Source organism: Neltuma alba, unplaced genomic scaffold (genome assembly GCF_004799145.2).
Source record: "Neltuma alba isolate B1F8T4 unplaced genomic scaffold, ASM479914v2 tig00006441_pilon, whole genome shotgun sequence".
Lineage (NCBI taxonomy): Eukaryota > Viridiplantae > Streptophyta > Magnoliopsida > Fabales > Fabaceae > Neltuma > Neltuma alba.
The window spans coordinates 5,946-78,034 of NW_021634468.1; the positions used below are offsets into that span (position 1 = coordinate 5,946).

The 72,089-nt window shown below is 32.4% G+C and overlaps 4 protein-coding genes, 1 long non-coding RNA gene and 1 pseudogene across 6 annotated transcripts; 4 read left to right on the top strand and 2 right to left on the bottom strand.

The window, feature by feature from the left end:
* The first annotated feature begins 3,092 nt into the window (after positions 1–3,092).
* LOC114750429 (UDP-glycosyltransferase 74F2-like) lies at positions 3,093–7,654 on the top strand. Its single transcript, XM_028939031.1, has 2 exons — positions 3,093–3,764; positions 6,673–7,654. Exons 1-2 carry the CDS (start codon positions 3,111–3,113, stop codon positions 7,408–7,410), a joined length of 1,392 nt encoding a protein of 463 aa, XP_028794864.1. The 5' UTR covers positions 3,093–3,110; the 3' UTR covers positions 7,411–7,654.
* A 6,984-nt stretch (positions 7,655–14,638) lies between these two features.
* On the top strand, positions 14,639–16,445 carry LOC114750428 (UDP-glycosyltransferase 74F2-like; annotated as a pseudogene).
* A 10,942-nt stretch (positions 16,446–27,387) lies between these two features.
* LOC114750422 (probably inactive leucine-rich repeat receptor-like protein kinase At5g48380) lies at positions 27,388–29,969 on the bottom strand. Its single transcript, XM_028939023.1, has 2 exons — positions 29,059–29,969; positions 27,388–28,651 (listed from the first exon to the last, which is right to left on the bottom strand). Exons 1-2 carry the CDS (start codon positions 29,890–29,892, stop codon positions 27,641–27,643), a joined length of 1,845 nt encoding a protein of 614 aa, XP_028794856.1. The 5' UTR covers positions 29,893–29,969; the 3' UTR covers positions 27,388–27,640.
* A 113-nt stretch (positions 29,970–30,082) lies between these two features.
* On the bottom strand, positions 30,083–30,670 carry LOC114750424 (uncharacterized). The gene is made up of 3 exons (XR_003740666.1): positions 30,507–30,670; positions 30,317–30,425; positions 30,083–30,209 (listed from the first exon to the last, which is right to left on the bottom strand). It is a non-coding gene; the product is annotated as an uncharacterized LOC114750424 (long non-coding RNA).
* A 17,614-nt stretch (positions 30,671–48,284) lies between these two features.
* Positions 48,285–52,871, top strand: LOC114750423 (FRIGIDA-like protein 3). 2 transcript variants are annotated; one of them, XM_028939026.1, is made up of 5 exons: positions 48,285–48,508; positions 48,847–48,902; positions 50,066–51,123; positions 51,314–51,486; positions 52,173–52,871. In XM_028939026.1, the coding sequence occupies exons 3-5, from the start codon at positions 50,076–50,078 to the stop codon at positions 52,593–52,595; spliced, it is 1,644 nt and encodes a 547-aa protein (XP_028794859.1). In that variant the 5' UTR covers positions 48,285–48,508; positions 48,847–48,902; positions 50,066–50,075; the 3' UTR covers positions 52,596–52,871. The 2 variants fall into 2 exon arrangements, with proteins under 2 accessions (XP_028794859.1, XP_028794860.1); XM_028939027.1 differs by lacking the exon at positions 48,847–48,902.
* A 13,628-nt stretch (positions 52,872–66,499) lies between these two features.
* Positions 66,500–68,282, top strand: LOC114750425 (feruloyl CoA ortho-hydroxylase 1-like). Its single transcript, XM_028939028.1, has 2 exons — positions 66,500–67,029; positions 67,706–68,282. Exons 1-2 carry the CDS (start codon positions 66,500–66,502, stop codon positions 68,280–68,282), a joined length of 1,107 nt encoding a protein of 368 aa, XP_028794861.1.
* Positions 68,283–72,089: the final 3,807 nt, after the last annotated feature.

Here is a 72,089-nt window from a genome sequence, read left to right on the forward strand (position 1 = left end):
CTTCATTCACAACTTCATCCTTTCCAGACAGTGTAGTCTTTCTAATTTCTCCATGCCATATCTAATTTGTATACTTTAAATTTATCCCATCACAGATAAGATGCTCTTTTATCTCAGAAATACTTATCAACTATTGTTTAAGCATTTGACACAAGGACAATAGTACAATCCATCTCTTTTACTAGGGGTATTTCTCTGAGCAAATTCAAAAAACCTTTCAACCCCACCCTCATACTATTTGCTAATTCTCTTAGCTTTCATCTAACTATGATCTATTGTTCTACAGAGTCAATAAACATAGTTGTCAATCTCAATTTTAACTCTTTAATTCAAATATTCAAATAATAAAATAATTAAATGTTAGTCAATAAATTAAAATTGACTAATACTTAATTACAAATTAAAGGGAATGTCTCTTTTTTAAAAATAAAAAATTTGATAAAATTTCTCCTTAAATATATAACAAAGGGAAAATTAGAGTGAAAGACCAAGAAAAAGTTATATTTATTATAAAGAATCCTAAAAATTGTAATTATTTAAAACGACCATAAATATATTAAATATATTATAATAAAAAAATAAAATATATAATTACTTTTAAAAATTAGATTAAGTAATTTCTTAAAAATTGGTATATATAGAGAATGAGTGAAAATGTTAATAAAAATATAAAATCAAACGAACATATATAAGTTTTATAAAATAGTTAAACAAAAATTATTTTAATCAAAATTAAAACTATTCTTCATAACATATTTCAATATGCATAAAGTTTTATAAAAATATTAAATTAATTTAATATAATTTCTTTTCAAACACTTGTTTCTAATTTAAAGTTATAGAAAAAAATAAAAATAGATTTGTATATAAAATTTAGCTTTTTGTAAAAATAAATTAAAACATATATATACCTAAAGAAGTAAATTTTTGTAAAAATATTATTCCCTTTAGGTCCTCTATTCTAATTTTGCCTATAACAAATCTCAAATTATTTAAAAAATAAACAAATCAATCAATCAACCAAACCAACTTACAATGTAATAAACAAATTAAAGACAGGATAAATTTGAAGAAATATAACAAATAAAACAAAAATAAAAATTCAATTTCAAATCAATTCAACGAATAAAGATTTTTAAAGCTAAAACTTCTGAATCCAAAATAGGAACACAAATGATATCCATTTGCAATGAAATTTTAAATAACACTTTATCATCAATTAAAGTTCAAAACGAAAAAAATTCACAAAACACTGAACAGATTATTTATTACTAAATTCCCAAGTTTATTACAAAAAAATTACCAAAAATTCGAAATAAATATAAAAAAATTATAAAAAATAAAAAAGTTTAAAACTAATCAACTTCAAACATTTAAACAGGTTTCTAATACCATATATTGGAAGGAATTGAGGTTTTCTCACACTAAATGCTGCCACCAATCAACACCTCAAGCACATAAAAAACGCAAAATCAACAATGCAAGCCAACCACAATATAAAACTAACAAACCCATTAGAAATACAACAGATTTTTATGGTGAAAACATCCCAAGAAAACCAAGAAAAATTTTTAAAAAATGAAAGAAGAGGATACTCACTCAATAGAGGCGATTCAAATGCGAAAAGATAGGCGTTGAAATAGTGGTGGATGGCGGCAAGATACTACAAGCTAAATGGAGGGGTTTAAACAGTGGGAAAGGGACGGGTAATGGCCGATAATGAAAGTTCATTGGTGGTGGGACAGAGGGGGGCCACAGCGCACTGATACAAAACTATGAAAATGAGTCAAACTGAACCCTATTGTGGCTTATTTTAAAACTTCCCATGGCGGTTTTCTTAATAACAGTTGTGAAAAATCAATCGTCAGGCCACTTATTTACAAAAGTGCCACAGCTTTTTTTTTTCACGGTGTTTTTTTTCTTAACCGCCATTATTTTGCGACGTTAAATGTCTTTTTTCTAGTAGTGTGTGCACAAGTAATCCACATGGCAAAATTTTATTGAGTGTTTGGAACTAATGGACCTAATTAATTCAATCTGCTCCTCCTAACAAACTTTTTGAAACACAGAAAATATATAGGCTCAGAATATCCCTAAAAAAGACATCATATAACCCATAAAAAAAACTTATAAATAGTAAACAACACAATCATAAAAATTATATTATATTAATAATAAGTAAAATAAACTTATAAAAGTAGAAAAATGATATATTAGGACGAGATATCCTTGTCTTATATCTCAAGACATTTTTGTCCCATTCTACTTTTGTTCTGTCCCAAAAACTTTTGAACTGGGATCAAGACAGGAGGCCAGCTATTAGGATGAAACACAAGTGGATACCCCTACAATTAAATATAAAAATTAAAAAAAAAAAAAGAGGGGTGGTATGGAAATATAAGGGATAATATGATAAAATAGATAACATTCAAAAATCTCAAATTAGGTACTTGACAATTAAATTATGCAGTTTTAAAAAATTAAAATTAGTTAAAAATAATAAACATTTAAAAAATAATTTTTTTCAAGCGTGTCAACTTGCTGACGTTCTAATTAATGCAATATGTAAAATTAATTAGGGACAAAAATAGTAAAAACGTATTAATTGTCCATACAACTACATTGGGATTTTATTAAAAAATTAAAACAATTCAAATCAGGCTCTTATAAAAAAAAAAAGTCTAACAATAAAGTACTACTCTTCCTGTTCTAAATATAAAACTCTTTTTGTAGTGCTCTAAATATAAGATCTTTCTTATAGTGTAATTTATACTAAAAAAAATCTTATATTTAAGATCAGAGAGAGTATTATATTTTTCTTTATTTCATTCCTTTATATTTCCTTCCATTGAATGAGTCCAATCCTCTTATACAGGCTGGCTTCATAGACTTCATGCATCGGGATGTCCATGTCATTGTTTGCCCCAAAAGCAAAAAAGTCCAACTTATTTTTGGGAATAGAAATACATATAGTACAAAGAAGTCTACTTCGTTTGCTTAGGCAGAGAAAAATGACAGATAATAATATTATATGAAAAGGATTAAATTCAACCAGACACTTGTATATATACGCCAATCCCAGAATAGTTTCAAGCAAAGGAGGATTAACAATGGAAGAGCGGCTAAACAGAAAACCCCATTGTTTGGTTTTGGTTTTTCCAACTCAAGGCCATGTCAACCCTATGCTTCAACTGTCAAAGCGTTTGGTTCATAAAGGTGTGAGAGTCACACTAGTCGCCTCCCGCTTCCTCTGCAACACCTTGCAGTTCAAATCAACCTCCATAGCTCTCGAAAGCATCTCCGACGGCTTTGACGACGGAGGACTAGCCGCCGCCGCAAGTGACAAAGCTTACGTCGATCGTTTCTGGGACGTAGGCTCAAAGACTTTTGAAGAACTTCTAGAGAAGCTTACGAGTTCTGGGGATTCAATTGACTGTGTTGTGTATGATTCCTTCATACCTTGGGCTCTTGAAGTGACCAAGAAGTTTGGGATTATGGGAGCTGTGTTTTTCACTCAATCTTGTGCAGTGAACAGTATATATTATCATGTTTATCATCGAAACTTGAAGATTCCTGCGACTGATGATGATAAGTCTGAGATTTTACTTCCAGCGTTGCCTCCACTTGCTTCTTGTGACTTGCCGTCCTTCCTGTATGTTTTGGGGCCTTATCCAGCTTTTACGGACATGGTTGTGAATCAGTTCTCTAATATTGAGAAAGCAGATTGGGTGCTCTGTAATTCCTTCTATGAGCTTGAACCTCAGGTCAGTAATATACGTGTTAATATTTAATTATTCTACCAATCATACTTTCTTTATTGTTTTCTTTTCCAAGTTAGAAATCCCATATTTGCTGCTTACTGTTATCCTTAATACTATTCCCTGTCCTGATATAAAATCTGCTTAATTTATTTAAATAAATTAAATAAATTAATTTAATTAGTTATTTGTAAAATATTAAGATAACCTTTTAAAATAAAATTCTTCTGTTTAAGACCAGATAGTAAAAGCACTTCCATATATATATATATATATATATATTGTGAAGGAATTCCATCTTGTTGAATTAATATTTCTTAGTTCATAAATTGTCCCATATACTATAAAAGAGGGGTGTGGAAAGTCGTTACTTGAATGTACACAGTCTGTTAGATTTGGTTGAAAATCATTGTTTAAACAATATAATAAGCAGTATTGCTTCGTGTTCTAAATATAAAATTTAACTCCTAATGCCATAAATTAGACCTTCTATATAAAAAAATAATACTTTTCTGATTCTTAATATAAGACCTATTTAACTAATTTGATTAGATTAAAGAAGTTAGGTAAGTTAGTTAATTATAAAAAATATGACATATTTTTCCTAAAACACCACAATCATGTTTCTTAATACCTCCTTTCCCTCTTTTACTTGATTATAGTTGAGGGAGTATCCATAGGAATAATTTAGAGAAAATTTATAAATATAAGAAATGAGTCTTATATTTAAGATCAAAATCAATTCAATAATAGGATCCTATATTGTGAATAGGTTACTAATGAACAGTTCTTTCAACACTCTGCATAATAGAAAACCGGAAGTGTGGGGTCCACATCGAGGGGCTTTATTCAAGTCTCGGTATAGTGGTGGAATAGTACGCTAACAAACAAAGACATCTTACAGATATTATAGATGTCGTGTCATGTCACTGGAGCAGCTTATCTCCACTGCCTCGTTCGGTCCGCTGCCATCCTTTATCCAAGGTGACGCGATTTTACTTTTTAGAGAGTAAATGGTTTTAGGAACACCAACTATCTTAAAGCATTTTAAATACTTTTTACTAGCACCTGCTATCTTAAAATAATTTGATACAGCATTTTAAAATATTCTTTTAACAATACCTAATATCTTAAAATAATTTTTGACATGATAGTACTCAGTTTTTTAAAATATGTTTTAATACATTTATCACCTTAAAATATTTTAAAAAAAATACCCAATATCTTAAAATAATTTTTGATACATTTAGTATTATAAGAATATTTCTCTAGTAATACCCAATATCTTAAATATTTTTAGTCCACTAAACACCCTAAAGTATTTTTATCAATACCATCTGATATCCTAAATTATTTTTCTTAGTAGCCACAATCACTTTAAATTTAGGACACCAATTGCTTTTCCAAAAATATTTTAAGGACAGTCAAAAATTATTTTAAAAATACTAAATGTTATTAAAAAAATAATTTAAAATATTTATTTTAAATATTACATACTACTAAAAAATATTTCAAGATACTAAATATTTTTTTTTAAAAAAAATATTCAAAGCTCTTGCATTTTACACCCAAAACGGCATTATTATGGATAAAGGAAGGCAGCGAACCGAATGGGGAAGGAGAGAGAAGCTGCTCAAGTGCCCTGGTCATGTCATATATGTATGATCAAACTCTTCTTTTCTAATACAAACAAAAATAGTATTTTCAGTTTTTAATATAAAATTTAATTAACAGAGAGGTTAAAAAAATTAATACATTATTTAATTATGACATATTATATTTCTTTTTTAAAATATTTATGCAGATCATTATGTTATATATCAATTAATTAATATGAAAAATTAATTTAAAAAATATTAATATAAATAATTTAAAATAATTTAGTAACTTTTTTAATATTTTTAAATTAATCAATTCGGCTTGTATTAATAACAGGATTAGACTTTTTAGCCTTATGAGTACGAATGTTCAACCAAATTTGGCTGACTGAAGGATCAGCATCCATTTAAAAGTTGAAAATAAGTACAAGGGGATTATATAAGAATATCTCATTTACCAAGACACAAATTAGTATCTAATTAGTCATGCACTCCTAATCCCTAAATCATGTACCTACTTAAATTATATTTTATTCTTTTAGCTTCCTTGCGGTAGATAACGTAACATTTGCTGGTCAAAAAAAGAAAACGTAACATTTAAACTTAAATTATGCGCATATCAACCCCTGATCCTTAAAATCATGAACAAAAAAAATCCTGCTTATTATATTCTTTGTGAAATAACAAGGAAAAAAACGTCATGGGAATTATTTTTATTGGGATCAAATTAAATAATCTACAAGTACGTAATATCTCAAAAAAAAAATGATACTGCCTCTTATGCTTAATTTAAGAACAAATTGACTAATTTGAGTAGATTAAGAAAATTAGTTAAGATAGTTATTTGTAATAAATAGGTATTGTCTTTTCTAAAATACCCTTGGTAATTAAGTGTCATTTGATGAAACATTTAACATGTACAACTACTACAAGAATTACCTTAGAAAAAATGGATAAATATGAAAGACAAAATGGATTAGAGTCTTATATTTAGATTTAGGATCAAATTAAGGGTCAAACTAGTTCTTATATTAAGAAATGGAGGTATTATATAATAGCCCATTATTCACGTCACGCTTACTTTGCTCTTGCCACATGAGCTGGTTATATTTTTCTGTTGCTTTCATATGTTGAACTTGTCAACGAAATTAATACCTAAAACATTTTTCGTTATTTCCATTGTCGAACTTGGAAAAGACTGATTGGCAAGCAAAAATCTTCTCACTTTTTGCCACATGAGAACAGAAGTATATTCAATGAGTAAATTATCATACTTGAAATTAAAGCTCTTCACATACATTTTTGGCACATCCAAGGTGGCTGATTGGCAAGCAAAAATCTTCCCGCTGAAGACAATAGGTCCAACCATACCATCAATGTTCTTAGACAAGAGACTCAAAGATGACGACGCCTATGGTTTCAGCTTTTACAATGAGGAAGACGAAGCTTGCATGAACTGGTTAAGCGACAAGCCAAGCGGGTCTGTCGTTTATGTCTCATTTGGAAGTTTAGTAGCTCTTGACAGTGACCAAATGGAGGAGATAGCTTGGGGTTTGAACGACAGTGTAAGTTACTTCTTATGGGTAGTAAAAGAATCAGAGAAACCTAAGCTTCCTAAGGACTTCTTGAAGATTTCTCAGAAAAAGGGCTTGGTGGTCACATGGTGTACTCAATTACAAGTGCTGGATCATGAAGCTGTGGGCTGCTTTCTGACACACTGTGGATGGAACTCAACAGTGGAAGCTTTGAGCTTAGGGGTTCCAATGGTGGCAGTTCCTCAGTGGACAGACCAACCCACAGATGCAAAGTACATAAAGGATGTGTGGAAGATTGGAGTGAAAGCTGAAGCGGATGAGAAAGGAGTTGTGAGAAGAGCGACAGTGAAGAAATGTATAGAGGAAGTAATGCAGAGTGAAAGAGGAAAAGAGATGAAGAAGAATGCCATGAAATGGAAGGGTGTTGCAGCAAAGGCTTGTGATGAGGGTGGAAGTACTGATAAGAATATTGATGACTTTGTAGCAAGTCTTGCTGCAGCTTCTACCAAATGCCAATGAGATAGAAGAAATAAGTATATAGAATGATTTATTCTTGAATCATATCCGCTGCTACATTCACAAAAATAAATGTGTGTTGTATATTTGATTTGAAAACTGATTGTGAGAAAAGAATAAAACGCAAAAAAGACGTGAATGCATGTATTTCTCTCTGTGATTGCATCTATGTTACCCATATTTTGTTTGTACTTTATATGGGTTATGCTCATTTCAATTGATTAAAGTGCAAATGTAATGCTGAATACTCATATTAGTATATGTTTTTTACTTGGATTTTATGTGAATGATGAGTAATGCTAATGGCATAAGTAATATAATATAATATAAATATAAACTATACAAAAGATAAGTGGCAGCATATTAATTAAAAGTTTTTATGGTGTTGAAGTATAAATAATTAGAGACACTGGAAAGTTTCAAGGGCTAGAATAAAAGAGAATTAGCACTGGAAAGTTTTTAATATAAGAGCCAGTTTATCATTCAATTTAGTCTTAAATATATGACTTCAATCCACTTTATCTCTCATATTTATCTATTTATTTTTCAAGGCAGTCCTTGTTAATAGTTGTACATGTTAAATGTTTCACCAAATAGTAGTTTTAGCTAATACACATGATTAGCAAGGATATTTTAAAAAAAGATAATACTTATTTATTACAAATAATTAATTTACCTAATTTTCTTAATTTATTCAAATTAGTCAACTAGCTCTTATATCATAAATTGAAGGTAGTATTAACTTCAATATAAAATAATAGACATGTCTTGCAAGTTTGATTTATTTTCTTTGAAAAATATTAAATAAAAATACAAAAACTACACAGTTTCTTGACGTCAAGATGTCATAATTCAAGTATGTGTGGGCTGCTTCTGTCTCTCACTGTCATGTTCTCGTAGTCGTATACGGCATTAGTTTCTAATTCAAGGCAATCCCTTACTACCTCTTTCAATCCATTAAAATGGTCCCTCCCTTTATATACACAGACAAATTAAAGGACTAAGACATGAATCGCATCTTCTGCGCTTTTTACACAGAGAAAAAAAAAATCTGTTATAATAATCATAATCAAACAAATTTGAAAATGAACTTAACCTTTCATCAAACAAAAAACAAAAAACAAAAAACAAAAGAAAAGAAAATAAACTTAACCACTAAAAATATTCATAATCATAAGAAGATGATGCTTACAAAAATTTATATGCAGCCAACACCCGTGTAGTGTAGTGGAGGATTGTCTCATCTTTCCTTCCCATCTTCTTCCCTTTTTTTTCCTTTTTTTCAACCATAAAACTAACATTTAAACGGTTTAGATTCGATATTTTTATAGAATATTTTTTTTTTATTTTTCTATTACAGTTTTAAATTATTTAATCAAATTTTACCAATTTTAATTTGACTATTTATTTTTCTTTCTATAATTTAACATTTTGACTATAATTTCATAAAAACTAAAATATGAACCATTTAAATATTAATTTAACTAAAATATGAACCATTTCAATATTAATGGTTAGAAAATAAAATAAGGAGAGAATCCTTACGATCAAAGGAACTATTTTGCACTTAGGCTCAAAATTATTTAAATTTGAATTATTTCTCTAGTCTTAGGCGCCATTTGGTTCATTGCCACGCAAGTGTGCAATAGTTATCCTCATCGCAATGCATAGATGGTCTGTTTGATTGGACTTAATGATGGGAAAAAATATTGCACTGATAATAAAAATTGCATTTTTTTTGGTAATTTTTATTCATAGGGCCCCCTTTGAATACACATTACAGGTACGCAATCCTTTATAAAATGTTTATTTTGTCCTCACTAACCTAGGTAAAAAGACAATATTTACCCTCAAAATAATAAATTGTGAATCACCATCAAAAGCCCTACTACGCAGAAGTTTCACAATGAGGTTGATAACCATTTTCCCAATAGTTCTAATTTCAAAGGATTTCATCAGAAGTTGATAAATTCCTTTTTTTTTCTTTTCACGGACGAACAAAAGCTGATAGCTCGTCACTATCCAAACTTCATATGAATGATACAAAAAGCCTCTCAAGTTGCAGAAATGAAAGAATAGGAAATCAAAGACTTGGAAAATAAAAATAGAGCAAAGTAGCAAGAAGAAATAACATAGGGAAAAAATCCATAAAGCAACAACTTTGAATTTGATAATGATGAAATATAAAGATGCTTATTATCTTAACGAAGAGAAAAGATCTATAAAGTGAGAACCCACAAAGAACAAGGACAGACCCACAAAGAACAAGGGCAGACCATTAATTCCATTAGAAAACTGTCCTCGACTGAGAGAGGAATGATGGAACCAATAAGGTTGGAACCTTCAATATTGTGTTCTATTGCTAGTCAAGCAACTACAAACACCCTTACTACAACACCAAGTTACAAAGATTAATTTCTCAACATCATTTACATAACGCGTAATTAGATTCCATAATTCTCATCTTGCAATCATCAACATTTTAATAAAAGCATATCCAAATAAACTTCATTCTCTCATGTCTAAACCAAACAAAATCTCCAGATCTCATTCTTCATTCACACAATCCATCAAACACCTTGTAAGCATTCAACTTGACTGAACAATCAAACATAATCCACAACTTGGCAGCCATCATCATTGCTAATATGCATACACTAGTATATATATTTCAGTATCCACATTCAAATAAACATCATCTAATCCATCATACCATAATACTACCTCCAGTTCTTAATATAAGAACTCATTTGACTTTTATTTTGGTTCTAAATATAATACCACAATCCGCCTTGTCTCTTATATTTATTTATTTATTTCCCAATGTAGTTCTTATAATAATAATAGTTCTAGCCAATACACTTAATTAGTAAGAATGTTTTAGGAAAAACGACACTTATTTATTACAAATAACAAACTTAACTAATTTTCTTAATCTACTCAAATTAGTTAACTAACTCTTATATTAAGGATCAGAGGTAGTATATCAAAATTCAATTCAATACACCCCCACCATCAAAGCAACACCAAACTCAAAATAATACTCTTTCCATTTTTTATTATAAAAGACATTTGATGTGCATGGCATGTTTCTATATATATATAAGAGATACTTGAAAGTTATCTCTAATTTTTTGTGCTGATTTTTCTCCCTATTTATTTGTCATATTATTATTATTATTAATGTATTTAATGTTACTCCATTTTCTTTACCCAAAAAAAAAATGTTACTCCACTGTGAGCCCAAAGCACGATGAAGATAGAGATGTTATTTTGAATATTGTGAGCAATGAAACCAAACCCGTGGACTTGGAGAATGGCAGGAGACATCATCATCCCATCTTCACTCTCTCTTTCCATAGCCTAGGAACGTCTTTTTTTTCTAGGAAAAATTTCGTTTAAAAACCACTGTAGTAAATTAATGTCAGTCAATTCCCAAAATATTTAAAAATTTTAGTCAACCCCTTAGACCAAAATGAAATTAAAATTCAAGGGAAAAATTATAATATTACCCCTCCTTTTTAAAAAAAATAAATATTAATAGTCACAGGAAGTCGGAGCTCCAGTGGCTAGAGGATTTTTTTATAAAAAAATAAGGTGGCTAGGGAGGTTTAAACCCATGACCCCTTACATACCAAAAATAATGTAACCACCAAACCAACCAAACTATTTAATTATATAATGCAAAGAAAAATATATATAACAGGACAAATACAAGTGCCCAAATGTAAATAAACAAGTGAACTTCGTTAAATTTGTAAGTAAAATTCAGCAATTCACAACAAAAATTTGGCGATTTACATAAAATGCAAGTATTTATATGTGAATGAACAAGTAAAATTCGAAGATTTACATAAAAAATTTATGAATTTATAACCTAAATTCAGCGATTTATAAGAAATATAAGGGAATTCGCAATTCCAAACATAAGTGTTTGAGTGTGAATGAATAAGTAAAATTCATCAATTTACAACTCAAATTCAGAGATTTATAGGAAGCATAAATATTACAAAACTTATAAGAGAGTTCACAACCTCAAAAGTTTTGCTAATTAAGACACCGGAGCTTATATTCATGAAGGCTTCATTTGGGTCGTGAATTCTATTATGCTCCTTAGACGCATTGTGCATGAATTTAATTTGTGCCTCAAATATCTAGATTTATTTCTTTTTAATTTGTGAATTTATTCATTATGATCTGTTAAATATATAGAAGTTATGAGTTAATTATCAAATGCTTTGAAATATATATGTGTATGTGGAGCCAGAAGAAATGAAGACTTTACGTGGAGAATAGTATTATTGACAATATGTTATCCATGTAACATTTATTTATATTGCAAACCATATTTTAATATCTTATTCGTTGTGAAAAATTATAATATAATTACATTACAATGTATCTGATGAACACAAAATGGGTAAAAGAGCTAACTTAATTGAGATCATTAGCATTATGAAGAAACATAAATTAAATACTGGCAATATGTAATTAATTCTAATACAACATTACATATTCTTTTTTATTCAACCTAGCCTTAATTAGCAAAACTAAGAAGATGTTGGTCTTCACTTAATGTCGCCGAAAGCAATGAAGCCTCCCTGAATAGAAGCTCAGATGCCTTAATTAGCAAAATTTTTGAGGTTGTGAATTCTCTTATAAGTTTTTTAATGTTTATATTTCCTGTGAATCTTTGAATTTGAGTTGTAAATCGCTGAATTTTTGTTGTAAATTATTGAATTTTACTTATTCATTCACACTCAAAGACTTGCATTTGGTGTTGCAAATTCCCTTATATTTCCTGTAAATAGCTGAATTTGGCTTATAAATCTATGAATTTTTGTTTAAATCATCAAATTTCACTTGCTCGTTCAAACCTAAACACTTGCATTTGGGGGTTATGAATTTTATTGTAAATCGTCAAATTTTTGCTGTGAATCACTAAATTTCCCTTGCAAATGTAACAAATTTTACTTGTTTATTTATACTTGGACACTTGCATTTGCTTTGTTATATATATATTTTCTTTGCATTATATGATTAATTGGCTTGGTTGGCTTGGTGGTCACATTATTTTTAGTGTGCCAAGGGGTCATAGGTTCAAACCCTCCTTGGCCACCTTTTTTTTAAAAAAGAAAAAAGAAAAATCCTCTGGCCACTGAAGCTTTGATCTCTAGCACTAGCCACTTGAGCGCCGACAGTTAGACCTCTGACCTCTGGTGGCCAAACCTCTGAAGACCATTAATATTTATTTTTAAAAAACATAAATAGGAGGGGTAGTATTGTAAGTTTATCCTTAAATTTTAATTTCATTTTTGGTCCTTCTTCTTTTTATTATTTTCTTTTTATCATTATGATGTCATCTAGCCATATGTGTGCTAGTTCTCTTTGTTCCTAAGGACAAGATGACGTGGCTTGAGTTTCTGTTTATATTATGGAGTTTGTTAGTTTTTATATTCCAATCTACTAGTAGGTTGCTTTTATGAATTTCCTAGGTTAGGATTTTAATTTCTTTTATGGACTTATATTTGATTTATAATTTAATTAAACAATTATGTTTTGAAGTTTTCAATAAATATATTTTCACTTTCCTCATGATTCTATGAGTATTTATCTTTATAGATTTCTATTTAAATTTGTATAAGTAGTTCATGCTCTAGAGTTTTGGATAGATAACTCTCTTCAAAGAACAAGATATGATTGTTTAATTGAATTCACAAGCTAAGTAGTTTTTAAATGATTAATTGAAAGGTGATTATATGCTAGCTCTCTAGGTATAATTGTTAATTAATTAATCATGACTTAGATGTTATCTAGGGTTTTTCCTTTTCACTTAGTAATTGTTTTTATTTTGAATTGAAGTTTTCAATAAATATATTTTCACTTAGTAATTTTCCTTTTCACTTATACAAACTCCTCATCTTTTTGAATTGTGATGGCCACTCATTAACATCCTCGGGAAATGTATCATTTTGGTAAAGTCTCTTTCTTTTAATTATTTTTATTTCCCTCTTATGTTTTTCAATTTATTTCCTTAAAAAATCAATCAATTTTCTCTCCTACTCCTTCCTTCTCCACATCATGTTTTTCTTAATTAAAAATATTTTTAAAATTTTAACAAAACTCCTCATAGAGAGAAACGACCTAGGTTGACTTTTGTGCTATGTAGAGTTAATTTAATTAATTAATTTGAAAGCTTACACGACAAGGCAATTACATATTTATTATTCTTAACTAATTTTAACTGTTTTTTATCAACGTAATTAAGTTATTTATCTCTTATAATAAAAAACGAAAGAAATAATAATAATAATAATAATAATAATAACCACCACCACCACCACCACCACAGGACGTTCATCAAATAAACTGTTACTCAATCTTAACAAAAATAAAAGATTTGAGTTTACCTAAACCCCAACTAGCAGCGACTAAGAAGGAAGAAGAAAGGAGAACGAAGCCCACTCTTTTCCAAGCTACCAAGATACAGAAGGAAAATTAAATCTGATTTAAAATCTTCATATTTTTAAGGGTAATTTTGTAATTTAATTCGTTAAAAAATTTTATTAAAAAAAGTAAAATGAAAATCTTCTTTTTATGGAGCCAAAATTCAAAGTGGGTGCCTCACATACTAAACCTCCAATGCCACTCAGCCACCAGCTTCTCTTGGTTACTAAGTTACAATAAGTTATAAAAAAAATGCTGATTAACTTATAATTAAATTATGAAGGTTATTAAATGTATTATCTTTCTTTTATCTCTTTCTTAAATGAGATTTTTTTCCCCCTTTTCTTTTTTTTTTTTTGAAAAAATGGGTCTTAATTGCTACTTTCAACTCTAGCCATTGTTATAAAAATAAAAATAAAAGTATAGCCATTGTTTTTTTCTCTTTTTTTTCCTGTTTTCTTCTTCTTCTTTTCTTTCAATCTTACTTGATCAATTTATTATTATTGTTTATCTTAAAGATTCTCAAATTTCTGGGGTTATTACAATACTACATGATATTGATTGGAAAAAAAAAATTGCTGCATGCAATTTTAGAATATAAATTATAAAATATATTATCTTGCACAAGAATAATCCGAACTTTTAAACCTTTTTCCCCTTTTAAATTCAATTCAAATACATTTAACAAAAAGATAGACAATACATACATATGTGTGTGTATGTATATGTATATGTATATGTACCTATGGATACAACTAAACCACACAAATCTTACTTACAAGCAATGGAAGAGAGGCAAAACAGAAGACCTCATTGTATGGTTTTGGCTGTTCCAACACGGGCACGTCAACCCCATGCTTCAATTCTCAAAGCGTTTGGATCATAAAGGTGTGAGAGTCACAGTAGTTACCTCTCGCTTCCTCTGCAACACCTTACAATTCAAATCATCCTCCATAGCTCTCGAAAGCATCTCCGACGGCTTTGACGACGGAGGACTAGCGGCCGCCGCAAGTGACAAAGCTTACATCGATCGTTTCTGGGACGTAGGGCCAAAGACTTTCGAAGAACTTTTACAGAAGCTCACGTGTTCTGGGAATTCAGTTGACTGTGTTGTGTATGATTCGTTCATACCTTGGGCCCTTGAAGTGACCAAGAAGTTTGGGATTATGGGAGCTGTGTTTTTCACTCAATCGTGTGCAGTGAACAGTATATATTATCATATTTATCATCGAAACTTGAAGATTCCTGCGACTGATGATGATAAGTCTGAGATTTTACTTCCAGCGTTGCCTCCACTTGCTTCTTGTGACTTGCCGTCTTTCTTATATGTTTTGGGGCCTTATCCAGCTTTCACAGACATGGTTGTGAATAAGTTCCCTAATATTGAGAAAGCAGATTGGGTGCGTTGTAATTCCTTTTATGAGCTTGAACCACAGGTCGGTAATTGTCAATTTAACTTCTATTATGAGTTAGCAACCCCATTTACTATTAACAATCGAAAGCTTCCAAAAAATTGTGCAGGAATTCAGTCTTGTTGAGTCGATATTTCTTAGTTTATAATTGTCCCATATACAAAGTTAAAAGGGATTCCGATTGTCTGCAATCATACTTCACTGCAGACTGTAAAGTCATTTAAGTTTGGTTGAGAAATAGTGTTTGTAATCAATACTCTCTTGCCACAGGAGCTAATTCCAAACGACCATACAATAGTATTTTGTCCCTTTCATTTTAAACTTGGATAAGACTGCTGATTGGCAAGCAAAAATCTTAATCATGTTTTTGGCTTTTTGCATATCATACTTGAAAGCTGTTCATGTTACATCTTCTGGCACATCTTAGGTGGCTGATTGGCAGGCAGAAATCTTCCCTCTGAAGACAATAGGTCCAACCATACCATCAATGTTCTAGGACAAAAGACTCAAAGATGACTATGCCTACGGTTTCAGCTTTTACAAGGAAGAAGACGAAGCTTGCACGAAATGGTTAAGCAACAAGCCATCTGGGTCTGTCGTTTATGTCTCATTTGGAAGTCTAGTAGCTCTTGACAGTGATCAAATGGAGGAGATAGCTTGGGGTTTGAACGATAGTGGAAGTTGCTTCTTGTGGGTGGTAAGAGAATATGAGAAACCTAAGCTTCCTAAGGACTTCATGGAGATTTCACAGACTAAGGGACTTGTGGTCACATGGTGTCCTCAACTGCAAGTTCTGAATCATGAAGCTGTGGGCTGCTTTGTGACACATTGTGGATGGAACTCAACAGTGGAAGCTTTGAGCTTAGTGGTTCTAATGGTGGCAGTTCCTCAGAGGACAGACCAACCCACAGATGCAAAGTACATAAAGGATGTGTGGAAGGTTGGAGTGAAAGCTGAAGCGGATGAGAAAGGAGTTGTGAGAAGAGAGACAGTGAAGAAATGTATAGAGGAAGTAATGCAGAGTGAAGGAGGGAAAGAGATGAAGAAGAACGTACGCCATGAAATGGAAGAGTCTTGCAGCAAAAGCTTGTGAGGAAGTGGAAGTACTGATAAGAATATTGATGACTTCGTAGTAAGTGTTGCTGCAGCTTCTAGCTGCTAAATGCCAATGAGGTTGAAGAAATAGAGCATTATTTTTCTTGAACCATACCCGCTACCTTCCCCCAAAAGAAAAAAAAGCATGTTCTATAATTAATTCGTAATTTTTAATTGCATCTATGTTACCCATTTTTGGTTTGCACTTCATATCGATTATGTTCGTTCCAATTGAGAAAGGTGCATAACTGCATATGAGTGTACGTAAGAAGAGGTTTTAGGATATGCACATGCGAGAGTTCTTTTTGCTGCTACTTCTCAGTTCTGCTGGTAATTTCATTCATTCAGAAGCATCTGGTTCTCTCTTATTTCACAGTGTACCGTGCCCTCTCTTCTCTTTTGATGTGTTATGTATTTGGTGTGTGTCCATAACCCTGTCCGTCTTTATGATCTAATTTTGTGTGGGTGTTCAAGTTAGTAAAATCGCACTCCAAGTACGCCCTAAACCTTGCAGTTGCGCGTGCGCTCACACACACATATAAAGAGCAGATTTCCCTCAGAATTATGGGGTATTAACCAAAGTGTTTATTATAAAGAAACCAACAACTACACACTTATTACAAACAACTAATTTAATTATTTTTATTAATATTCATAACTTAGTTATTTATCTCCCAGTTTCAGATTCACGAGTATATACTACGTCGGGTCTTTAATATAACAGCTAATAAATTAATTTGAGTAGAATAAGGAAATTTGTTAAATTAGTTATTTGTAATAAATAGGTGTTTTTTTTTCTAAAATATCCTTACTAATCAAGTGTATTAGTTGAAACTATTATTTGATGAAACATTTAATAGGTGCAATTACTACAAAGACTATATTGGGAAGAAAAATAAATAAATATGATAGACAAAATAGATCGGTGTCTTATATTTAAGACTAAATTGAAAGTCAAATTAGCTCTTATACTATCTCTGGTTCTTAATATAAAACCTCAATCCACTGTAGTAGTTGCACATGTTAAAGGTTTCATCAAATAGTAGTTACAGCTAATACGCATAACTAGCAAGGGTATTTTAGAAAAGATAACACATATCTATTACAAATAACTAACTTAACAAACTTTCTTAATCTACTCAAATTAATCAACTAACTCATATTAAGGAGTGAAGATAATTAATATTAAATACTGGAGGTAGTATGTAAGTGGCAGTGCAATCTTGACAGCCATGATGCAACTTGCAAGCACAATCTGAACTTCCGGAATCAAGGTTTGGTGGGAGGAGTTCTATATTCCATGCACCTGATGTGTTGCGACACGAGGCAATATTTATGGAGTCAAAATAATCAATATAATGGTGTTGAAATTTTGGTCTTAATCAGAGAGTTCTAAACGAAAAGAGTGAGAACGACAAGACCAACGACGAGAACGAGATCAGACAGGACCATATGCCGGTTCGAGTTTCGGAGATTTGGAGAGAAAAGACAAACTAAACAAGAGTGAGAATCTATTTGAGATTTTACTGTTCAAACTGCCTCTTATGTGCACCATTTATAATTTGTAAACTTATTTTCTGACATGGATTTTGTGGGTCACAACTTTTATGGTCAAAGGATAATCATACTCCCAAGAAAGTACGTTGTGGTGTAGATGCTCCTTATTGGTCTAACTTATAAACATATTGCGTGCGAGCCAATTATTGGTACAAACATTAGCTACCATTTTCTCTGTGTCATTAATTTCTACATAAAATGAGAGATATTCTAACATCTTACGATCATGAAACAATGCAATTCACAAACCAGATTAAACTCACGACCTCCCGCTTTCACCAAGAGGAGATCATTCATGTCATTCATACCACTAAACTACAAGATGATTCCCCGACTTTGTAGATACCGTTAACGTTGGCTCCTTTAATGGAGCACGCCACGCATAAAGTGGGAGAGGCTGATTCTGTCAGTGTCATTTCCTTATACATGGCATTTGCATATCGCTTGCTGCCTTGTTCATTCAATTATAAATTTAAAATGGTCCCTGAATTTATATCCACACAAACCGTGAATAGCATCAATTGCACTTTTTTACGTGAAGTGAAAAAATGAATTTTGCTATGATAACGAAAAATTTTGAAATGAATCTAACGACTAAAAATATTCATAGTCACAAGAAAATAATGCTTAGGAAAATATGTGCGCGTGGGGATGTATTTATGTTTATGCTGAAAGAGATATTCTGCAATTTGAGAATATAAATCATAAAATAGATTTTCTTGCACAATAATAGTTTGAACTTTCAAACGTTGGAAAAATTTCATTTAAAGATCACTGTGGCCAATTAATATCAGTTAAGCCCCAAAACATTTGAAAACTTCAATCAACTCCCTTAGAGCAAAATAAAATTAAAATTTAAGGATAAAAATATAATACTATCCCTTCTTTTTATTTCTTTAAAAAATAAATATTAATGGTTGCTAGAGCTCCAGCATCTAGAAGTTGGAGGTCTGGGCCGCCGACGCTCAAGTGGCCGGTACCATGCCAACCAGGCCATTTAATCATATGATGCAAAGAAATATATATATACATATAACAAAACAAATGTAAGTGTCCAAATGTAAATGAATAAGTGAAATTCAACAATTTACAAGTGAAATTTAGTAATTCACAACAAAAATTTGGCGATTTACAAGTAACATAATGGAATTCACAACTCCAAATACAAGTATTTTTGTGTGAATGAGCAAGTGAAATTCAAAGATTTACAACAAAAATTCATGGACTTCTAACCCAAATTCAGCTATTCACAAGAAATATAAGAGAATTTGCAACCCCAAATATAAGTGTTTGAGTGTGAATGAACAAGTGAAATTTAGTAATTTATGACAAAAATTTAACGATTTACAACCCAAATTCAGATATTAACATAAAACACAAATATTACAAGAATTCACAACCTCAAAAGTTTTGCTAATTAAGGCACCGGAGCTTATATTCAGGGAGGGTTCATTTAGGTTGTGAATTCCATTATACTTCTTAGACACATTGTGCATTAATTTAAATTGTACTTCAAATATCTAAATTTTTTTAACTTGTGAATTTATTCATTATGATCCATTATATATAGAATTTATGAGTTAGTTATCAAAGGCTTTGATATATGTGTGTGTGGAGCCAGAAGAAATGAAGATTGTACATGAAGAATCATATTATTCATAATATGTCGTCCACGTAACATTATTTATATTGCAAACCATATTTTTAATATCTTATTAGTTGTGAAAAATTATAATATTGTGAACACCCAATTTTATCCAAGTCCCACAAAATTATTAAATGTAAATGAAATTACAGAAAAAGAAAAAAAGAATAATAAAAGATTAATATCATCCTTGATTCTTTCTTGGAGGTTAAGTTTGAGAAGTCAAAAAAAAAAATTAAACAAGAATATCCTTCTTGCAATAAATGGTAATAAAATAAAAGATAAGGATTAAAAGCCAATTTAGGAAATATAAGGTGGACACATTAAGGAGGGAAATAAGAAAATCAGAAAATAAAAATAAAAATTTCTCATTTAAGATGATTGGCTCCTCAATTTAGAAACATATTTTGGAGTTATAATAGTAGAAAAATAAAAACGAAAATTAAAATAAAAAATCACAATTTGATGATGATTTGGTGCTTAAATAGGACGTTACATTATGAGTCACAATTAAAAAAAATAAAAAAAAATTACAATTAAAATAAAAAAATCACAATTTGATGATGATTTGGTGCTTAAATAGGAAGTTGCATTATAAGTCATAATTAAGAAAAATTAAAAAATGAAAATAAGAGAAAAATTAGAAAACCCTAGGTGGAGCCTATAAATAAGAGAGTAAGGCTTAGAGGAAAGGACTCAGAATTTCCTAGTGAAGAAAGGAGGCAAGGTAAAGAGCTTTTCTATCATTTTATTTTATGACAATGAGTTGGGTTGGGAAAAGAGAGATGAGGCCTAACTAGAGAAAAATCTTTTGCTCATCTTCTTCTTTCTTCTACCCACGAAAAGCATATACCCTTGTAATTGTTATCACTACTCCCCTTTTCTTAATGATTTGTTCAAAATATGCCTTTATCTCTTTATCACCCATATGTACTCACTTTGATATCTACTTTCTTCTTTTTTATTTTCATTTTATTTCATTTATTCTATTTTTGGTTCATGTCTTTTTACGAATATGTGTATATAGTTTTTATTTGTTGGCTTACTATATAATGTATTCCTTTTTTAGCCAATTGATAAGTGGAGCATCAAGTATGAATTTTCATTCCTATCTATTATGCTTATCTTGAGTTTCATGTTGATTTATTTTTTTAGTGTTCTTTCTTTCTGTTTTTGAAAGTACTTCTCTTTGTAAAATCTATACCATGTGATGTTCTTAGAACCTCTGCAGGTATCTAGATTTATTGGTAAACCGTGTGAGACTATGAGAGTTTTCACGGGAATACCAATGTGATTGTGCAAATTTTTCTTTTGAAATAAAAAGAAAGAAGATAAGTTTGGCACCATGTTTATAAATAAATAATAGAATAGAAAATCTTCTTAAAATATGTATATGTAATCTCAAAATATTTTTTTTAGAGCCATGTGAGGTTTTTAGAACCCTCATAGGCTCTAACAATTATTCTCCCGTGTGAGGTTATAGGAAACTCCGTATGGAGGATAATCCAAAATTTCTTTCAAAAAATTTTTTTGAATAAAAATACAGAATTTGTTTTCATATATTAAAAAATATAAACCCACCAAAAAACAGTTTTTTTAATTGAATAAATATTTTCTAAAAACTTCCAACCAAATGACACCTATTTTTTACCCCGGAACTATGTGGGCTTTGATCCCTCTAAAAGGTATGTAGGCCCAAAGTTTTTATTTTAAGACAAATCCAACTTTATAAATAATTTTTTTGTTTTTGTAAATAAAATTTTTTTCCTTTGTTTCTACCTTTTTCTTTAGGAGAATTAAAATATAATTAAAAAGGCTATATTAATTTTAAGTAGTTGACTTAGGGTAACTATTCTCTTGAACGAGTGTTATGAGGTGCCTAACACCTTCTCCACATGCAATCGACCCCCAAACCCTATCCAGTTTTCATAGACAATGTTTTTTAGGTTTCCAAAATTATCCTTTTAAAATTTTAGTGCGGCGACTACTCTTTCTTTTCCTTTTAGGGGATGAGATTTGGGCGTGAAAAATATAATTACATCATAATGTATGTGATGAACACAAAATCAGTAAAAGACCTAACTTGAGATCATTAGCATTATGAAGAAACGGAAATTAAATACAGGCAATGTGTAATTAATTCTAATACAACGTTACATATTCCTTTTTATTTGACCAAGCCTTAATTAGCAAAACTAAGAAGATGCCAATCTTCACTTAATGTCACTAGAAGCAGTGAAACCTCCTTAAATAGAAGCTCTAGTGCCTTAATTAGCGAAATTTTTGAGGTTGTGAATTCTCTTATAAGTTTTGTAATATTTATGTTTTCTGTGAATATCTAAATTTGAGTTGTAAATCATTGAATTTTTATTGTAAATTGCTGAATTTCACTTATTCATTTACACTCAAACACTTATATTTGAGTTTGCGAATTCGCTTATGTTTCTTATAAATTGCCAAATTTGAATCATAAATCCATGAATTTTTGTTGTAAATCTTTGAATTTCATTTGCTCATTCACACATAAAATACTTGTATTTGGAGTTGTGAATTCCATTATGTTACTTTTAAATCGCCAAATTTTTGTTGTAAATTACTGAATTTCACTTGTTCATTTACACTTTGACACTTGCATTTATTATATATATATATATATATATATAATTCTTTATATCATGTCATTAAATGGTTTGTTTGGCTTGGTGATCACATTACTTTTGGTATGCCAAGGGTAATGGGTTCAAACCCCTCTTGGCCACCTTTTTTTTTAAAAAAAAACAAATCCTTCAACCACCAGAGCTCCAACCTCTATGCCAGCAACTGGAGCTCCGACCTCTAGTGATGGCTGCCTGAGTGCCAACGGCTGAACCTCTGACCTTCAACCTCTGCAGTCGAGCACCGGCGACCATTAACATTTATTTTTAAAAAAATAAAAACAAGGGGTCGTATTGCAAATTTATTTTTAAATTTTAATTTCATTTTGGTGGGGGTTGACTGAAGTTTTCAAATGTTTTGAAAGTTGACTGACATAAATTGGCTATAATAGTCCTTAAATGAAATTTTCCCTTAACCTTTTTTCCGTCTTATATTCCTTCCAAATACAACAAAATGATAGACAACACATAAAAATCCGCGAGTCCCACAAAAGAAAGTTACCTCGAAGTAGCAGTCTTATAAGGACCTGAGCTCTCCAACTCCAGCAGCTAGTAGACTTTAGGTGTTTTTTTCCCTAAGAACTTGATGCTAGACAAAAATGATGCATATACAAATTTTATATACACCCCCTCCTCTTATTTTATTTATAAGGCTGAGAGAAAAAGTTTTTCTTCGCTTTATTTATAAATTACGTTATTAAATTTTTAGTATGAATATATTATTTTGTCATTCATTTATTATAATGTCTTATTATTCTTTTGAAAAGTATATATAGTAAATAAGGGTAAAATTCTGGTAAAAAAAAAAGAATAAAATTAAAATGTTGTTATATTTTAAGATAGAACCAATATAAGTTAAGAATTCTTTTATTTATGTGGAATATGCTCAAAATGCTTTATAAATAGGACCCAGGAAGGAGTATATATGGATCTAACTAATTAAACCACACAAATATTACTCTCAAGCACTCAAAAAATGGAAGAGAGGCAAAACAGAAGACCTCATTGTCTGGTTTTGGCTTTCCCAACACGAGGGCACATCAACCCATTGCCCTTATGGTAACCAAGCAGTTTGTGTAAATCTAAAGTAAAATACATTCACCTCCCCTCTATTTTGGGGGGGGGGGGGGGGGGGGAACCATGTAAGACGCTCTTAAACTTGAAATGCATGTTACACTATAACCTCCTTTTTAATCTTAAGATTCACTTTCATCCATTTAGTTAAAACTATAAGAATTTATGAAACTATATAAATTGGTATTTTTAAAGCTAAATTACATAAATTTCCTTGAATTTTGTTATCTCGAGTAAATTAAAAATATAAACAACAGTTTATTTTAAAATAAAACTAAAATCTAAAAGCGTTTTTACTTTAGAATTTGTTATCCTATGTGCATATAGCTAGCCACTTTATTTTACCAACCCCTTCAAACTGTAAGTTTTATATAAATAAAGATAATCCCCTTAACGTAGGAGACTTGATTTATTTTGTACGAGACTTGATTTATGAATCCTGTCAGCAAACATATTTTCCTTGAAAACTGTTAATTAATTACATGTTTTGAACATATTAGGTGGCTGACTGCCAAACAAAACTCTTCCCTCCAAGACAAAAGGGTCCAACCATACCATCAATGTTCTTAGACAAAAAGACTCAGATGACTAAGCCTATGGTTCATCAGCTTTTACGATGAAGAAGACGAAGCTTGCATGAAATGGTAAAGCAACAAGCCATGTGGGTCCGTAGTTTATGTCTCATTTGAAAGTTTAGTAGCTCTTGACATTGATCAAAATAGTTTGGGCCTTGAAGGATGGTGGAACTTACTTCTTATGGTTGGTAAGAGAATCAGAGAAACCTAGGCTTCCTAAGGACCTCTTGGAGATTTCAGAACACAAGGGACTTTTCGTTGTATCTAAATTAAAAAGAAACAACACCAGTTTTAGAGTGACTATTCTTTGAAAAATCATTAAAAAAATTGAAAACAGCACCATTTTTTGTTCAAAATATCAAAATTTCATTCGTTTTATAAAATCTAATGTAAAAGAAAATTGAGGGGCAGCAGAGATAGGGCAACTAACACTCCAAATCCGTCCTCAACTACAAGTATCAAATCATGTCTGTGGATTGCTTTGTGCCATATTGTGGATGGAACTCGACAGTGGAATCTTTGAGCTTAGGAGTTCCAATGCTGGCAGTTACCCACTGGAAAGACCAACCCACAGATGCAAAGTGCATAAAAGATGTGTGGAAGATAGGAGTGAAGGCTGAAGCTGATGAGAAAAGAGTTGTGAGAAGAGAAACAGTGAAGAAATTAAATGTATAGAGGAAGTGATGCAGAGTGAAAGAAGGAAGGAGATGAAGAAGAATGCCATGAAATGGAACAGTCTTGCTGCAAAGGCTTGTCATGAAGGTGGAAGTACTGATAAGAATATTGATGACTTGGTAGCCAGTTTTACTGCTTCTACCAAATTCCATTAACATGACTAAAAAAAAAAAAAATTAGTGATGATTTTTCTTAAGGGTCATCCCCATATTATTTACAATAGTTTTCTTTCTTAAGGCAAGCATAATACTAAATTACGTGACCGTAGAGATAGAAGGCTGATGAGGCTAATGTGAATCGTTTCCCTAGACCACCAGTTCCTTTGGCAGAGAGGTAGAAGGTGGATCGGATATAATAGTCCAACCCAAACTGTAGTATAAAATTGTGGTTATAATTTGTAGTTCTCTTGTTTTCTATTTGGAGGTACCTTAGAATTTTATAATGGTTGTCATAGCTTTGGTTTTGGAGATTTCTTTGTTACTGGGATAAATCTCGGGCCCATCCAATGAGATGCATGAGCATTAATTTTGATATTGATGAATGTAAATGTCAAAGTGTGGCACATTTTTGGCAGCTTTGAATGCGTATGGTGTTCTTTGGTTTTCCTTCTGGCCTGATGTCTTGAGCAGGTTGGTTTACTGTTAGAATGGGGTTGGGTTGCGTCATTAGTATCTGTTTGGAATCATGTTTAAGATCGCTTATAAATATATTTCATATAAGATAAGATAAAATTTCTTTCATATACTTACCTCCTATTCCGTAACTCTTGACTCGAAAACTACTTACAAGTCTTCCAAACAGGCAATAGATTGGTATTCAACCATGCCATGTTAGATTTTGGATGTCTAGTTTCCATTGGTCTGGAGTCATTGTGTCAATTTGGGTGTTTGGGATCTTTTATTTGCTACCTCGTGTCCCAACTATAAAAGCTAATAGCGGGTTGAATTTAATCCTAAGTATAAGACCACAATTCTTATTTATCCAGACTATCCTATTGATTGTATATGTTAAAGGAGTTTGCATCAAAAAGTAGTTTTAATCCAAATGCTTTAAGAAGTTATTTTAGGAAAACCAACATAACCTTTTTACAAATAATTATTCAACTACTTTTCTTAATTTACACAAATTAATTAAGTAGATCTTATATTAAAAACTGGAATTTGAATTTAGAAGGGTAGAAACTATGATGTTATAAATAGAATCAAATTTTAATTTTTCATTTATAAAAAAATTTTCATGTCACTAAATTATAAAAACATCTAGTGTAAGGGAGCTAGTTTGAATAAGATTCCAATGTGTTACACCGGAGTGTATCGCGCAGCTGCATATTGGACTCTGAGGGAGATGAAAAATTCGGATATTCTATCATCGTTCGAGGATATTCGCAATCTTCGCTACTAAATTTAAATAACTTCAATTTATTTTATTTTTACGATTTTACTATTTTAAAAAATAGAAATAAAAGTAGAAAATATATTTTAAATCACTGATCGGAAAAAGCCCTTGCATCATGAGGGCATCCATCAACATTTTTTTGGGTGAAATCTATCAACGCTTTTATGCCCACACAAAGCCGATCCAAAAATTTAGAAAGTGGAGCAGAAATTACAGAATAAATGTGTAATAACAATACATTATATTAGGTCATAATCTATTAATGTTTTTAATATTGATTTAAATTTAAAACAAAAAAAGAAAATTTAAACGTCCAAGTGAAATGAAAATTTTAAATCTCATCAACACTTGGTGAGAATATTGGTTGTATAGTATATTGGGTGTAACCATGTAAATAATTCGCAGGCAATCAGAATCATATTTCCTTATAAAGTTACACGTCTAGCTATATAAATATATATATATATATATATATATATATATTGGGGGTTACCTTGCTTAGAAGCATCGATCGCATTAGTAATACCCTCCTTGCACGGCCCGGCCCCTAAGCCAAGTTTATTAAAACTTCCAGCATTTTTGTCCCATTCAAATCAAATGACCTTTTTTAGATAAAAGTTTAGTTATCTCAAAGGTCATAGTCAAGAAGACCTATGCATTACGCAGAGTCTAAAAATCAGCACACTATCCAGGGTTTATAAATAAAACAACTTCCTAACTGTAACTTTTTCTACAAGTTTCCTTCTCACACTTAGGTCCTATTTAATACGAAACATTGAAAATTTGGAATAGAGATTGGGATTGGAAATGAAAAAATATATTAAAAGAGTGTTTAGTATAAGATATTACTTGATATATAAGATTAGCCAAACCCATATATGTGGTATTGGGAAATACCATGGAAGAGGTAGTATTCCCTAATCCCACTTCTATGAGTTTGTCTAATCCCATATAACAAGCAATTACTCATATTAAATACTATTGTAATGATTTTTCTTAATTATAATCACAATCCCTATCCTTTATTTTCAATGTTTTGTACCAAACGGGACCTTAATCTCCCTCCCCACCCCTCCCTCCTTTCCTTCTCTCTGCACTTGAGCCCAAAAACTCAGACAATGTACAAGTTCAAACATGAGTTTAGCAACCATTCTCTCGATGCACAATGCCCCCCAAGAGCGGATCAATATCAAATTGTGGAGGCTTCATAAGAAAACTTGACAATGTATCATTTGTCCAGTATATGAATCCATATCTCATGGAAAAATAAAAAGGAGCATCCAGACAAACCATCAAGGGAGTTACTGTCAAGTGACATTTCTTACCTTGTAACTGATATTTTTAGCACTGCACATTCTTAAACCGTAGAAGGCAATCAAACTATCTAGTAACTCAAATATTCTTCTTTTTTTAATCAGTTGATATCAACTCAAATGCTCTTTTTGATAAAATAGTCAAGGAAAATATCTGCACTGTGGACCAGAGAATTCTACCATAATATCGATACATACCTCACCCATATACATTGAGAGTCCGTGCGTGATTATATTATATTGGTGTTTCAACAATGAGAGCCCAGAGCTAGATCTAGATCATCTAAATTGTCTATTGCATTAACATTTTATTAAGAGTGCAAAGAAAGAGACAATTACGTATTAAATTGATTACACATACCCTTATTATGTACATATATGGCTTACCGTTTCAACTATTTTCTTCCCGTGCGACAATAAGTTCCTCGAAATTGGCAGCATCGCCAGGATCTGTGGGTAACAGTATCTCATCATCAGCTGTGAAATGGTATCTGCTCCCAATTGCTCTAAGAAGCTGGTACACTTCAAACATAGTGGGTCTTTCCTTTGGATTTGGTGAAACACAGTTGCATGCAACCTTGAGAAATTGGAAAATCTCCCCATCAACACCCTTCCCAAGAAGTGATTCATCAATAGCATCCTGGAGTTCAGATTTGCTTGAGAGATTTGAAATCCACTCTGACAAATTTCCCTTGAAACTTTCAGGAGCTTTCGCCACATGGGTAGGCCTCTCACCTGTCACCAACTCTAGAAGCACAGTACCAAAGCTATAGACATCCCCCTTCGGTGTAGCCACCAGCGTTCTTGTATATTCAGGAGCAACATAACCGAGGTCTCCAAACTCCCCATTTACAAAAGTACTCAGATGTGTGTCAATTGGATTCATCAATCGAGCAAGGCCAAAATCAGAAATTTTTGGCTCAAAATCTGCATCCAACAAGATGCACTTAGAGCTTATGTTTCGGTGGATAATACGAGGATTGCAGCTGTGATGAAGCCATGCTAATCCTTTGGCTGCTCCAATTGCAATTTTTAGCCTTATAGACCACTGCATGGTGCTCCGATCAGTATCAAGATGTAGCTGATCATGAAGGCTTCCATTTTCCATATATTTATACACCAAAAGCCTCTCCTGTTTGGCCACACAAAAACCTAAAAGGGAAACCAAGTTACGATGTCTAACAGTCCCCAGCGTGGCCATCTCAGACGCAAATTCCTTTTCTGAGTACTGAGATTCCTGCAACCTTTTAACCATGAGCACTGAGCTCCCATCATGAAGGACAGCTTTGTACATGGTCCCTGTTCTTGCTGAACCAATGATATTGCTTTTACTGAAGTTGTTCGTTGCCTTCATGAGATCACTCAATCTCATTTTTGAAACTGACTTTTCAAACATAGAAACCTGATGTCCAATTCAGAAAAGTTAAAGCATAATATCATCATAAAACCTGCAAAGTATATAAAACTACATAACCTGTATTACTTGTTTAACAGAATATTAAGTGTTAAAAAGTAATTTTTCAATAGCCTTTTTTAAATACTTTAGTAGCAAATGTATCATTTTCCTGGACATCCTGCTGGGGAAAAAGTAGTTTAAAAAAGAAATTTGATAACTGAAGGAAACACAAATTGAGAATAAAACTCATGTATTAGAAATGTTTTAATTAAAAAAAATTAAGAAATTAATTTCTGTCAGATATGCTTTCTACAGTGATTTTATGTTCAAGAATGTCCATGAAGACAAGAAAAATGGATGTCTCCTCCTAGTGCAACCGTATATAATATTTGTGATGCATTAATATAGCTTGCCTTTATTCCTTTCGTTCCCTTTAGACTTCTTGCCCATTTATTTCCCTCAGGATCCTCTTCCTTCTTCACAGAGACTCGGCGGACAAAGAAGAATGCCCCAATACCCAATGCTAGCGCTGCAACAGTTACCCCACCAACGGCAGCACCAGCAATAACTGCAGTGTTAGCCTTCTTACCCTGGCATGGCCCTAAGGGACCCCCACAAAGTCCTGAATTATTTGAATAGCTATCTGCTGTTATACTATCTTTGCTTTCAAAAGATGGAACAGGCCCTGTCAAAAGATTATTTGAGACAGAAAAAGTCTTAATCCGTCGAAGCTGGGCAAGTTTTGGAGGAATTTGACCAGTTAATTGATTTTGATCGAGTTTAAGGGTATTAAGATAGGAACAATTTGAAAGGCTCACAGGGATCGCTCCTGAAAAGTCATTTGATGAGAGGTCCAGGGTTACTACAAAGCCAAGAAGCTTATCAATATCTGCTGGAATGGTTCCAGAAAGATCATTGATTGAAAGATCCAATCCAGTTAAGCTTGAGCAATTTTTTATGGCACGAGGAAATTGACCCTTGAGTCCCATATTTGACAGCTTGAGGTTTAAGACTCTGTTCTCATCGTCATGCCAACACTCAACCCCAGTAAAGTGACAGATATAGCCTTCTGATTTATTATTGAAATTCCAGGAAGACTTTAAATAACCATTAGGATCTTCAAGTGAATTTTGTATGCTTTTCAAGCAGGAAATATCAACATCAGTCCCATTGGTGATGCTAATTCCAAACAGCAGCAAGACACTAATAACAAAATGAGCTCTGAAAAATCGGCTACTCGGAACCATCCCTTGTAAGATTCCGAAGAAGTCAAAACGAAATAATCCGGACAACTCAGTCAGACAGATTGGTGTTCACAGGCCACAACACAGGCTATATAAGCCACACGATAATCTTCCAAAGATCACGTCCTGAGACAAATTGAAAATAATGCAAAGAAAAGAAGCCCAATTCATCACTTCACACAAGTTCAAGCAACCTGCTAATAAAAATGAACCAGAAAAGGGGGGGGTAGCAGTAAAAACTTCTCCTTGAACCAAAATCCATACTCTACATCATTGACAGCCATGCATAGCATATGACAAGATGAATAAAAATTAGAGCCCTGGGAAAACCAGTCATAATTGACTTTGATACCAATCAATACACGCATAAACTTAAAGAAACCGGTTGAGAGTCATGCGAATTTCACTAAATTCTACAAATACTTACCAGCTTTTCGGAGAATTCAACCCAGGAAAACCGATAGAGCTTACAACTCATCTCTCAAAACAACGTGGATGCCTGACTCTGAACAGAAGAGAAGGCAAAGCATTCTGAACTGAACAAAAGAAAAATCGGAATAACCAAAGTCAAAATTGTGGAACAAAGAAACGAATATAGCAATTGAGAAGAAGGTTACCAACAAGGTTTCGAGCACGGTAGTGTGAGAAGAATCGGCAGAAATTGAGAGCAGAAACACACATCGCCGGGTTAGACAAGGAAGGTGAATGATTTTTCAAGCCCAGGGAACACTACACTGTCGGAACGCGCAGACTCTTCCGAAGTGCTTGACCGGCTGACTTGCTTTTGGTGGAAATAATGGGCAAAAGAGGGCCCAAAGAGAAAGAAAAGAAGGAAAAAAGGATTAGCAAAAGACTTTATGCTAGCTGCCCAAGCAAAAGCTTTTTGACGCGATAATTCATATTTTTTTATATTATTGAAAACTAATTTAGGAGAAATAAAAAAAAACTAAAAATTACAAAATCCCAAATCAGGTTTAGTAATAACACTTTATGTAACAACACTGAATTTACAAATAACAATAAATTTTTATTAACATTCCTTCCAACCCTTTTTTTGTCATTTTTCCTAATATTTATATTATTACTTTACTGATCACACCAAAGGAAAATGGGCATCAACGAGCTAACTTTTTTGCGTAATAACAAGTACTTTTATATTACATTTTCTTTGGATGCTACATTTTATGAAGTTAGTTAAAAATTTAATTTGATTCTATACATAAAATCTCAATCTACTTTATTTTGTAAATTTATTTATTTTTTATAAGTAATCTCCATGATGATTACAAGTGTTAAATGATTTTTATTTTAATACACATGATTAATAAGAATATTTTGTAGTAGATAACATCTATTTATTAAAAATAACTAATTTAACTAATTTTTTAATATTGAAAAAGTAATTATCTAATTTTTGTGTTAAATATTTCTCATTCGCAAATTGTGTTGATTATTATTAAGGGCTTGGTTATTATATAGTGAAAATAAAAAATAAAAAATAATTTTATCGAAGAAAAATATTTGAGTTTTTAAATGAAAATTTTAATATAACATATTGCGTATATTTTCTTAGTTGACCTACATTTATCTGTCAGCAATAAGCTTATGTGATTGAACTGTAGCAGAGATGCTTTGTCAATCTTTAGCTTACTTGCGAGATTATTAATTCATTTCAAAGAAATAAATTCAAACTTGCCTCACTCAAGAAAATTAGTTTTGTAAAACGTTACAAGAGCGCGTAACGGAAACAAACTCGAGAGGGTTCCGGAGAGAGTTTTAATAATTATATTTGAGTAAAGTATATTTATAGTATTTTAATTTTATATAATATTTTAATTTGATTTTTTTAATTTTAAAAAGTGTATTTTTAGTCTTTTAATTCTAAAATTATTATTCTTAAAAATGATGATATTGAAATTTTAAGTATAGTAAAAAATCATCATTTAAATTTTTAAATCCCAACAATTTTAGAGTTAAAGGACTAAAATTATATTTTTTAAAATTAAAAAGCCAAACTAAAATATTGTATAAAATTAAAAGACCAAATATATATTTCAATCTTTTTTTCCTATAAAAAAAAGTCATCATTTATTAACCCAAAAAAACAAAGTATACCATGGAAACAATATAGTTAATACCTATAAAAAAGTTGCAAATGATACGAAACGGTATCCCTTTTACTTGCTCAATGAAAGTTCATAATAGCTAATGAAATCAAATTAAAGCCTATATAAGAGTTGTGAATTGAGTTGTGAATTGCACGAAAGAATGATATTATTATTTGCTAAATGAAAATTGTTAATAACTAAATGTAGTTATCAATACTTATAAAAAAATTGTGAATGACCTGAAAAAGTGGCATTGTTACTTGCTAAATAAAAATTGTTAATACCTATTAAAATGTAGTCAATAGCTATACAAAAGTTATAAATGATAGGTAGTCAAAGCGAAATAGTTACTCCCTCCATCTTTTTTTTCAGAAGCAACAGCTATCATCCTCTTCTTGTTTCTAAATATAAGCAATATTTGTAAGTTGTCTTAAATTTTTGTGACAAATTTTCTATTTTGTCTCAATTAATTACTTATTTTAATACTTAATATTTATTATTTTATTTTTCAAACTATTATGTCTCTCCATCACACATGATCTCTCTTTCATAATTCTCATTATTATAATAATTTTCTTATTCTCTTTTTATACTCTCTCCCCCTATAAATAAAGGTATTTTGAAGAAAGAACTTTTAATTTCTGCAACATCCCAAAATTATGGGCTCTAAAGTATAGAAAGTTCTCTAACACAGAAAGGCTACTAAATCCCTTCTGACAAGAGTTTTAGAGGTTTCCTAGAGGGATAGAAAAATTCTCAGGGACTAAATCGTAAAGCGAAAATTTTTCAGGATTGAGAAAAGAGAAAAATAGAGACTCCAGTAAAGTCTCAGGTGGTCGAATATGAGGAATTAAGGTGATGAAGGGCTAGAGGTTATATTAAAAACCTTAGTAAGAAGATTCCTTACGCTAAACCTGTGCAGGGACCTAATCATAAATTTGAAAAGTTTCAGTTGGAAATAGAAGTGATGGAAAGTGAGCCTAAAAATTCCCAAAAAAAATAAAAATAAGGTTTTGAGGCCCGTATGAGGCTAAAAATAACGAAAATACCTCTAGAGCAAATTGATGAAATTCCTAGGGTTTTGACTAATTATGAATATTAGTGAAAACTGAATTATTTAAATATGAGGGGACTTCAGATAATTGAAGAAAAATGGAAAGCAATACTTGAGAAATTATCATAGGTTTTAAAAATAATTTCGTCCCTAAAAAGCAAAGAGGTTGGCTTTAATAGAATTTAAAGTCTATTTATACACTATTTAGGGAAAGTCAAAATAAATTGTCTATGAATTGACTTTTAACTTGAGAAAAATTTCTCGTGATAAATAAATAGTATTAGTACCCAAAGACAAATTCTTGGAGTTGTGAACCGATAGAAAGAATTTGGTCAAATTTACTTCAAAATAAATATTATTAATTGTTTTAATGAGAAAACAAGGAAAGAGTATCACTTCCTCTTTAGACATGCTATATAATGCCATGTGAGGCTAATTATAATTAAAAAAAAAAAGGGTACCAGAGCATGTCTCGGGGTTGCCAAGTAAGTCAGAGACTGCATTTTGCATGAATTTCCTACTAATTTTCTCCCTATTTTAATGCCAAATTAATGAAGGGACATGGATAAAATAATACACTTTGTTAAAGGTTAAGTTTGGAAGAATGGAATTATATAATAAAATATTATGTTTTCTTTACATGTGGGATCATGTGTCCCTTGAAGTGGCATTCATATTAAATAAAGAGGATACTTAAGAAGGCTAAGAGTCAAGAACCAAGATGATAAGGGACGCATGGCAAATAGGTTAAATGAATGGCTAAGATCAAGCCCCACACACACAAGATTAAGGGCTAGGATTTGAGCAAAATTTCTATAAATACCTTCTCTTCCCATTTAGGCCAAGTTTCAGCCAACATAGAGAAAGGAAAGGGAGAGACCGAATTGAAGGAGAAGAAGGAGAAGAGAAAGAACAAGGGAAACCAAGCAAGATCAAACTCCAAAACAAGGTATGTTCATGGTTTTTGATATAATTTCTATTACCCTTGTTGTTGTTGAGCTTAGTTATGGGCTTTGTTAGATTTTAGAAGCTTGAAAACCTAGGGTATTGTGCTTCATGAAATCGATTGAGTAAGAACAAGATGAAATTGATGTTAAAACAATGTTTAAAAGCTTCAAAGGAATAAGAATCAAGTGGTTTTGTGATGAGATTGCAAAAAATCCAACTTCCCCCAACTTGGGTGAATTTCGGCCAAAGCTAGGGTTCTTTTTAGAATTGGATTTTGATGATTTTGATGCTTCTAATGAGTTTAAAATGAAAATTTATGTGGGATAAAATTGAGAAAACAAGTTTGGAAGTATTAGAATTGAAAATAAAATTTTTGCCCTAAAACCCTATAATGTTCGGCCAAGTTGAGTTGAAGGAGAAGGAATTAGATTTTGTTTAATTTGAGCTTAGAAATGAATTCTACATGCAAAATTAAGGGTCAATAGCATGTGGGATTAAATTTAGAAAGACTTAAAACCAAATTCAAAAGTTAGAAGTTTTTAATGTGAAGTTAAAGAGGATTAAATATCAATGTGTTTATTTGGAATTGAGAATGCCTTCTTGAATGCTTGATGGGCATTAGGTATTGGCAAAAGGAGAGCTAAAAAACAAGGAAGGGAGGCAAGAATTAAGGGTTCAAAAAGGTAGCAAGAACCTATAACTTATTGCTAACTTGCTTTTTGTATTGTATGCTATTTATGTTATGTCATAAGGTGGTTAAGCTAGATATGTTATGATGTATGAAACTCCTTGCACTTGATGCCTTGGTAATATATATAGTTGAGTTGTAAAATGGAATAGTATGATGGCATGCTCTCTTTCCATGGTATGGTAATGAAATTATATGCATGAGATATGCATAATGTGTAAAATGATGCATGAGATGTACATTGATGTATAGCATGGCATGCATTGCGTTGTTGACATTTTGTTGTGGTTTATTACTACTGAAATTTCCTCCGAAATCTCACCCCTTCCATGTTTATATTATACCATCTAGGGGTCAAAAATTCAAGTGGCAAAGAAATAAAATGGAATTGGCATGAGGTACTCCTTTGATTAATGATGAATCATGTTCTTGAAACTTGTTTTGTATAATTTGTAAAAGTTATGTATGAATGGTCTAATAGCTATGCAGTGAGGCAAAACATAGCTAATTGTATTTATATGCCATTATATTTGAGTTATGATTATATGATTTGAGAAAAGTAAGAATTCTCCAGAAATGACATAATGAGGGATAAAAATGACCTAATAAGGGTCTAATTTGGTCACCACGTGAATCTGGGTAAATGGTGGAGATTGACCATGAATTTTAGCAGACTGTTAGACCTCATTCTAAGTTTTAAAATGAGTGGTAATTTGTTAAAATTAGAGTTTTGTTCTAAAAGTTATGCCTATCCAAAATTAAGTATAAATTTAAAAAAATTAAAAATGACCAAATAAACAGTACTGTTTGGCTTAAAACTGGAACTGAATGGCAAGGTAATGAGACTAATGAGTATTTTTCTCACGCAGACAATTAATAGAGCTTAAAATAGAGCTTGGAGTCATTGCATTTTGTTTTTTTTATAATTAGTTATGATTTTTAAAGTTGACCAAATTTTAAAAGTTGCTGTAGATAGTAACACAAGAATAAAATTTTGAAAATTTGATTTTCAAATCTTTGGCCAGTAAATATAGTTCCAAATGTTTCCGTTTGATATATTATTGGGTTCAAAGATAAGGTGTTATAATTTCTACACATTTATTATTTTCAACTAACTTTTTGATTTATGTAATAGAGTCTAAGATTACCTGTAAAAAGAGACCGAGAGAGTAATTTATATATTGTTTTGCATTATATTAGTAACAATGCATTGTTGGCCCAATGGTACTCTTAATTTTAGCTCAAACCACAAAGTGGCACTCAGCAGCCACCTCCCTGGCGTCTAGTACTAGCACGGGTTATGACACCGATGCCGGTAGGGTCTCGGGCGAGGAGCTGAGAACCTTTTCTTTAAAATATGAGATGCATTTTGCAATTGTGCTTCAACTTCAAAATCTCATTTTAAGTTTTCGTTTTTTTTTTTGGCCATTTGCGACTCTTAACTTTTCTTTTTGTATTTTAATATTTTCAAAGTTCTGTTTGGGTCCTTTTCCCAAAATTAAACAAGCTAAAAAGCATTATGGTCTTGGCCTACAGATCAAGAGGTACTCCTGTCACTGGCCCAACCAAAAAAATTGAAACAGCCTGCCTTCCCCTCATCGTGTCATTACATGTAAGGATCTTGGTAAACATTTCTGTTTATATTTTATCATCAGCTAGTCCAGTCATCTGCCATGTCAAGTGCCGTGTCATTCATCATGCCTCATCAGCCCAAGACACATGCCATGTCATCCAGCTAGTCTTGTAAGAAGGCCCAAGCATTCATGTATGTTTATAATTTTATCACTAAATCTTCTAATAAAAATAAAAATAATATTTTAAGGGTCGGACCAGTCTTTAAACTAGAGAGGCAAGAGGGTCAAAGTTCAAATAGTCAGATCAATTGAATCGTCTAGTTGAGCCGATAGTCAAATAATTAATTAAAAATAATATTATATATTATATAAATGAAATAAATACATAATAAACAAGGAGCATTAAATTTTTTTTAATAAAGTCACATAGAAACTAATATTAATATATATGGATGACTTAGATATATTTTTATAATTAAAAAATAGTGATATAATAATATAAAATATGTAATTTTAATATGAAGAAGAATCACCCTTTCTACCTAATATTCATTGGTAACTACTAATACCAGCTGGATTTTTAATGTTGCCAGTATTGAGAGTTGGAAAAAGTATTGTGTGCGGGAGAAATAATGTGTGCGCTTGGCTTTGATAAGAGCGGAAAACTGAAAATAGACATTGAAAAATGTGTGTATTAGTAGAAGCAAAACACAAAGCAACCTCAATCATTGATATTTGTGATGCAAAAAAACAAGAAAAAGAAAAAGAAATCATTGATATTTGAGTATGAGTAATATTGGTGATGAAATATGAGATAATTATGATTTTATTATATTTCTAGTATATTTGAACTATTTAGATTTATTATCATTTTAAGATTTATTTAGATTTATTAGTATTTTTATTATTATTATTATTTTTGTATAAGTAGATTTAGGTTTTCATTTTACGAAGACTAAATAGTTGTTGTCAGAAGTGCTTTTTTATATATAGAAATTACTAAAAAGGACATAAGTTTAAATGATAATTACATATAAGATATATTTCATAATATATGTTTATTTGAAGTAAATAAAAAATATTAATAAAAAAATTAATACGTATATATATTAATAAAATAAATAAATATTTTTTTGCAAAATAATTTAATAAAATAATTAAATATGTATATATATTAATAAATAATATATATTAATAAAATAATTAAAATTAAAACGTATATATATTAATAAAATAATTAAATATGTTTTTCGTAAAATAATTTATTTTGCCAACAAAAAAAATGATTATTTCTTAAAGATTTTAAAGATGAAGAAATCCCATAATTTTTTTTGACAAAATTAAAGAACCACACAAAAAAATTCCATATCAATTGTCTTCATAATAGAGGTTGCAATGAAATATATTTGTCCAAGTACTTTTTTTTTTCTAACAACACAATATATTATCTGAAAAGAAAAAGGAAATAAAAAGGATATGACTATGCTCATATATAGTGAACAATTTGATCTCTAATGGAGTCACGAAGTCGAGCCATGTGAGATAAAGATTCTATTGATGAAGGTATATGTGAAGATCCAACTCCATCATCATCATTATTTTCTTCTACATAAGAACCTTCTTGTTCAAACTAAATGAAACCAGGATCAGAAATGGATATTGATCTAATGAAGTTATGTATGGCCATCATTGCACAAACAATTTGAACCTGTGTTAGAAAGTCATAGCTCGGTATGTTTTCTAAAATTGCAAACTTACTCTTCCAAACTCCAAAAGTTCTTTCAATAGTGCTTCGTAGACTTGAGTGCAAATAATTGAACACCTCATTGTCATTTTCAAGTGCAGATGACCTTCGAAAATCAGGAAGATGGTAGCGTTCACGTCTGTAGGGGCCAAGGTATCCCACAGGTGTCGGATAGCCAGCATCCACCAAATAATATTTGCCTACATGAAATATATGATTGGTGTCAATAAACTTTGTTTTGTAACAGTTAAGCATAAATAAATTGTAGCAATTTAAAATATACCTTGAGGCGGATGGGGAAAGTTCATGGAAGGAATTGTAAGAGCATGGTCAAATATACGAGTATCATGCGCACTACCTTCCCATCCAGCTAATATAAAAGTGAAGCACATGTCCCAATCGCAAACCGCCATTACATTTTGCGTCACTCTTCCTTTTTGGTTAACAAATTTTGTTTGCTCAGTTGCATTAACAATGCATGAAATATGTATTCCATCAATTGCTCCAATAGCATGTTTGAAAAAGGGCCAGTATCGACCACCAGGCTGTATTTTTGTATGCAAATGCTGAAATGTTGGATCTTTTGGTTTGATATTGGACATAACAAGTCTACAGCATGCCAGTAAGACATTATGGAAATGTCTACTAATTGTCTCCCCTGAATGCTGAAATCTTTCTTGCTGCATCCTACTACTAACGCATGGCCAACCGTATTTAAAAACATTGCAACCATTTCATGTATCCCAACATTTCTAGTTTCCTTAAGACCGTGTTGCTACAATTCAATGCAAAGACTGAAAAACACTTCCCTTTCCATTCTAAACATGTTATAACAATGGGTGGAATGGCCTTGTAAAATGTCCCTTACCCATGTCATGCCTATATAAATACTTGTATGCTGGGACTCTTTACACAAATGAAGAGAAGCATAACCACCAACCGCTATTGCAACTTGATTAATCCGTTTGTTTCGTCGTTTACGATACTTTTCGGCAATTTTAATTTCATCAGCTATTTTTTGTCTTGTCCTATGCACATAGACATAAAATTCAAAATTCCTCATGTGAAATTACTAAAAGCATAAAACAAGAAAATAAGTTGTTTAATTCCTAAAAAAGTTTAGTAGTCACATAATACAATAGTGCTGGTTATATCATGTCCAAAAATATATGCAAATTATCACAGTCATCTCCTAAGTAACACAAAAAGTAGTCAAATACTATGATAAGCAACACAAACGAAGTCTTAATCCTTAGTTGTGTGCTTCAAAAAGATCAGGAGTCTTTCCCTCCTGTTCTTCAAAGCCACATACATCTCCCTTGCAGCTGGCTTGTCTATAAGGAGTATTGTGCACTGACCAAACAGATCAGGATCAGTAACAACTTCATCAACTTCGTTAAGGTGCTCCATGACTCCCGCAATTGACGTCTCATAAGCACGCGCTTCTTCTTATAGCTTCCTAGCACGTGCTTCTGAAATCTCTTCATATTCACGTTGAGAATCATTTTCATTTGCTTGAGCTATCTTGCTTAAGGCATCCGCTATTTTCATTGTGGCAGTGGATTTCTTCTTCATGGATTCACCCTTTTTTCTAAGCCCTAATGAGCTACTAGGTCGGCTGCTACCTGTGCTTCTACCCCCACGAATGGTTTCTTGTCTCATCCCAGTGTTGCCTCCACTTCCTCCACTATTGTCATTAAATGTGACCGTATTAAACTCCCCGCTTATGCCAGTTCGTGCCCCCAAAATTTCATCACTATCTCCAGACCCTTCTTCCATATCATTTTCAGGAACTCCTTCACTTGGAAGTGTCATGGAAGAAGGTGCCCATGACGTGGACCAGTTGCAGCTACAGACCCAAAGAGTTGAGTCAATTCAGCTCGAAATTGAAGCCCTCTGTCCCTAAATTTCTCATAGCCTGGAACTTCCTGCGTATTAAACACAAAAAATATTACAAATTATACAAAAAACATTAACATGGGAGAAATTGCAAACTCAAATAAAGTTCAATGATTACCACTATTTTCTTCTCCCACCAATCATCAGGAGCACTAACAGTATTCCTTTCGGCATCCCATCCCAAACCAGTCTCACGGAGCAGCCTATCCCATAACTGCCACTCCTTTCGGAGGGAATCAAATTTGTTCTTCAATTGGATTTTCATATAGACTCTCCCAGTCTTTGCAGTAAAGCTGTCTCCAAGGCTTGTCCAAGCAGGCTTTATCAAGCTAGTTCCTTTTCTTCCCCCTTTTTCAACTTCTTCAATGCATAGGTCAATAAAGACCTTTGTGGTTCTTACATCCCACGAAGCTTTTCCATTTTGTTTACTCATTATACTATAGATCAATTATAATACTTCAGTCATCACAAGGTCAACCCAAAAAGCATGCTATTCAATCCAGGAGATATGATATAATAGGTATAGTATTTAACAAGTATAGCTGCACGTTCTTTTGCCATTCACAGTCAGAGGGCAATATGGATGACTTCTATGGGTGTTATTCACGAGTGAAGAAAGAAAAAAAGAAAGAAAATTTTCATTTTTAGATCGAGCTTAACTAAAACTCAACATTGTTTTTGGTTTCTCAATAACATCATTTTCTGTCATAGTTGATCGGTGTCAAGCAAGCAACCAACAAAATCAGTAGCTATAAGTGAACATAGCATAGGCAACCGGTGAAACCAACATCTGTCTCGGAAAAAAAAATGACACTGGACGGAACCTCTGTTTCGGGAAAAAAAATGACGCTAGACGGAATTTCATAATGCACCACATCTCCAGCCACCTCCAACAAGGAAGAAGACAGCTTACCTGAAACATTGGATCTGACCGACGGAAGAAGACACGGCGACCAGAGCAATCGATGACCGGACGAACTGAACACCGAAGATAGCAAAAATCTGTGAATGGATCTTCTATTGGCAAGCCCAGTAACCTCACCAGCGTTGAAAGTCACGAGCTTAACGACCTCACCGGTGGCAAGAAGACCCGTTGAGCTTCAGAAGGGGCGACGGTGGAAGAATGATATGCGCTTGTGTTCTTGGCTGAGTGATGGAACCGAACACAGTGACTTGAGATGGATTGACCAGCGACGATACCAGAAATGGAAGGCTTGGATCAAGCAACCCAATATGTGATCTTCTTCTCGGAGGCCGAGAAACACCTCGCCGGCACTGAAATTCCTCAGCAGTTCACGATCTCACCGATGGGATGAAGAGGCAACGGCACAGCACGAATGAGACAAAAGGCGACGGCACAGGAGAAGACAAATCTTTAGAAGCGACGACGGCACAGGAGAAGACAAATCTTTAGAAGCGGCGACGGCACAGGAGAACCGAATTCTTCAGCAAGGGCGACGGCACAGGAGAAGGGAAATCTTCAGAGGAATGGGAGAAGGGGCGACGGAATGGGAGAGAAGATTCTTTTGAAGGGGCGACGGAATGGGAGAACTTCAGAGAAACGGGAGGCTCGCCTTCGAACGGGAGAAGAGGGACTTTCACCGTTGGGAGCTACTGATAGGAGTAATAATTACTCCAACGACTATTTTTACTCCTCAGAAGCGGGTCACGTGCTGCTTCAATTGAAACCAAGGTTTCAAGCTCAAAATCATGGTTTTGTTGGAAAACCATGGTTTTCAAAAAAAAAAAAAAAAGGTGTTTGGCAAAAAAACCCAAACACCCCCTAGATTTTGAATATTGCATAATTAACTTTCTCTCAACTTGTTTCTTCTTCTCTTAGTCTCTTTTTTTTTTTCTGCTCTTTTTTATCTCTTTCCTTCTTCTTCTCTCTTTTGTTTTACATCAATTGGCCATTGGTTTTATTTTACATTTTTGGGTTCTTGGCAATGCCTGCTATGGCGTTTCACTTTCTTCTGACCTGTGCATCAGAGTGTGTTTGCATTGTCGCAGATCTGAAATAATAAATGAAAGGGAGAAGGTTCTTCAGACAGGACGAGGGTACTCGACAATGGAGGATAGAGATTACCAAACGGGAGTGATTGCTGGTCTTCTCCTTCTCTGATATTCTTTAGTGGGTTAAAATGCATCCAACATTTCTAAATACTTTTTCAGGTGCATTCAATGTCTTAAAGTATTTTCAGATACGTGTAGCAATTTGAAATATTTTTTTTATCTTTGATGTTGGATGCACCAAAAAATATTTTTGGGTTCTAGACATACCCAAAAAAAATATTTTGGAGTGTTGAATGCACAGCAAAATATTTCGAGGTATTGAACGTACTTAAAAAAAATATTTCAAGATGCTGGATATATTATAAAATACTTTAAGATGCTAAATATATGCGGCAAAATATTTTGAGGTACTCGATACATCTTAACCCCACTTCATTATTCCTCCTTCATCTTCTTCTTCATTAGTCGGTTTCAATCATAAACTCGTTTTGGCTTCGAGCTCAACTTCTGAATGTTTGTTACTCTTTTCTGTGGCTACTCTAAGCATGCAAACAAGAGTTGTCTAGTGTTTGGATTGTCGTTTGTGATGTAAAAGCACATCAGAAAGTCTGAAACTGTATTGAGTGCCTTCTCTTCTGTGGAGTTAAGCTAACTTAGTGATACTTCCTCCACACCTATTTATAAATTTTTAAATTTAAAGAATAGTGTGATTCATTTTATTTATTGTATTTTACTTAGTGATACTTCCTCCACAAATTTTAATTTGGGATTCATCTAAGTATTTAATGTATTTTTTTATTTTTGTCATTAATTATTTATTTTTTCTTCGTTATCACATCCCCTTAGTACATTTTTCTATATATTCTATTTCATCCTTTTTCTTATTTCTTAAAAGCATGTTTGAAAATAAAACCATATTTCTGACTTATTTATTACTTTCAATTAATTTTAACTATTAATTTGTTACCTGTGAATTAATTATTTAAGGTTTATAATAAACAGGGCGGAAGTAGTTTTCTTTTGTACGGTCATATCTACCACATTTGAAATAGACAATCTCCAAAGCTGTGAGCAAGCGATCAATGATCCAATAACCAAATTGAGGGCTCCGGCTACACTTGTCTTTTCTGAAATGCGTGAAATGACCTTGGGCCTACTTGCTTCTTTTTTTCACTTGGTTTGTTGAATGGTCATTAAATTTTCACCCAAAAAAAAAAAACAGTATCATTAAATTTCATAATTATTGTATGAAATATAATTAAGGGAAAATAACAATAAAATACCTTCTGCATTTTAAAATGACAAATAAGGTATCCGAATAAACAAAATAACAAAGAAGGCTTCAAGTACCAATCTGGAATTTTGATTTTGAATTTTACAAAACATATAGTAGGATTTACAGTTTTCATAATGAGAGTTACTATTTTGTCAATGGGTTTTGCAACCTGTTTTGAAGGGTTGGGTAAGTTTTCTGTAAAAAAAATATAATTCCACGCTGAATTTTACAAATACATAATGAGATTTGTAATTTGTATAGTGAGATTTACTACTTGATTAATGGTTTTTGCAACCTATTTTGAGAGGTTGGGCAACTTTTCTATAAAAAAACAATACAATTCCACACTGAATTTTACAAAACATATAATGGGATTTACAACTTTCATAGTAAGAGTTACTACTTTGTCAATTAGTTTTGCATCATATTTTGAGGCCAAAAATCAAAATTCCAGATTGATACCTAATGCCTTCTTTGTCATTTTGTTTATTCAGATGCTTTATTTGTCATTTTGAAATTCAGAAGGTATTTTATTGTCATTTTTCCTATAATATTAAACTTATAGCATGTCTCCCTCGATTCCATGTACGACGGTTACATTTAGGGTGTGTTTGGGTGACACCTCAAACCATGGTTTGGGAACCCAAACTATGGTTTGGGGAATAAATCACCCAAACACCCACTCAAAAACCAAAACCATGGTTTTGTTGGTTTTGGGAAAAGCAAAATTTTTTTGCTTTTGGAGAAAAAAGGGAGAGTGTAAGAGCCTATAAGATATGTATCTTGTTATTTTTTTTATAAACATATTTTTTTATAAACATATTTAATCTTATATTTTATAAATATATATACATATTAATTATTTATTAATTATATTATCTTATGTATTATTAATTATGTTGGTAAAAAATATATTATTAACAATTTTATTCCTTCAAATTAAAATATATCATAAAATCTATTTTTCTGTAATTATCATATTAACTTATGTCTCTTTTTTAGTAATTTGTATATATAAAAGTGCTTCTGATAACAACTATCCAAACACTCTCACTTTTCAGAATCACTTTTTTACAAAATCTATTCTTCACAAAATCTATTCTCCCCAGAATCTATTCTCCAGAATTACTTTTTCAAACCACTGTTTGGTTTCATCCAAACACACCCTTAATTCTAATCCTGATATATTTTGTTAATTTAAGTATCTAGTTAGCGCAGTAAAGTGATCTAATGTGATTTGATTGCAACTGATAATAACAATTAACAAATCAAGTAATCCCCTCTGAGTTTTTTTTTTTTTTTTTTTACCGGAGCCTCTGAGTTTCAACTTATATGAATTAACGTGTGTATATCTATAACCTTTATGAGTCAACATTTAAAAAATTGAAGAAATATGGTCATAAAATTTTGATAAAGTGAAAATATAAGATGAAAAAGTAAGAAAAATTAAGTACAAAATTTTAACCCCATTTTTTCAATTTTTTAAAACGAGTTCATTAAAATTTTTCTTCCCTTCTCTTTCCCTCGGTTTCCTACCAAATGGACACTTAGACAAACATACCTTGGACTTTTAGCCTTAATAGAGCTAAAAAAATTATTTCGCATTTATTTTTATTTTTTAAATAAAATATAATTTCATTTTATAATTACTTGATGACGTGCCAAACAAATACTCAAATAATCATCACTATATTATTTATCATTATATTCTGATCGATTTTATAACCAAACAGGCCATTAATGTTTAATGTTCCCCCAATCCTTAATAGAAGACTTATCTAACTAATTTGATTAGATTAAGAAAGTTAGGTAAGTTAGTTAATTATAAGAAATATGATATGTTTTCTCTAAAACACCATAATTATCTTTCTTATTATCCTCCCTCTTTCACTTACTTGATTATGGTTGAGGTAATATCCATAGGGATAATTTAGAAAAAATTGATAAATATAAAAAATAGATTTTATATTTAGGACCAAAATTAATTTAGTAATTAAATCTTATATTAAGGATCGGAGGAGCATCATTAGGCCAAGCTCTGATCAAGCACCAAATTTTTTTGGCCTGCTAAAAATTTAAAATAACAAATATTTATTCAAAATTACGAAAATTACACCCATTTTTATTAGAGAAAATTACGCACATTTTTTTTTATTCTATGCATTGGACTTTCTAGAATATACGGTTCAAACTTCTCTCAACTGACGTTATTTAAAACCAGATCTTTTATTATCAGGTTAAGGTACATCTGATATTCTAAAATATTTTTTCAGATGTATTCAGTATACTAAAGTATTTTATGATATATTTAACACTCTAAAATATTTTTTAAATGTGTCTAGCATCTCAAAGTATTTTTTTATTTATCTAACACCTTAAAGTATTTTCTCAGACGTATCTAGCATCTAAAAATTATTTTTGGTACATCCAGCATTAACGCTAAAAAAAAATTCAAGGTTCTAAGCATAACGGAAAAATATTTTAGGATATTGAATGCACCACAAAATATTTTGAATGCTAGATGCACCAAAAAAAAAACTTTTGGTGCTAGATACACCTTAACCCTTTATTATTTACCACAATTTTTTTCTTATTTGTATATTCTTCAATTACCATTACACTTTGCTATAATTTACCACTAAGAGCTTCAATTATTTATCGCAGTCAAAATACATATTATGAAGAAAAAAAAAATTATAACCTTGAGTTTAACACTTTTTCTACAGTGCTCTCTGTAGCCTGGGTTTCACAAGCTATGTTACCAATTGGTTCAATGGCTTGACCCGACCCACCAAGTTTTTGGGGAATCCGGAGGCAGAGGGCTCGCGTCGTCTTAATGTAAGGACATTTTTGTAAATATGTTTATTATCTCCTATTCCAAATTTCCGATGACCCTTATTGTCATTTCACCTTGGCAGGCCATCATTCTCCATTGAAAATGATGTTTCGTCGGGTCAAGTTATCGCATCATTTTTATCGGTGACCCAAGTTCTCGCCTTCCAACCCATTTTCTCTTGCAGTTTCACTTAGGTACTTATAATATCTTGTCGGGTCCCTGCAGTTTTTTCAATTATCGGCATTGATGTATGTACTCGTAATTTGTCACTACCTTTTTTTTTTTAATATAAACTTAGTGAGATATTAGATTTTATCTAAATATAAGATTTCAATAATTCATTTTGCCTCCCAAAATTTATAACTTTTTCCAAAAGAAATCCATATTCAATGTAAGATTCAACCAAAAAATAATTTCAATGCACATGATTATATAGGATAATTTAAAAAATTTAACATATATCTATTATAAATAATTAACTTAAATAATTTTTCAAATATTTTTAAATTAATTATTCAACTTTTATATTAAAAACCGGAGACAATAACTTACAGAAGAAATGATTTTAGTAGCTGATGACTTAGACTCTCATTCACACTCAATATACACTTCAGTTTATTTTATCGAATAGATTTAAATAGAATCAAAATCAACTAGATTGCATATTATATATAAATAAAGGGAGATCATTTTAAGCATAATAATGTTTTTATTTTTATGTTGATAATGAATATATTTTATTCCATTGTTTTATTTTTTTAAAACTTCTTTTTATTTTATATTTTGTAGCAATTTATATGTAATTTGTTTAGCATCTAAATTATAAGCATAATGATTTTTTTTAATTTTTATGTTGATAATGAATATATTTTATTCCATTGTTTTATTTTTTTTAAAACTTCTTTTTATTTTATATTTTGTGGCAATTTATATGTAATTTATTTAACATATACATTAATCTTAATTAATAAATTATATAACTAAAGGAATTGATGTTTATGATTGAAGAAATTGTAAGGATCCAATAAAAAAATATAAAATTTATCGAAAAATTAAGTGAAGCTATAAGAACTAATAAATTAATTTTCCTTTTCTTTTATATCATTATGGTTAATTCTACTCGTTATTCTGGAAATCTAGTTGATAAGATGAAAGGGTATTATAACGACAAATGTGATTAATTCTATTGAAAATAGGCAAAGAAATTTTAAAAGAGGAAATGAAGAAAAAGAGAGCAAAGATGTGGGAAAGTAAAGATTGACAGTGAAAATTTGTCATTTAATACTTGTGTGGTGTGTTAAATTTATAGATGTACACGATATTACTGACAATAAAGATTAGGATTACCAATTTAGTTTAATTTTGAATGGAAGATAACTTTAGACCATGGTTAATAGTTAAGTAAACTAAACAACTAGTTATTGAACTACATTATTTGAGAAAAAAACAAAGCTAAATCAAACATGTAGAAAGAATATTTTTCGTAAATGCTTTTTTTGTGTATATTTTTTTGTAAATTCTAAATGGTCCAATTGCATGAAAAATAGTTAAAAGATGTAAGGAGTCATTCAACGGGTTTTTAAAAAAATTTGGCTAAGTAAATGATAATTAAGCCAACAAAAATTAAGAAATATCTCAACAAATATGATAAAGACGGCTTTTCTCCCACCCTCGTTCTTAATTTTAAGAGTAGTGTAATTATTTAAGGTCAAAAATTATTTTTATTAAAGTTTAACAATTTAAACAAAAGTGCTTTTTTTTTTCAGTGACAAAAATACACTTTCAATCATTTAGCTTTACACTAAATTTCATTTTACTCCCTTAATTTGATAAGATTCATTTTTAATCATAAAATTTTAAGACGTTATCATAAATATACGGAGATTGAAATTTTATTTGATGAAACAACATTTTCAAATACTGATATATTAAAATAAATTTTTAAAACAAAAATAATTTGAAAACTAATGTGTTAGAGTTGGAATCCTTCAAACAAAAGCTAGAGGCGAGACACTAAAATATACTCTTTAAAATCAGGGAAAAATTAGAATTTTATATAAAATTAGAGGAGAAGTTTGTAATTTTGATAAATTTCAGATTCTTTTAACCAAACAAGGCCTAGGTAATTCAATGAAGTCTTTAGCAGACATGGGTGGTGGCTTTACAGAGTAGATAACAGTTCGGACAATGGTATTGGTGAGCGCATAGCAAAAACGGGGGTGCCCAAAAAAAAAAAAGTAGGAGAGAGAAAGAGGGAGGGAGGTAGGGGGGTTGTGACTCTGAATAAACACACTCTTTCCTCAGCTTAACTTTTTCTCTTTTCTTCCTCTCTCTCTCTCGCTCAACCCTCTCTCTCTCCCCCTTCTCTCTCTCAAGGGTTGCGGAGCTACGGCTGCCACACCCACACCGGTCGAGGGGAAATTGGATTGAGAATTTTCTCTTTAGGCGTCGTCTTAGTAATTTTCATCAGATCAATCAGGTAACTTTTCCTTGCCGTTTTGTTTTAATTTTTGTTTTTTGTGATTTTATCACATTAATCGGTTCTTGTTTTCAGTTTGGATCGGCTCTTCTTGTTTAAAAGGAAGGGAATTTCACTTTCCTGCTAATTCTTTTGAGTTTCTGGTTGAAGGAATTTCGTAGACATTGCTCTGGAAGTTTCCTGCACAGGAGACTTTGTAAATTGTTCTTTCCTGCAAATTTTAGGGTTATAGTGAGAATTTTCTGGGTGTTACTAGAGCAAAAGTTTAACCTACTTCGGGTTGTTATTGTTTTTGTCTTTATCATTCTTTAATAATGTTGGGCCTAATTTGTTCTTAGGGTTTGTGTTCCCGTGAATCTAAGGTTTGGATCGCAAACTGGGGACGTCTTATTTGGTAAGCTTTGCCGCAATTTTTGGTTTTGAAGGCTGTAGTTTGTTATTTACTTCAAAGTCTTAGTGACCAATCTAGCTAGATAAGTGGGATGGATGAGACAAATTATAAAGAAATTTAGACTAAACAACCTATGATTTGCATGAAATTCAAATTCAGTTTGGATGTGTTGATGTATGTGATTGGTGAATGATTAAGTCCTCAGTGCCTTTCATTACCCTTTTACCTTAACATATCATCTGGATCAACGGAAACCTTTCTTGACGTTCAACAATTGCTTTGCTTTCCCTGTTTCTATCATAATGTTGAAATCACTCACTTTAGTCTTAATATGCTGCCTTTTGCTGCTATAGAAGTTCATGGCTAACCAAACACTATATACAGAAACAGTTTGATCTCATGAATTATTCAAAAGGTTTGGGCTTTCACGTACCTCAAAGGAAGACTAGAGGATATCGTATTTTAAATGAAAGGGAAAGTATGCATGGAGAGTTACACTCTTTACCCTTGAGAATTGGTTCATTTTCATTTTGCACCCAAACGTTCATAGTGCAACCCAGGTCACAAGTAACTGCAATGTCGGAGGTTTTAAACCTTAGGGCTTTAGTCCTTCTGCACCAAGATTTTTTATAGGTTTTTAACCATTCCTCCTTTGTGATTTATTGAATGCCCATGCTGCCGGCATTTGGTAAAGTGTCTAGCAAGCAGATTATAAATTGCTCTGTTTTAAGGTGGTTTTAATGTGGACAAATAGTGTTTTAGGAAGCTACATATGGTTTTTAATTTTCAATTCTAACTGAATTCCTTATGTTTTCATAAAGATGTTCTTATCTGCAAGCTATCGTTCTGACCTTTTCTTTTCACTGCATATTTTTGCTTTTGCTGTTCTTTCTAAGACCATTCTGTTTCTAGAGCCACAACTTGTAATTCTTCACATATGTCCTCTAGAGCTTCATGTGTAAACTGGTGAACCCTTCGATAGGGACTGCTCATTTTGAGCATCAGTGATATGAGGAATGTTGGATAGTTTCTTTTTATAAGTTTAAACCAGTTGATAACTTTACTTTTTATCCTCTTCGCAGAGCCAAGATCATAGCACTGAACTGTACAAAATTCCTGTTTGCATTATATAAGTATGCAGTTCATGCTTTTTTTTTTCTTTTCAGCTTCTTTTCCATGGAAGACACCGACTCTGTTGCTTCATTGATGGTTTCTACATCCTCTAAGATACGACAGCTGCAAAAAGCATTTGCTGAACTTGAAAGTCATCGAGCTGTAACCCTTAACCTGAAATGGAAAGAACTTGAGGAGCATTTTCATGGGCTTGAGAAATCCTTGAAGAGGCGTTTTCATGAATTGGAAGACCAAGAAAAAGACTTTGAAAACAAAACAATAAAAGCTCGTGAAATGTTGGAGAAGCGAGAAGCAGCTATTTTGGCCAAGGAGCAAGCTTCACTGGAGAGGCTTCAAGAGAAAAGAAACGCTGCTGTATTTGCAATTTTTAATGCTAGAGAAAAGCACAGGAAGGTTTTATCTGAGGATTTGGCTGTTGTCTCTAATGGTGGTCAAGATGCACCAGGAATGGAGAAGAAACCAGGAGATGCTACATCCTTGTCTGCTGAGGGTAACTTGGGTGGGTTGAAAGATTCTCATGAAAGTGGAAATGTGGAGGTGAAATCTTATCCTGAGCTGGTTAAACTGTGTGAAGAGATGAATGCAGTAGGACTGCACAAATTCATATCTGATAATCGTAAGGACCTGGCTGCCATAAGGGATGAAATACCGCATGCATTGAGATCTGCCCCTAATGCAGCCCTTTTGGTTCTGTATTCATTGGAAGGATTTTACCCTATGGAGGCACCAAATCAGGATGTCAAGAAGGATGCAAACTTGTTAGGTCTTCGTCGAACCTGTATTATGCTGATGGAATGCTTAAGTGTGTTGCTAACCAACTTAGACTGTGTTTCTGATTTGATATCAGAAAATATTAAGAATAAGGCTAAGGTAATTGCGGAAGAGTGGAAACCAAAATTGGATGCCCTTGACATGGATGCTAGCAATGGGAACTCCTTGGAGGCTCATGCATTTTTGCAACTTCTAGCCAGTTTTGGTATTGCCTCTGATTTTAATGAAGAGGAGCTATCCAGGCTAATACCAATGGTGTCTCGAAGACGTCAAACTGCTGACCTATGTCGCTGTCTTGGGCTGTCAGAGAAAATGCCTGGTGTGTATTGTTTCCGTTACTAATGTTCAGAATGAATCAGTTCCTTATACCTATTAGCTTGTTAATCAAGAGTATCACCAACATGCTTCGGAAAGCATGTCCTATGCATGGACATTGCATTTCTAACGATGATAAGTAATCTTGATATTGCATGTGTTTAATGCTTCATTTTTACATTGTGGATGTGCAGGTGTTATTGAAGTTTTGGTGAACAGTGGGAGGCAGATTGATGCTGTTAACTTGGCCTTCGCTTTTGATCTTACAGAACAGTTCTCTCCCGTGCCTTTGCTAAAATCTTACTTGAAGGATGCTAGAAAGGCTTCTTCTCCAGTCAAAAGTGTCAACTCTTCTCCCACATTGCAGGTTTGTAGTTTAGTCTCAGGCTCTCAGCCGTGTTAAATAAGCATTGCTACTGTTCTTCTTTATTTGATGCTTTTAAACTGAAATAACATTGAGTTGTAATTCTCGTTCATACTATCAGTTGAAGTTGCCTAACTAGGTGATACATGGCCATAGTAAAAATCTTCTGAGTTTGGCATTTGTAGAGGAATGTTTGCTGTTGTGGAAACTACTTTTGTTGACGTGGTTTATTATATTAACCCCAATTCGTACTCTTGCTTCTATGTTGACTTGGGCTATATTTGGACCAGTCAGTTTTGCCGTTTGCCAAACTTGGTAGTTCCTGTGATAACGTTGAATATCCAAGTTGAAATTTGTGTTTAAATCAAAGATGTGGTGCTTCTGGCTTGTCTGCTTGTGCAATCGGTCAGTAGGGTCCTCCTTTACTATCATACTTGTTAAATCTGAAATTATTCTTAACTTGCCATGTTTTACACAACCCTCTTATTAGCCACAGAATTGAAACTTAAAAGTCATATATCATGGGAAATTTGATATATTCTGAAATGTTTTGCTGCTTTAGTCTAGTTGTAGCCTTGATGGCAGATATTCATGATCTTTTGGGCCATCTTCCTATCTTGATTGAAATGTGTTTAAATATATTGAAGGCATTTAGTGTTCAGTTGTTGACATTGACTCGCTGTTTATAGGTTGAAGTTAATGAAAGAGAGCTGACTGCTCTCAAAGTTGTAATCAAGTGCATTGAAGAGCATAAACTTGAAGAGCAGTATCCTCTGGATCCTCTCCAGAAACGAGTCCTTCAACTAGAAAAAGCCAAGGCTGATAAGAAGAGAGTAACTGAAACGACAAAGCCTCAACCCAAGAGACCCCGTGCTAATGGTGTAGGATATGGTCCCCGTGTTACTAACATTGCCCCTGCTGACAAAATTTCCTATGCTAGAGTTGCTGATAGGTACCCGCAGTATGTGTATGACAGACCTCCCTATATGTACACTGGACCAACCGACAATCACTGCCCACCAATCATGAGTTCCGGGGCTTACAACCTCTCTCCTAATCATGGCAACTACTTTGGAAATGGCTATCAGTATCAAGCGACATACCTCCACTAGTTAGCAGAGATGTTGAACAGGTGACTATGATCCTTTTGCTTAATGTTTAGTCTTAACCCGCTGAACTGTTGGATGTTGCACTTTATCAATGTAGTATTTGTAATCACTAAGACGAGAAACTTAAAACATTTAGCTGTTGTACTAGATGATATTCTGATCTTCTAATGTATGAACTATGCTCTCGTTTTGTACAACGCTGCTGTATATGCTTTTCTCTTTAAATGTGTACTAAAACCTAACTGTCTATGCTTCTGATGCACTGCATGGAATTTCACTTATCATAGTGGTTATATGTTGAAGTCTTGAAAATGCATAGACTAACGTTAGAGTCATCGTTCCTCCATAGTCAGCTTTGTTCTAATTTTCTTTTTATTTCGCTCTCCATTTCTTTCCTGACACTATCACAGGGTTCTTAGAACTGTCATTGGATTTATGTATGCTATTGTAATGTTGTGCTCGATTGTACCTGCAATGGCTGTTTTAAAAAAACATTGTCCTTAATTCACTGGTCGCTATTTACCATCTAATGGACGCTCGAATCTGTGTTGGAAAAGTGGGTTGAGGCCTGAGGGACGTTGGTGTGGAAGATTTGGAAATTTCACCTTTTTGGTTTGACCACAAAATTTTTGCCTTTGGAACATTAACAATTTGTGCTGCATTGTGATGGCTGTTCAAAATCTTGTCTTTCTAGTTATCCCAAGCAAAAAAAAGGGTGGTTGACTGGTTGGAATAGCTTTTCAAAAATGATTTTACAGGCAAGTATGTGAGAGAAATTATGTTTTAATTTGTATAAAAATATTTTTTTTAAGTGATTATAAGGGTTGCCAAATGCTCTCGAGTCTATGGCTTGGGACTGATTCAGTCTTAAATATTTTTTTCTATTTTGTATCAAGAATTTTTCTTTTGATTTTAGTGAATATACATGTCCAACAACCATGAGTCATTTCAAGTCATGAGAATATCTGGGCGTCGGACTGGCAAACTCAACGAGGCCAAGACCAGTATCCTTCTTTTGAAGCAAAACGCCCAGTGGTTTCCAGTCATTCATTAGGAGTTCAAAATCATAACAGGATAAAATTCACTTGAAAAGAAGCCTTGCGCATATGAGGGTTATTCCCTAATTTGAAAGATCGTCATTTTTTAAAAAAAAAGAATCACTTGCTACTTTGCACAGTTTCAGTTAGAACCATTATATAATTTTGTCATTTCTGTACTTCTAGTTCCACTGGTTGTTCTGTACTCTAAACAAATCCTTTTAATCAGAATATCGTTGTCTTTTATTAGAAAAACTTGTTACTAAATTCTAAAGGGTTATTATCACTATTCACTTTGAAGAAATTTATATTTCCAAGTAATTTAAATAATTCATTTTCAAGAAAATTATGATAACAACAAGTCTCTTAAAATATGTTGACAACTTTAGTTTTTGAGGATACTCATGATTTAAACTTTTATTAGTAATTATTGGAAAGTTTTAAGTTGTTAATTTTTTTTTGCCCAATATCGTTTTGTGCCTAGTAGTAGGCAGAAAACTAAGATATTTCTGATTCATTACGGGGGACACAAATCCTGCTTTATGGGATTTTCTTAATTGTTGGCACCTTAAAAGCTATACCAACAAACAAACTTGCAGCTTGCCACTGAGTTGGTGAAATGAAACTCACGTAAGAGCAACTTCTGAATCTACATTATGGTTATGTTTGGTACGGAGTATTAAAAATAAGGGATAAGGATTGAAATTAGAGTTGAAAACATATGTTAAAAGGATGATTAGCATGAGTGATTTCTTGTCACATGAGATTAAGCAATCCCATATAGATAGGATTGGAGAATACTATCTCTTCTCATAGTATTCTCCAATCCTACATATATAGATTTGTCTAATCCCAAGTATCATACAATTGCTCATACTAAACATTCTTTTAATATAGTTTTACACTTTCAATCTCAATCCCTATTCCTCATTTTTAATGTTTTATACCAAACGGGACCTATATACCATGTTCTTTCACAGTCAAGGGAACAAATCAGTAAAACACAAAAAAAAAAGAAACCACTAGATTTTTCAACCGTTAAAATGTGCCAATCTAACAATTAAAGAAAGAGATCGATGTCAATCTAACGGCTAAAAAAAAGGAGAAAATGATAGGAAGGGAAGAGGAGTCACAATTGGCCAGAGCCCTTTGGACATAATGAAAAAGAACGTTTAAAACCCGTGATTAGGTGCATGTGTGATCAAAAGAAAAATGAAAAAGAGGAGTCAATATATTATTTTCACCCTCCACCTTTATGTCAAGTGGAGGTGGAGAGGTGATGAAGTGTGTCCGGTACCATTGGTGCTTTTTTTGGTAATTTTCCGGTGAACTAATTGGAAAAAAAGAGTCAAAATTGATTGAGGCTCTTATCAATCAATATCAATATCAATATCAATATCATCAATATTCAATATATTATTAGTATCTCTTCTACCAGGCCCCATGAACATGGCTTAGCACCGACTCCTACTGTCCCGGCTTCTCGTATAAAGATACATGTATTGGAATTATTTTTATGTTGCGCAAAAATTTATTTTATAAAAATATTTAAATAATTCATATGTTAAAAAGGGGTATTTTGATCAAAACAATAGATCAAGAGTCAAACTTAATGATGAATTAATAATTTGGATGGATGAAAGTGAATTCTTTATCATATGAATATCCGTGTAACATACCTTTTAATTTTGAGAGAGGTTTATATATTTTTAAAATAAATAGGAGATTTTTATATAATTCAGGTGAAGTAAAAAGTAGGTGTTACATTGTGTTTTACTCTAAAATTTGATAATTGGCTAAAATTAAAATATAATTAAAAAATATTTAATATAATTTCGTTTTGCACAATATCTCAAATTGATGGTTGGCTGGCCAAGAGCCCATCGCATGCACACACATATATAATTTATAATTAATATAGGGTGAAGGGTCGAATATATTCACTATAATTTCAAAAAGGCACAAATATTTATAAACTTTTTAAAATGTGGCAGGAATGTCATCTCCGTTAATTATGACAAACGTCTATGATTTTAATTTTTTGTAGGTCCTACTGATTCCATGTGTCATTATCTGTAGTTGTTTGCTCTCTCTCTCCCGTGTTAATTCTTTCTTCTTCTTTTTCTCTCTCGTCCTCTGGAAATCTCATCGGAAGAAACAGGAGGATATTTTATCCGAAGAACTCAGGCTGTAGTTCTGCATTTAAAATCCTACAAATATACCACGCAAATCTTGGCTCAAAAAAAAAAATGTCAATCTAAATGACCTTCATCAAGAATAAACACTCTTTAACGGCTTTTTTATCCAGACACAACAAACAGTAAAAATATTTACTCAGATGCTATAAGATAAAAAATATTTACTCAGATACTACACTTGAAATCGTTCAGACAGTGAACGAGTTTAAATTTGTACAGAAGTTGTTCAGGCCAAAAACGACTTCAGTAGGACCCACATCCAAAATATGAAAGTTGTTCTTGGTCTGAACAACTTCAGTGGGACCCACATCACAAAATAGAAGTTATTCTTGGTTTGAACAACTTCAGTGGGACCCACTATTTGTCTTACACTCCATGCGTTTTCAGCTTTCATATTTTGACCAGACTATTTCTGCCTTTTGCGTGTAGCTTTCATATTTTGACCAGACTATTTCTGCCTTTTCCAGCCACACGCAAAGTGTTTCTTCCTTCCCCAAATATTCCCATCAATATAGAGTAGTCATTCAATGTCTCTCACGCGTGAATACTTTGTTTTTGCATGTGAGTGTATAGTATGAATTCTATTTATATAAGGTATTCGCCATTCCCACTCATCAGAAGGCTTCTCTTCACTTCTCACATTCTTCTTTCTCTATGTGTAAGGCATTCTCGTGAAGTAGGTAAATACGTTTTATTTCAACCTCAATTCTTCATACAATTCAATTCTTCTTTCTCTATATATAAGGCATTTCGCGTGAAGAATTGAATTTTATCTGCAGGTCCTTCAGTTCTTCTTTCTCTTTCCACAATTTCACGTGAAGTTGGTGGTGTGTGTGGCCTTGCAAATATTGCATACGTTTTATCTCAACTTGAGGCTTAATTTTTCTTCTGATTAAGGTACATTCTCTTGATTAATTTTTTTTTAAATTTTGATATGTATTTTGCTAAATGATGGATAAGAATTTTATATTTAGTCATTTTTACATGTTGAGTTTGTTTTAATTAAAAAAATGTAGACATATAATTAATTGTCATATAAAATAAATTACAGTTTACTTTTTTATAATCTGATTAAATATATATCTTTTTTTTAGTAGATAGTGTTTGAGTAAATATGTAGTCAGATTAAATATGTATTTAGTTAGATAATATTTGGTTGTGAGCATGGTAATCAAACTTCTCCTATGCCAGTCAATACGTCATGAAAAATACTTGAATATTTAAAGAAAAATTGATGGAATAATATTCCCCACTCATAAAATTTTAATATACAATGATAAAATTATTTTTGTTAAAATTACGTAAAATTTATATCAAAGCATGCGTAGAAGACAGTTAAATTATTTAACTATAAAAACCTTTAAAATATTGAAAATCCAAATCAGTGGTCCAAGTTATAATTTTTATTAAATTTATAATTATTTTATTATTTGATTATGCATAGTGACTTCATGTATGAATTTCATAAATTCGAGTTTACATACCTGTCACGAGTTTACTTAAACTCGTGAGTTTGACAACCCTAGTTGTGAGCTTAGTCTAGTCTTGTATCTAGCCAATGAAAGCTAGCACTAAATGGTGTCAAAATTTTCCTAATAAAAAGAGTACTGATAGTGGGGTTAATAATAATGAAAGAAAGGAGTTTTTTTTTTTTGGAAAAATTAGAGAGGAGGACCTAGAGAAAGCAATATTTATTAAAGAGGATCTTAAAAATTATAATTATTTAGGCGGACCAAATAATAAACTATAAATTTAAAAAAATCACTCAACAGTAATAGCTAATTGTTTCGTCATATTAAGTAATTATAATTTTTAAATAACTAGTGTGAAATAGTTATTAACATTTATTTTTGTTTTCAATCATAAGGATGTTTTTTTGAGGTCACTTAAACGGTACCTAATATAAAATTACACAAGTACATTTATTATAAGCTTATTATTATTTAATGTAAATTTACCTTTATGTGTTAACTAAAGTATATATCTCATCAAAAGCATTTATTCGCAATATAGAAATTAGAGGTTGAAAGGAATATAATTATTCTTTAATAATATAGATAAATTAAAATTGAACATTTGAAGTATGAAGTTGGGACCAGGAGAAAAATGAAGCAGAGGCAATTTTTTTGAATAAGAATTATTTTCAAATTAATTTATTTAATCAAATATTTATCTAATTTAGTCATTAAAAATATCCAATAATGGAACATAAGTTAGAAAAAATTTAGGAATGTAGTTGTGGGAGAATTTAATGTTTTTAAATATATTTAATCCTTCTAAATATTTATAGTTTTTAAGATCCTTTTTGATAATAAAACAGAAGTAATGATTTTAACTAATTTTTTAATAATATTTAATTATAATATTTTTTTGAATAAAATGGAATGAATAGAAAATTATTTATTTAATATATTTGAAATATGTAATTTATATTATTAATTTTATATTGATATATTAGAATTTATAATAAAATTTTAATATGTAACGTTTATTTTTAATTGAAATTAATTTTTAAGTTATTCTAAATATTTTTTATGATTGATGTTCCACAGTCCTTGTTGATTAAAAGATATTACAGGTTACTATCTTACTTAAAAATGTAAATAAGTTTCTTAATAAATAGCCTAATTTTTGTAACTATAAATAAATGATTATTCTACTACTTTATTTTAAAAAATATATACATAATTGAATTAAAAAATAATGATATTATGGAGTTAATTTAGTTTTACAATTCATTTTTTTAATTAATAATTATACTGTATTATTTAGGAAGCAGAATGGATCATAGAAAAGAGTTTGTGTGTATATTTGCAAATGGATGAATTTTTAATGGCCCGGTCGGTGCAACATTTGAGTGTGATAGAGCGAAAGTAGTGAAAGTTGATCCAAATATTACATTGGATAGATTGAAGGAAGTTATTGGACGAAAACTACAACTTCCTCCCAATGAAATTGTGACAAATCTAGTGTACAGATATCCTACGTGCATAAATCCACCACAATACCAAGCATGCAATCTAGAAGATGATTCGGATGTACAACAAATGTGGCAAGTGAACCGTCGATTCTCAACTCAGTTAACATGTGCAGAGTTGTATGCCAATATAGGTGACTTGGAAGATGTTGGTCATATTGAATCACAACTAATGGACAAAAATGCTGGAAATACTCTTCCATCAAGTAGCAATCAGCTAACATTATAGAAGAAGAATCCATGTTTAGCGATCAGATGGAAAATCTTCACCCATTTGAACTTCCCCAAGATGGTATCAACAATGGGCCATCTTGCTCTGTTCCTCAAATGGAAGATACTATGGATGAATTTGAGGACGAAGATCAATATGATTCTTATTTAAATATTGGTGATGGGAATGATCATGATGACAATGATGAGCATGACGAGATCAACCAGGATAATGAGCTAGCATCTGCTTTCTTCTCGCATATTAATGTTGAGTCAGCTATGGCTCCTGAGTTCAGTGAATTAGAAGAAATTCCACCTTTCAGTCAAAATGAAGAGTTACATATCGGAAAGATGTTTAGCAATGTTCGTGTTTTGAGACGTGCGGTCAAGTTATACTCTGTTCGAGTTCATCACACATTCAAGGTCTATTATTCATGTAACAAGTATGAAGAATATCGATGCATTAACTATGGTGAAAGCTGCAATTGGAGAGTAAGAGCTTGTAAGAAGGAAAACAGAAACTTTTGGCAAATTACAAAATATGGGGGGCCCACACATGCTTAAGCACATCACTAACTCAAGACCATCCAAAGTTAGATGCTGATGTTATATCATCTTGTATCATAGCAATGGTAACTGATAAGCCAGATGTGAAAGTATCTCAAATTATAGAGAGGATGCAATCCATGTTTGGTTATATAGTGTCATATAAGAAGGCTTGGAATGCAAAACAATTAGCCATTGCCGTTGCTTTCGGGAATTGGGAGATCTCATATTCCTTACTCCCAAGGTGGTTGGCCGCAGTACAACACTTCATGCCTGGATCATACGTACAATTTTCAAATAAACAGTGCTCTCAAGTCAATGCGAATGGGGAACCAGTTGAAATGTTTCGCCGTGTGTTTTGGGCATTCAAGCCATGCATTGATGCCTTTCCACATTTGAAGCCCATTATACAAGTTGATGGAACATTTTTATATGAAAAGTATAAGGGCACGTTACTAATGGCTATATCACAAGATGGTGACAGAAATGTTGTGCCGCTTGCATTTGCGGTAGTTGAAGGGGAGACAAGATCAGCTTGGACATGGTTCTTATACCATGTGCGTCATTGTATTGTAAAAGATAGAATAGAAATTTGTTTAATTTCAGACAGACATCGTTCAATTTTGGCTGCAGTTTCTGATCCTCAACATGGATGGCAGCCACCACATGCACATCATGTTTTTTGTCTACGTCATGTGGCCTTTAATCTTCACAAAGCACATGGAACAAATTGGCTAAAAGAGAAATTTATAAATATTGGTGAGATTTCTTATGTTTTTTAATGATACAATAACTTTATAATTTTATGATTATTTTTAACAAGTTAATAATTACTTGTAGGGTATGCGTATGAACGTCATGTTGTTGACCAACAATTAGCAGAGATAGTATTGCAACATGCATCTGCTGCTAGATGGATTGGAGCCATCCCCAAAGAAAAATGGTCACGTGCATATGACGTTGAAGGTCGACGTTATGGACACATGACAACTAACCTTGCAGAGTGCATGAATGGTGTATTCAAAGGTGTTTGAAGTCTACCCATAACTGGTTTAGTTAAAGCAACCATGTATAGAGTTAACAACTATTTTGTAAAGCGTGCCTAACAAGTTCATGCGTAAATTGCAGCTGGTCAAGTGTTTTCTGAGACACTAACAAAGAAGTTAGACATAGTAACACAAGGTGCATCTGGATGTGTTGTTCGAGAGTTTGATAGAATATCAACATCATTTGAGGTTATGGAGCCATACAATATTCAACTTCGTCAATTTCGTCGTTGTTGCAAGGTTAACTTGATTGATAGAAAATGTGATTGTGGAGAATTTTAAGCAGAAAAGTTTCCATGTATGCATGTTGTTGCAGCTTGCTCACAAGTAGGCATTAACCATTTGCAATATGTTGATCCTGTTTTTAGGTTAGAAACCATGCAAATGGCTTACAGTAACAACTTTCATCCAATAGGAGATGAGACTTACTGGCCGCAAATTGATTGCCCTACTCTAATACCTGATCCATCAATGATTAGAGATAAAGGCCGTCCTCGTTCAAATCGCATACGTAATGAGATGGATTGGACCACACCCAACCCACCCAACAAATGTGGATTATGTAGACAAATTGGTCATAATCGCTCTACTTGTCCTCAAAGTGTGGCATCCAGACAATAAATTATGTATTTTGCTTATGTAAAAAGAAAATTATACATATGAAGATGAAATGTAAATGGTTTTTGTAATTTTTTATATTATGTGAATATTTATTTGTTATGTTGTGTTTAGATATTTGAAAATGGCACAATATCCAGAAGAAGTCATTAACCCTGGTCCAGAGGATAACTCACTTCTGTACTTACAAACTCAACATATTTCGCAACAAGTTTGGAATGAAAATGTAAGTAATCTCTCTTAACTACTACTTATTAATTCTATGCTTTAATACTAACTTTTTTTTTAAAATTTTCTCTATAGGTTTCTCGAATCCTACACACTAGACGAGTCATGCATGCTAATCGAATGATTGAGCCACCCAATCAGATACTTGAATATCTTAGATTAGCTGGATTTTATGGTGTTGCGAGGGTAGGGCAATTTGATTACGACCGGAGTTTGGTCTCAGCCCTTGTTGAGAGGTGGCGTCCTGAGACTCACACATTTCATACTACACGTGGAGAGTGCACGATAACATTAGAGGATGTTGCTATACAGTTAGGCCTTCCTTGTGTAGGAATGCCTGTCATTGGGAAAACTGACTTTAATTGGCAAGATGTTTGTGAATGGCTTCTAGGGGTTAGACCACCTGCAGATAGAATACTTGGACAACGACTACTTATGAATTGGTTGGAAGAGCACTTTAATCACTTAGCTGATGATGCAGACGATGTACAAATTCAACAATTCACTCGTGCATATATTCTCAAGTTGATTGGAGGATATCTCATGCCAGATAGATCATGTACTAGGGTGTATTTGATGTACCTTCCACTACTTTATAATCTGGAAGAAGTTGGAAATTTTAGTTGGGGTTCAGCAGTTTTAGCTCACTGTATAGAGAATTATGTAATGCTACTAATCCAACTGAAGATGGGATTGGAGGGTGCTTATCATTATTACATTTATGGGCATGGGATCGTTTTCCTACGCTAGCACCACAACAACCTGTATCTCCAGATCCACAGTCTAATATCTACCCTCTCTTACCTCCTTTGGGTTTCAGGTATGCCAAAATCACACAACAAATATTTCATATGTACTTATTATTGAAATTTTACAAATTTTAACACTACTTTTTTGGGTTGTTGATAATGCTAGATGGAAAAATGTAGGACAAAATCCTCGTCCAAGTGTCACATCCTTACGCCAATATAGGAGTCTTCTTGATAGAATGACCGATGATGACATAATTTGGCAGCCATATGAATCTTCTGAAGTGCGCCAATTGATTCCAGAATACTGCTTGGCAACACCTGAAATTTGGCTTGCTTCAGTTCCTCTAATATGTTTTCATATTATAGAATGGCATCACCCTGATCGTGTACTAAGGCAATTCGGTCGTCAACAACCTATTCCTGTCATGCCTGTTCATTTAGGAAATTACCATACAATACAACTACGTGGCAGAATAAGCACAAATTGGACTGAAGAATACTCAAACTTCATTGAAGCATGGAATAGATGGCCACATGCTGTTGTTGATGCTCCTCTGGCACTTGGTGAACTTGATCGAACATCTGAGTACATGCAATGGTATTGGAGACATACAAGACGATGGATCCAACGTGTTAGTGGTGATACTGGCTATGTGGTAAGGTTTTTTTTAGTTTTTTCTGATCAATATCATCATTTTCTTTTATACAAAATTTTTTTCAAACCTAATGTTTTATTTATTTCAGGCTGACATAGTAGAACAGTTATATAGGCTAACAATTAATTCTCGTTCAACATGCTCTGATTGCATTGATTATCGAGAAAGAGTTGCTCGAGACCAGCGTAACATCTTACTTGCAGTTAGAGAACAACGGTTTAATATGAATTCTCAACCAGCTCCACCACCAGTTGAGCTACCCCGTCCACAAATTCCTCGAGATAGACCAAGCAAACGGCGAGGCGGTTACTTGTCTACTCAGCCACCAATTGTAAATGAAAATTTAAATGAACAAGAGCCTCAAAATTTTAGTCATTTTGATAACATACCAGTCTCATCAAGCCCTATCACCTCTTCCAATCCAACTCATTTTTACCCTCATCACATGCCATCATCATCAACATTATCCCATTCTGATTCACCCAATCCTCCTCAATTTCAGTCATTCATGTCCTTATTTGATGATCCTGCATTATTTATCGATCAATATAACACTTCTTCTTTTGAGCAAGGTGGTCCATCAAATGAAGCATTTGTCACCCCTCGACAATCAATTTCTTTAGTCGAATCACCTTGGTTTGATTTAAATACGTCAACTACGCAGACAAATGAGACATTAGATCAAACTCAAGAAGTAAATATACAACAACGGCCACAGCGTGCGCGGAGGAGACCAAGATGTGGCACGGGGAGTCATTATTTGTGAGGTAAATTAATTCTTATTTTTGTTCATGTCAATTTAATTGTTATTTGTTATTAATTTTATAACATTTAATCATTACTTATTTTCTTTAATCACTTTTTAATTAATATAATATTAATTATTACTATTATCATTATATAATTATTAACTCATTATTCTAATGATATGACCATTATTAACATCCCTGTAGGAATATTTATGTGGTGAGAGATTGTGAAGAAGTTGTTCAGATGCTGGTGAAATTTAAAAGTTGTTCACACCAAGATGAATTTCAGCTAGACGGAAGACAAGGTTTATTGGAGGAATTGCTCTTACTGAGATGAATTTTAAACGTTGTTCAAGCCAAGATGAAGTTCAGCTGCATGGGAACCAATGTTTATTGAAGAAATTGCTCTTATTAAGATGAACTTTTAAAGTTGTTTAAGCTAAAACAACTTTGAGTGTAGTATTTGGGGAAATAATTCTCACTATGTAGTATTTGAAGAATTTTTTTCCCCTGTTTGCAGTGTTTTGCTAAAAATTCCCTAAGTAACACAAAGCTGGGTCAGATTGCAAAACCCAAAACATGCAAAACAAAAGCCCTTTTCACTCCGTTAAGTGAGGAGAAGGCTTATGATGAGTGGGAATACATTATTACCTTTCGACTAGAAACTAAGGATCAAATAAAATGTGAATCTGACGGATTTTTTTCTAAAAATTCTTGGAGGAGATTATCATATTTCTACAATTCAATTCGATGTGAAATCTAGAAATTTCCTCAATATACTATTTATTTTTAATAAATCTATATTAATATCTAATTAATATTAATTAATTATTAATTAAATAGAATTAATTAAATATAAATAATATTAAATAAATAATAATAATATTCTATTTATAATTTTAGAATTTTAGTTATAATTTTGGAATAATTAAATAAAAAGAATGCCGAATGGCTTATATAAGTAGAATTCATACTATACACTCACATGCAAAAACAAAGTACTCACGCATGAGAGACAAGGAATGACTACTCTATATTGATGGGAATATTGGAAGGAACACTTTGCGTGTGGCTGGAAAAGGCAGAAATAGTCTGGTCAAAATATGAAAGCTGAAAACGCATGGAGTGTAAGACAAATAGTGGGTCCCACTGAAGTTGTTCAGACCAAGAACAACTTCCATTTTGTGATGTGGGTCCCACTGAAGTCGTTTTTGGCTTGAACAACTTTACAAATTTAAACTCGTTCACTGTCTGAACGATTTCAAGTGTAGTATCTGAGTAAATATTTTTAATCTTATAGCATTTGAGTAAATATTTTTACTGTTTGTTGTGTCTGGATAAAAAAGCCCTCTTTAACAGCAGCTAAAATGAGTTTTTCACTATAACCGTCGTGAAAAATAACTTTTTATGATGTTTTATTAAATAAATCGTCATAGAAAAATAGTTTTTAAAATGCAAAAACAAGTGAATGGCATAAAGGTAGACCCTTAATTCTCACGGCATTTGATTCGCCAGACAAACAATTTTGAAATGGGTATCTATGAACAAGAGCTAAAACTTTTGTGGTGACTCTGAATCGTAAGCTGAAGCCTAAAAAAAAAAAGGTATTAAAAAGGAGAAGTAAGATTCAAATAAGAAAAGTTGAAGAAAAGCATGTAATCTGTGGGTAACAGAGCAGTCAAATCCTTAAATAAAGGACCTGAGTAATAATAAATTGAGAGAGCATTTGTCGGAGAAAAATCACACTCACCAGGCATTTCAAACCGTCCCAGTACCAAAACATGCCAGTGGAAATGTCGCCGAACCTGACGGCAAAATCGCCGATGAACTTATTTCTCCAAGAACCAATCCTCAAACCACGGTGATGATGCTCGGAAGGGTGATGGTGATGACGATGACAATGAACAAGAAGGAGAGGAGGAAGAGGGGAATAAAGGAGGATCTATTCACATTGGTTAGAGAGACAAAGGGAAGAAGAGGAAGAAGATGGAAGTAAAGTGTGATTGTGTTGTGCGAATGAGAGGAGTGATTGAGAACTGACAAGAGAATAACAAGAGATATTTGGGGAGCTCGAATGAAGATCTATTCACACTCAGTCCTTGATGAGAGGGAGAAAGAGTTGGTAAGGACAAATAAGAAAGAGTCTAAGAGCAGGGCATTTAAAAGTTGACACATGAAAATTTAGTGGGACCCGCAAAAAAGAAAAGTAACTGACACTTACAGGGTGCTTGGTAATTCTCAGGTAACTTTTAAAAATATTTTTCTGCAAAATAACATAAACTCCTCTATATATTTATTTTATAAACTGTAAAAATATTTCTGAAACTATAATTTAGTTTCCATCTAAACATCCTTTTATAATATTCAATGGAAATGATATTTTTGCCCCATTTTAAAAAATTTATGAGTATTTTTATCTCTTATGATGTCTAATGTTTTTTTTTTTGAAATTATAATAGGTATATTTGTCTTTTTACTCTTTCCTTTAATTTTTAGTATAAGTTTCAAATACCTAATTAGTATTTAAGAAAAAATCAGTTAGAATTAATTCAAAATAATAAATAAGTTAGAATCATATTTTTATTTTCAAATATCTTATATATAATAATAAATGAGAAAAAAAAAGAGAGAGAGAACATATCAGGAAAAATGTGACTAGAGAGGATATAGCAAAAGGAAAGAATAAATAATTAAAGACAAATAGATGCGTAATCTTTAGCCAAGTTGTCACCACACCAGCAGGTATCCACATGAAGACAAGACGCAAGCTCCAAATTTAAGTCTATAAATACATTTCCCAACCCAAAGCACTTCAAAGTTCAAACACGGAGTAATCTTCTTCCCTCTCAACCTCTTAAAGCGAAAGCTCAAAACCTTGCTTTCAAGCAAAATGGAACCAACAACGGCAGTTACCCAATTCACAACAGCAGAACCCTCTGATCTCACCGAATTTGTACTTGTTCAAGGCCATGGAGTGAAAGGACTGTCCGATATGGGACTTAAGACCCTCCCAAAGCAGTACGTGCAGCCATTAGAAGAGAGGCCAAGCAGCTTCAAGGTTGTTCCTCATGATCATCTTCAACAATATTCTATTCCCATAATCGACATGGCTAATTGGGAACACCCAGATGTTGCAGATGCGATCTGTGATGCTGCTGAGAAATGGGGTTTCTTTCAAGTTGTGAACCATGGCGTGCCTCTGCAAGTTCTGCAGAATGTCCAGGCTGCGACTTACAGGTTCTTTGAATTGCCTCCTCATGAGAAGATTAAGTACTCGAAAGAGTATTCACCTTCTAATAATGTTAGGTATGGTTCGAGCTTTAGCCCTGAGAAAGAGAAGGCTCTCGAGTGGAAAGATTATATTAGTCTCTTCTTTGTTTCTGAGGACGAGGTTGCAACAACTTGGCCTCCTGCATGCAGGTCAGCTTGATAGAGAATATTAATTATTGGTCATATTTTACATTATTAATTATCAGTTTTGGTTTTAAAAGTTAATTACCATATACTACTAGTCATTAATATAAGAGTTAGAATCGACTAAGTAGATTAAGAAAATTAATCAAGTTAGTTCTTTGTAATAAATATGTATTGTCTGCTCTATAATACATTTACAAATCATGTATATTAGCTAAAATGATCATTTAATAAAATCTTTAACATATACAATTACTACAAAGACTATTTTGAAAAAATAAATAAATAAGTATGAGAAACAAGATGAATTTAAATTTTATATTTATAAACAAAATAAATATCAGACTAACTTTTATATTAAGAATCGGAAGCAGGATATCACTTTACTACCCTAACATCCAAAAAATTTAAATTGCTGACGTAGTTCAGTAGCTAACTTGGTAGCTCGCAAGGCCGCAAGGTAGTGGGGCTTATTGATAGTTGTCATAATGGCAATCTACAAATATGTATGGTGGGCTACAAATGGAGTACAAAACAAGTGTCGATATTTAGATTTGAATTCCAATACATTTACCAACTTTTAGATTTATAGATGCGGATTTATATTAATTATATGGTGCGCATGCGGATATTAATTAAATTGTACGATTATAACATATACTTGTTTTTTTCCCCCTTGCAGGGATGAGACCCTAGAATACATGAAAAAGACTGAGACAGTGATCAAGAGGCTCCTAAAAGTGCTGATGAAGAGGCTAAACGTGAAAGAAATTGATGAAACAAAGGAATCACTTCTCATGGGCTCAAAGAGGATCAATCTCAACTACTATCCCATTTGTCCAAACCCAGATCTAGCAGTAGCAATAGGTCGTCACTCTGACGTCTCAACCCTAACCATCCTCTTCCAAGACAAAACCGGCGGCCTTTACGTCCGAGCCAATGACGGCAGCAAGCTCTGGATTCACATGCCGCCGGTCTCTGGCGCTCTGGTGATCAACATCGGTGATGCCTTGCAGATAATGAGCAATGGAAGGTACAAGAGTGTGGAGCACCGAGTGACAGCAAATGGGGGCAAGGTTAGGGTTTCAGTGCCAATTTTTGTGAACCCTAAACCCTCAGATGTGATAGGACCTTTGCCTGAAGTGGTGGCAAGTGGGGAGACAGCATTGTACAAGAATGTGTTGTATTCAGATTATGTGAAGCATTTCTTCAGGAAAGCTCATGATGGGAAACAAACTATTGAGTTTTCTAAGGTTTGATGATTTTATGAGTTGGGTAAAAAGTTTGAGAGGTTCAATAAGATTTATAGTGATGAAATGTAAGAGGATTAAGTAAAATAATACTCCTCCGGTCCTTAATATAAGACCCATTTAACTAATTTGATTAGATTAAGGAAGTTAGGTAAGTTAGTTAATTATAAGAAAATTGACACATTTTTCCTAAAACACCATAATCATCTTTCTTAATACCCCTCACTCTCTTTTTTACTTAATTATGGTTGATGGAGTATCTATAGGGGTAATTTAGAGAAAATTGATAAATATGATAAATGGGTCTTATATTTAGGACCAACATCAACTCAAAAATTAGGTCCTATATTAAGGACCGGAGGAGTAATACTATATTGGGGTCTTGAGTTTTTGTAAAAGAAGCAAGTAAACGATTGTATCAAAGTTATTGCCTAAAACTATGTATAGAAAAGAGTCTAGAAATGGTAGAAGTTTTGGGCAATAATATACTGAAGCATATGTAAGTGCCAATCTTTACCATGCAAAAAAACTGTCCTTATACTATCTCCGGTCCTAATTATAAAAGCTAGTTAGCTAATTTGAGGAGATTAAGGAAACAAGTAAAGTTAGTTATTTATAATAAATAAATGTTGTCTTTTCTAAAATATCTTTACTAATTAAATGTATTGACTAAAACTACTATTATTAGAAGGACTACCTTAGGGGAAAAAAAACATAAATATGAAAGGCAAAATGAATTGAGGTCTTATATTTAAGATCAAAATAAAAGTCAAACAAGGCCTTATATTAAGAATCGGAGGTAGTATAAGATTGAAGGACTAATGACAACTATTTGGCTACTACATGCCGATGATAAAGAAAAACACCCTAAAGTCTTGGAGAAAAGAAGTCTAATGTAAATCGTGCTCTTCATCTTGCCTTTCATTATCAAGTAATCAGATTACTCCCTTAATTATAATTTGAGGCATTAATCATGGGGTATTTTAATTGGATGAAACAAGGGGGAAATGGGAATTCCAGTAGAAACTAATCAGTTCGAAAAATTAAGGAGAAATGGTCGTTTGAGGAGAGTGATCTGTTAGGGTATTTTTTGAGTGGTCTTGGGAGCTCTTAAATCATCAAGGAAATTTAAGAACCTTTGAGGTAAGTGTTTGTAACCCATGGTTTCCTATCATCCTGGCTACTCTTTTTCATGGTTCAAGATATAGTTGAAGATTTTGAATGTTGAGTACCATATTGAAATTTCTAGGTTTAAATGCTTTATTTGTGCTTCTAAAAGGTACAGTTATGGAGGCGTATTATTTGTTTTCTTGACTGATTTTATCTTAATTTCGAGCAAATCCTACAGAAATTTTGGGTTTAGGGCACGTGATAGAAAGGGCCCTTAATTAGTGCTCCCTCCATTCTTTTTATAAGAAATAATTATCACATTTATCTTATGTCTATTTATTTATTTATTTATTTTTGCCAGCACCCTACACTACAAAAAAATATGTCAATTGTAACGGTTAAAATGACACATTTCTAGCGGTTTTAACCGCAACAAATAACATTTGTAGCAATTAACAAAACCGCTAGAAAACCAGGCGCAAGAAAAAATTTCTAGCGGTTATGGCAACCGCTACACATTATGGTCAAAACGTTAGAGACTTTCTAGCGGTTTTATAACCGCTAGAAAATGTTTAAAGAAAAAAATTTCTAGCGGTTCTATAACCGCTAGAAACATGCTAAACCAAATCTATTTTGCCGGGAATTAAATAATTCATTAGCGCGCCGAAATTTCTAGCGGTTATAGAACCGTTAGAAATTTTTGGGAAATTAAATTTTCCGGCCAATTAAATTTTTGGAATGGCACCAAAAAAATTTTCTAGCGGTTTGAACCGCTAGAAATTTTGGCGCAAAATTTAAATTTCACGAAATATTTGTAGCGGTTTGGAACCGTTAGAAATGTTTACCGTGCCAGAAAAAAAATTATGGTTTTTCATATTATAATTTTAAAAACCATTAAATAAATTATGTTGAAGAATTTTTGTTAATTTGTATAATTAGTTATATGTTACATTTTATATATTTAAATTTTGTAATAAACAATATGTAATTAAGTTATGAGTGTGTCAAAAGAAGTGAATTTAATTTAATAAGATAATTGAATTGAATATTTAATAAGATAGTTGAATTGAAGATGAGATAGTTTGTAATATTGAACCTATAGTGTTAGGTTGAGGAGTATTTGAATCAGTTGAGGAGGGCATGACAAGTGTGAAGAAGAAAAATCTGAAAGAAAAGGAGAAATAAATATGTTAGTAAATTTTAAGTAAAAACAAATAAAAAATACAATGAATTATAAAATAAAATTCACTTACCATACAGTAAAGAGAAAGAAACCACCATATGAGATAGTAAGAAAAAAAGAGAGAATTATGAGGAAGAATAGGAGAGGAAAGAAAAGAGATGGAGTAAATGAATGTAGAGAAGATATGATATTTATAGAGATCAGCGACACATTTGTAGCGGTGTTTTTGTAGCGTTTTATTGCATTTTGTAGCTGTTAGTCATTTTCTAGCGTATAAATAACCGCTAGTATTTTGTAGCGGTTATATTTGTAGCGGTTATTAACCGCTACAAATTTAATTTTTTTTATTTTTTAAAAATCTGAACGAATTTTAATTTATACATATGTATTTATGGACGGAAAATTTTTTTAATAATAAAAATTTTGGATGCTACTATTCTCCATCATCATCCGGCCTGAAAGGACACATTTTAAAAAAATTTGTTAAATTTATAATGTATTTGGAAAAAATTAGTAATTAGTAGTTAATTATTTAAATAATTTAAAAAAAGACGTGTACCTGATAATTGGCAATTATCATCTCCTTGAGGAAAGAAGTCTTCAAAATTCGAGGGTTGGAAGGGTTCACTGTCGTAAATAATGTCGCCATTACCCATATCATAAAGATCCCGTGGCTTGAGGTGAACGACCATATTTCAGTCTTTATGTTTCTCGTCCTCGACATAGTAAATTTGGTGTGCCTCAGAAGCAAGGATATATGGCTCATCATCTTCAGATGCCCCCGTATGAATAAGTCTAGAGAAATTAACTGAGGTGATGCCCAAATGGTCAGTAGCGAGTCCCCGTGAAGTTGTCGTATTTGCCCAAGAGCACTTGAACAGTGTCACTGTGAAAAGCTGGTAACTCAAATCAATAATGTCAATTAGCTTTCCATAGTAAGTGACGCCTCCAAAGCGCATATCGCCATCACTACTGCTAGCATAACATCTCATTCCGAATGTCCCGCAAACTCTAGAGTTTTGTGTGAGCAATCCCTGATCACGTCCAACTGTACAGAACTTGAAGCCGTTGACATTGTACGCGGTAAATCTTCGTGCATGGTCTAACGGACCGAGAGAAAGAGCTTTGAATTCATCTGTGTATGAGCTGTTGTCATTACGTATTCGACGTGTAAACCAACTGGGAAACTCTTTGTGGACTCTTTTATCAATGTCAGCAGAACGCGCATGGCCCCGTAGCTGACGCCTGAGATAACTCCTAAACTCACTATAGTAAAGTGTAATTTGTTAGAAAAGTCAGTAAGAAACAAATATAAAGTGTAAAAGCTAGTGAGCTTATATGATATATATACTTACTGCATGAAGGGTTCAACTTGGCTGCAATTTATCAAAACGTGTCTGTGTGCCTGGAGTTTTTCTGTAGGAGTGAGTCTGAAGAATTCATATCCTCCAACTGGTTTCCCAACAGGAGGAAATAAAGTTGACATGGAAGGACCAGGAGGAGAATCATCTACGCGACGCGGG

What these genes read in the sequence shown, in the direction of transcription:
- LOC114750425 (XM_028939028.1), top strand. Translation starts at nt 66,500, where the DNA reads ATGGAACCAACAACGGCAGTTACCCAATTCACAACAGCAGAACCCTCT. An exon ending in ACTTGGCCTCCTGCATGCAG is followed by an intron (nt 67,030 to 67,705) that starts GTCAGCTTGATA and finishes TCCCCCTTGCAG; the next exon opens with GGATGAGACCCTAGAATACA.
- LOC114750422 (XM_028939023.1), bottom strand. Translation starts at nt 29,892, where the DNA reads ATGGTTCCGAGTAGCCGATTTTTCAGAGCTCATTTTGTTATTAGTGTC. An exon ending in AGGGAACGAAAGGAATAAAG is followed by an intron (nt 28,652 to 29,058) that starts GCAAGCTATATT and finishes ATTGGACATCAG; the next exon opens with GTTTCTATGTTTGAAAAGTC.
- LOC114750423 (XM_028939026.1), top strand. Translation starts at nt 50,076, where the DNA reads ATGGAAGACACCGACTCTGTTGCTTCATTGATGGTTTCTACATCCTCT. An exon ending in GCTGTCAGAGAAAATGCCTG is followed by an intron (nt 51,124 to 51,313) that starts GTGTGTATTGTT and finishes GTGGATGTGCAG; the next exon opens with GTGTTATTGAAGTTTTGGTG. An exon ending in ACTCTTCTCCCACATTGCAG is followed by an intron (nt 51,487 to 52,172) that starts GTTTGTAGTTTA and finishes CGCTGTTTATAG; the next exon opens with GTTGAAGTTAATGAAAGAGA.
- LOC114750429 (XM_028939031.1), top strand. Translation starts at nt 3,111, where the DNA reads ATGGAAGAGCGGCTAAACAGAAAACCCCATTGTTTGGTTTTGGTTTTT. An exon ending in TCTATGAGCTTGAACCTCAG is followed by an intron (nt 3,765 to 6,672) that starts GTCAGTAATATA and finishes GGCACATCCAAG; the next exon opens with GTGGCTGATTGGCAAGCAAA.